Genomic DNA, 72,089 nt, shown 5'->3' on the forward strand with positions numbered 1-72,089 from the left:
AACTTAATAAAGAAATAAGACTTGTTGGCATGTATTACCTACTAATCTCTCCTATGCCACTATTTTGCCTTTGAAGGTGGGTATATTCTTTTTATTACTTTCTTCAAATTTTTCATAAAGTTTCACAAAAGAGAAGAAGTTGACATAAGGAGCTAATCTCTGTTGTTTAAGTAAAACACTTCATCTTTTCTGTAATCCAGAATTTATCAAGCTCTTTTGTCTACTCCTTGCTCTACTTCTCATTTTATATTAAGCTTTTTGTGCAGTTCTTTTTAAAAATATGTAATTTTTGCCCATTTTAAAAGACACTTATAATACTTTCAGTCAACTCAGAAGTTCAGTAGCTCTTTCAGACACTTGCCTTAAGAATAATTTATTTTCTTTGAATAGTATCTATTAATTCAATCATACTTTCTGAACAAGTAACATATGTGTGATACTATCTTTAATTTCCTTTCATCCTAAAATTAAGCAGCATATGATAAAAGTATTTTGACGTGTATATTAATATAAAATATATGATGACTGTTGTTCAGTAATCAGATTAATTTAATAATTTAAAGAAAACTGTTTCATGATGTGCTTTTTAGCTCTCAGAGGTCTTCTACCTCCTCATACATTTTTTTTCTTTATAATATAATAGTTTATTTTTACATCATTTTGTACTTTTTTTTTTTCCATCTCAATTGTAATCCCCTTGGGTTTCCCATCACCAAGTCACCCATGTGCCATCACCATAGTCCCGTGCACTTCCCTCCCCCACCATTTTTGATCCCATTCCCCACTCCACTCCCACAAAATGTCTCTGGTATATGGCTGTTCATTATTCTTATTATTTTCTTGCCCGGTCCATTATACACCTCCTATGAGTGAAACCATCGGTATTTTTCTTTCTCTTTCTGGCTTATCTCACTAAGCATGATCTTTTCCAGCTCCATCTAAGTTGCTGCAAAAGACATGTTTCTTTTTTTTGGCTGCTGAGTAATATTCCATTTTATATATGCCTCCTGGTACATTTTTAAATTGAATTAATCAGTAGCTTCTTGAAGGACTTTAGAATTCTTTTTTATAAGAATATATAAAACTGAATAGTAGCAATAACTACAATTTACTAGTGTTGAGTGATGTACTGTTCATTGAAAGTGATTCAATACTGCAAATGAAGCAATGATAATTTAGTTAAAAATCCAGGAATAAAGTCATTTTTGTTTCTTTCTTTTGAAAACTGCTGAAAACAAAAAAAGGATTGAGGAACATATGAAATAAAATAGGAACAAATTAGACAAAATATTTAATCTCCAACGAAGTAATAAAAGACTAAAAGTCAAAAAATAACTTAATGTCTAAAATTAAGGTAAAATCTGGGTCATCTAGGGGGAAAATGGAATGACCCTATGGTTATATATTTATAATCAGATTCATATTCTTTTTGGTCATTTTATCTAACATATCTGATTCTATCTACTTTCTGGGATGATAGCTAGACAGAGATGATAGATATAAACAGAATAGCTATTGACATAGACATATCACCTCAGAGGATACAGACTTCTCTACAACTCTATAGTCTTATGGTCCTAAAGGAACTACCCTCTAGAAGTGATGTACCGGTAGTGGGACCAGTCCTGGAAAGTTGTCAAAATGTTATTTCTAAAATTCAGTCACAGAGGGTCTAAAAGCAAAAAGTGTACTTACATAAGGAGACCCCAAGATTGCCTGGAGCTTGATGATTTGATAAAAGGTCTCACAGGTTTGAAACAACTACCATACATCCATACAGTTAATTACAGCAAATGTATACAGATCAAAATTAGCTCACATCCTCAGGTTGTAGCCCATCCACCAGAACAATGTCATTCACATAAGTGACATTGTTAAGATAAACTGCCCTTGACAACTGGTTAACTTGGGCATGGTGTAGGAGCTCAGATACAGAACATTTTACTAGGCAGAATGTAACTAGCAGTCACTTTATCAGGCTATCTTCTAGCAGTCAGTGAAAACTAAACATTTCTTTTGGAATGTGTAGGAAATAAACCATCAGTACATAGTGAATTAATCTTTTACTTCCCTGTCCACCCCACACCCAGCCTCCACCTCAGCCTAGGATAGTGAAGAAAAATAAAAATATTTTTCTGAGCATGCTTTTAGTTTAGCATTTATATAACAGATGCACCCAGAATATCTACATCTGTAGTCCCCAAATTGGGAGAACCCAGTGCAAGGACATATGTATTTAAAAGAAACAACTTCTGTGTCCTCAGAAATAACTAAATACATTTCCATACTTTCATACTAATTTATTAGTCATGTTCTCATTTGATCTAATTGCTGTAAGCCTTGTGATAAAGTTAGCACAACTGTTTAGTATTGAATTTAGCTGACAGCTAAATTTAGTTCTTCGTTTAGTCAGTCATTTCCCATTGGTAATATATGAGATTATTATTTCACATAATAGAAAATTTTAACTTGATTCCCCAAAGCCTTAGGTCACAATTTCATCATTATCATACAACTGACTTACACAAGGTGGCTGAACTTCACCGACAATGCCAGTATTATTCCATATGGCAGACTGATCCATACCAGAACAGATCGGTGAGAATTACAGAGATATTTGCTATGCCTTCCCATGGAATTAGCCTTTAATCACATACCATATAATTTTATGGATAAGAGCCATCACTATTGACTATTTGCTCCTTTCTGAAAAGTCAAGGACAAGATCAGTCACATTGTCTTAGTTCACAGACCTATAGCAGGTGAGTTTCCATTGTGTGTTGCTTTGTAGCAGACCCTACCTCCTTTCTATGGGAAAACACAGTATTCAAAACATTTCCTAGCTCTACTAATTGTACTGCTGAATATGCCTTATTCTGATCTATTCTTTAGCAAGGGCTATTGATATTGAATAAAGTGCATTAATTATCAGTGTAAATTAAAAGTGTCCCCAAAGAATTTCTGTAAATTGGGAAGTGTGACCCTAGATCCTCAATAGGTAAGAGAGAAAGAGCCACCAGTCCTTAGTTTTAGGCCTTGTCTGTATTGTCATAGGCAAGATGTCTGATCCGGGAGTGAGCCCTTTGCAAAGCTGTTCATGATATTTCATCAGTAATTGTTGAATCTGTCTATTGTACTTCCCTAATTTTCTAGGTGAGCTCTATATCTTGCCTTCTTTTTGGAAGAGTACTCATTCTAATCTGCTAGTTCTAGTTAATGTTTTTTCCCTCTGAATGCTGTTCCTCATTTAAAAAAAAATTTAGCATGCTCTACCATGCCCAGACCAGAATCCCTAAACCATTTTGTGTACTTGAGAGTAAGGTTTAATCCACCACACAAGTTGCTGCCATTGTGAACTGTTGGACTGAGTGTCATTAAAATGCAAGCTTTGGGCCCTCCCTGGTGGCACAGCAGGTTAAAGCACTACACTAAGAAGCTTAAGCCACTTCCGCATGAGTTGGATCCCCGCCTACCCCGGAGGAGATCCACATGGTGCAGCAGACCTCTCCTGACCCGCCCGCTGCTCCCCTCAGCAGTGTATCTGAGTCCATCTGCCCGTTCTGCTCCCCACTCTGTCCCTGGTGAATCCTCTCACCCTCCACATCTCTGGCCTGTACCCCAGTTCCATATGAATAAATACATAAATCTTTAAAAAAAATGCAAGCTTTATGCCTCAACATGTTGGGTCCCCCTATACTACTGTAAGACTTAGTCTGAGTATGCCATAACACCTCCCATAGCTCACCTCATCTCAGAGTAAGGCTGTTCTTCAGATCCTTTGTGAGATTTACTGCTTTATCCCTGTAAGAAATCCATTGTCCTGAGGTCTCTCTGGTGTTGGAAGGGGTTAAGTCTCAACACTATTAAGCTATTGCCAGCCCATACAGCATGAGTTCAATCCACAGTCAGAGGGCTAACCAATGTGGTGCAACAGACCTCTCCTGTCTCGTCTGCTGCTCCCTTCTGCAGTGTATTTCAGTAGATCTGCCTGTTCTGCTCCCCACTCTGTCTCTGGTGAACCCTCTCACCTCTCATACCTCTGGCCTAGGCCTCAGTTCTTGTATGCATTTAGAAATAAAAAGAAATAAATAAAAAGAAATCCATTGTCCCATTTTTCCTATGCTGTTTAAAAGCTTATTTCCCATAAAAATAAGGACAGCATAAATTTGAACATGGCCTATCATGACATGGCGGGACTATGACTACTAAGAACCTGATCATCTTGGTTTAAAGTTACACGGAATAAGGCATATTCATTCAGTGAGTGCTGTGGACTGTGTGACCCACAGACCAGCAGATGATGGCTCCTAAAATTCCTTCCCAAATGATACCCTGTGTGGTGACTATAACATGAGAAATGAAACAAAAAGATCTCAAGTTAATCAGTTTCACTCAGTATTCATAATTAGTTCTGCTTATAATTATATCATGCAAGCAAAATAGCTCCCTGATCGAATTCATTGAGATTTCGGGCTTCCATTTGACCTTGTCAGGTTCCAAAAGAGGGCTGGAGAGGGTAAACATAGGGCTTCACACTTTCATCTTTTTCTCTGAGTCTCTCCACATCACTCAGATAGTAAGGCATGTCACTTGTTACAGAATTCTTTTATTCATTTCTGTATTTTTCAGCTCTTCTGTATTTTTCTTACCATGATGAAAAACAGTTGTGTTTTAAGTGGAGACTCTTTGAAATATAGTTGGAGTTATCATGATGGAAAAACTGCTTGTCTGTATGGACTGGGTTAGAGCCCTTCAGCGAGCATGAGTCAAAGAGCAATTGTTTCACAAACCATTGTCTGAGAAACTAGCAAAAAGACTAACATCCTCATCACAAAGAAAGAGGGTGAGGGATATTTGACAAAGAAGAGAATCAGTAACCGATTATGTATGGCCAAGAATAGAGTAAGCTTGTTAACACTACTTCTTTAAACATGTGCTTCATTTTCCTCTTTTCTTCCCTAGAAAACTCCAACTTCTATCCCTCCTCCTTTCTACCTGAAATTGTATTTCCCACGCTGCAATTATAAATCCCAAATACATACATGATCACCTCTCATTTCATGTTCACTTTTAGGTTAGACTGTTCCTCACTGAATTTTATCCACTTTATACTTTTAGTTTAGAACTATGTATTTCAGTGAATTTAATCCACTTTATATTTTTAGGTTAGCACTATTGTCTTGGAATTTCATCCAAAGATGTCTTCATGTGTAAGAGACATCTGGTGCTGCCACTGGACTGGTTTAGGTTGTTGACTGCAGCACTGAACTTAGAATTGCTTCCCTCGGCCCATCCCCACACACAGACAGGTTAAACAGATACAGAAGTAGTTGCTACCTCCACCAGCAGGCAATATAGCTGCATTCACTACTCATTGCCAGCCCCGATTTTGTTAGATGGATGAAGGCACAATCTAGGCCATCAAGTGTCCTGCAGCTCTGATATAAAGGATTAAATGAACACTTACTGTGACCTGCTTACGGATCGCTCTGCTTCTGAATCCCATGATTGTAGCTTTAGTTTCAGGACCATTACATCAAATTGGAAAGAAGAAAATTGAGGTGAAAGAGAATCATATAGTTATGCTAGAATTTTCTCTCACTTTCTCTGTATCAGTCAGCTTTCCTGAGGAATAAAATCAGTAAGATGCATACACACACATATCACACATACATATATATATTATCACGACACTTCATATATAATAACAACATGGTATGGATCTGATAAAAGAACAGAAGGGAGATGATAAGAGAGATTTCTTTAAAGGAACTGGCTCTTGTGATTATGGTGGTTGGCAGGTGGAAAACAGCCCAGGCAAACCAGTAGGCTGAAGACACAGGGAAGAAAAATGGTTCAAGTCTAAAAGTATTCTGCTGGCAGAATTCCCTCTTCTTAGAGAAAAGTCAGTAATTTTGTAATGAAATAAACAATCTTTTAATTAAATAATCATTCCTTCAACTGACTGGATGAAGTTCATCCACATTATGGAAGATAATCTGTTTTATTTAGAATCTACTGGTTATATTTTAATATCATCTAAAAAATACAGCCTCATAAAAACATTTAAAATCATGTCTGACTGAATATTTTTTTTTTTAGTTTTTGCATAGGAGAACTGGGGGATAAGCCAGAGGTAGGGGAATGAGAGCATTCACCAGACAAGAGAGTGGGGAACAGAACAGGTGGATCTACTGAAATACATTGCTAAGGGGAGCAGTGAGCGACACAGGAGAGGTCTGCTGTGCCATGTGGGTCACCTCCCTGGCTTGGGACAGAACTCAAGCCTCAGCTATGATAGCAGTAGGACTTACCCCCTAGACCACCAGGGAGGTCCCGAATAGTTGTATGATGTATATTAATCTCTATATTTGTTTTCGATTCACAGCACAATCTATGTCTTCAAAGTCCAAAATATGTGATTTTCTTCCTGAAATAGAAAATAACTTTCAACCCACTTAAGTCAATAAGTACATTTAATCCTTGCATTAACTTGCAATTTCTTTAGATCTGTAGTCTGTTTATTCCTTTAAGAATTTGATGAAGCTTTAATCAGTTTAACATTTCTGAAAACCTGGATTTCAGTTGTGTCTCTCTGGGAAATTACTTAGGGATTGTTTGAAATTGCCTTAAGAGTCTCATCATACTGCAAGTTTACTTTCTCTGCTATTTATACTCACATGCCTAAAACAAAATTAACCATGGAAAGCCTGTAGGACTACTCATTTCCAAACAAGTCTCTAAGGAGCAATAAAATATCACGTTAGGTCCAAAATCCATTACGTGGCATACAAAATGAGTCCTGTGGAGGAACACATTTCTGTATCTTCACTGAACAAGTTCAGGCAAGAAAATGTTCTAAAATAAATAAAGTATAATTGCACCAGGGAAAATATTTTTTTTTTTCACATATGTATTTCAGTTATCTATTGCTGGGTAACAAAGCACTTAAAAACTTAATGACTTAACACAGGGAATATTTAATATTTCTCACAATGCTGTGGTTGCAAAGGTTCAGCCAGAGAGTTCAAGTCCATGTGTCGTAGCTAAGGTCACTAAGGCAGGGCATTCTGTTGGAGCTCTGCAGTGTTGGAACGTCAGGATGGGCTTTTTGCTTCCAGGATCTCTTTCTAGAAGAAAAATTGTATTTAATAATGTTCTGAACTCCTTTAAAACATGGCAACTGGACTGTAGAGAGAGCATTCCAGGAAGGCAAACCTCAGTGTATAAATATTTCCATCAAATGCTCTCATCACTTGCTTTGACTCACTGGTCAAACAAGTTTCTTGATCAAGTCAAGGATCACTGTAGAAGGAACTACAGCAAAGACTGAGTTCCACGATTACATTGTAGAGCACAGTGTAAGTATGCAATCATCTATCAATCAATAGATGATTGATGGATATATAGATAGATGATAGATGTACATTGGTTAGGTAAATCTATATTAATATATAGTTGATTATATAAAATATTTACGTAATTAATTTTCAGAAACTTACATCCACTCAGTATCTGTGTTGTCTTAGTTTGATAGCTAAAGCTATACACACACAAACACACACATCTATCTAATTAGAAGTCCTTTTGGTCTGTTTCTTATTAATTCTGTTATTTTTAAAAAAAGAGCTATCATTTCTGTACATTACTCCCTAATTATTTAGATGGATTTTGTGGTGATCAAATAATATACTTAATATGATTTCTCAGACTAGGTGCTACATTTTAGAGAGCTATTCTCACAACACAGATTTGTATTTTTCAAACAGTCTTATATTTTAATATAGAATTATGCCCAGACATGTGCAACTTACAAGTTTATAAAAAGAACTTTTAACAGCTGGAAACAAGATGCCTGTGTTAATAAAAACAATATATTGCAATATGTTCCTGAAAGAGGAGAGCATTGTTATTATTTATTTTCAGATCATATTTTTTGGATAATTTCTGAACTCTTAATACTATGTTTGAGGAAATACCCATTTATAAGTCTTAGTGACAGATGAAAACACTGAAAGCTAAGATCCCAAGATAGTAATTTTTCCTACATCCTTTGCAATTGGGCAGATGCATAGAACCTAGTAGAGGCAATGAACTAATGAAAATGAGATCAGCTCTGGCAGGTAGGAGGTATCTCTTAGGACATACGTGACTGTGGAAGCATGTAGTGTTGATGAGAGCTAACACCAGTGGTAGCATCCTATTTTGAGCACTAAGTTAGTGAAGTAAGTGAAGAGTAGAGAATATACCACCCTAAAATATTCTGCTTCAGAATAAGGATGATCTTGAGTTTCAAGGAAACTCAAATTGAGAAGCAAACAAGAAAAAGTCCTCTCTCCTCCCACCTTTCCCATTGACTACGAGGCACAGCATGATTCTTACTAAAGAGAACTCTAGACTCTTTGTGGCCCAAGACAGTAGCTATCTGAGACTCTACATAACAAATTTTGCTAAGTTGTCCTTATCTTCATCAGAGTCCTTGTATATTTATTTGTTCTTCCCACGAAGCTCAAATCCTCGTCCTTATCTTGCCATGTCTCTACAAAATTTATAGTTCTTTTGTTAAGATGCTATCTAAGCCCAAGTTCTATAACCCCTTTCAATTATTCATCAATGAGTGTTCCAATGCATATGTGCAATGCTTGTATCAATATATTTACTTTTCTTTTGTTCATCTAACATTTTCATTGCAATTTGCATGACTCCAATCTAGGAACTTAAAATGTCAACATGTATATGTCAGTAATGCTATCCATAATATTTAACAAAACAATGGCAGCACTAGTATCATTTATCAGTTCTTCGGAATAAATGAATGCATCATTCTTGACAGTTCAAAAGCTGGATATTAAGCTACTACACATCTGATAATTTAACACTATACTTAAATATGAAAGTAATGAGTAGCAATTTGCAGGTCAGAGATCTGTCTGTAAACAAAATTGAGCCAAATGGAATTGTGAATACTGAGTAATTGAACCTAAGGCTAAATGAGACTATATGAGGTGAAAACCATTAGGAGATGTGGTTTTAATAGACCTTGGCACACAATGGTGTTGCGATTACTTCAAATTTATGAGATACATTCTCTGGGTTAAAAACTGTTTTGGGATCTACTTACTAGCTTTGTGCTATGTGTAAATCATCTAACTGATCAGTGGTTTGATATCCTTATTGTTAGATGGGAATACAAACCAACTCGGTGGACAATTAACAAACATTGTAAGTTTATCAACGGAAAAAGTGTAGAGTGGAACATGACAGAAAATAACTTTTATGCAAAATTTATTGTTATATTGTTTAATATTCATATATTACCTCTGGTTTCCTAAGTGTAGTACTTAGAGATAAGTAACTAAAAGAGATTACTAGAACTTAACTTGGACTTACATATTTTTAACAAAACATGATACATTTTGTAAAGAAATGGCAAGATAAGCAAGAAAAATTTGAGCCTGAAGATAGGTCTTTGATGAGCTAAGTGGTCAATGCTATGAAACAAAAAGTAGGACACAGAATAAGGATAAAAGAAGGGATGAAATGGAAACCACAGCTTGTAATGGGGCAGAAAGAGGGGCTCCCTGGGGTCTCCAAACCTACCCCCTAAGTGGGGTCTGCCATCTGCCTTGTAAGACCTTCAATGGAAAATAACTTTAATACAGTTAGTGTAGAATGCAGAGAACAGAAGGAGAAAGAATAGACTTTCAAAATAAAGCACCCACAGTTAAACATCCTCTGTGGACAAAAGGTGAGTCAGACAGGGCTGGCCCAAAGCAGGGCAGCTAAGACCCAAAAGTTTGCCACAAGTCTAAGGTACCTTCTGGAGGGATCCACAGGAAAAGGGCAAAAAGAGGCCCGGCAAGTTTGGAAGGAAAAGAACAAAATCAAAATCAAGATAAAGGCTGCCACTGTCAGGCTCCTCATGGGTCTCTCACCCATGTCTAACTCAGGTGTCTCCTTCCTAGTCCCTAAATCCAATCCAAGGCCAAGAAGTGAGTGTGTCTTATTCCTATGTCTTTCTGCTCCTTGTCCCTCCTCTAGTCATCTTACTCCATCTCTCTCTTCTTCTGCTGCTCCTTTCTATTTCCTGCTTCTTCTCTTCTCAGTCCTTCTCCCAGTCTTTTCTAGTTTACCTCCCTGCCAGTACCACCCTTTCCTAGGGTGAGGCAGGCACCCTGGAGCCTCTCCGTTCCCTGGGGACTATACTCAAGTCTGACAACTCAAGAAAAGACTGGAATAGGAAGTTGTCTCATAGGTAAGTAAAACAAACTTTGTTTAAAATTTAAGTGTAAATATTTTTCTTTGAAGTGACTGAATCATAAGTCTGCTGAACTCATTACTCAGACATCTATTTCTTATCAACGTTAGAACAACTGGGGATGTAGAATCCTGGAAATCTGGGTGACTGTTTTTGAGAAAATGTGGAGAATGAACCAGATGCTGCTTAATTTACAACCACTGAATCACTGTAGAAGGCAGGCGAAGCAGGAAGCAGCCCTTATCTCTTGTGTGATAAGCCTGTCTTTCATTGTCTAGAGAGTTCTTTAATAGTTATCTGGCAGTTTCTTTTCAAGGAAAACGATGTCATTCCCTCATCCTCTCCCGCTCCTTCTTTGCTCTAGACCTTTAAAGGGAATCAAAACCTGCTGCAATACAAAATTATAAGAGAGAAAGCTTTGAGAAAAAAGAGTAAACAAAAGAATGAACTATAAAAGGCAATTTATATATATATATATATATATATATATATATATGTATGGGGAAAATATGTACTTGGTGGATAAATGAAAAGAACAAATGTTTAACTGGATTCAACATATAAATACAGATGCCAGATAGTAGAAATTTGGTAACTGAATCTGTAATTTAGCAGCTGGGAAAATTTGTAATTATTTGCTAAGCTAACTGGCTGACTCAATTGTGGTGCATAAGAAATGAATGTAAGTAAACAGAAATAGCTTATTATAACATGGGAAGAACTGTGATGTGGGGATATAAGAATATCAACTGATATTATCAGGTATGTTTAAACAATTCATGCTCCTTAATTATTTTCCTAAAAAGACATAGGAGATATTTTTATTCAAGTATTAGGAAAGAAACCCTAAAGTTGATTTTTAAACAAGATTTATTTATGCATATAGAACTGGGGTACAGGCCAGAGGTGCAGGGGAGCTGAGAGGATTCACCAGAGACAAAGTGGGGAGCAGAACAGACAGATGGACAAAGTACACTGTTGAAGGGAGCAGAGGGCGGGTCAGGAGAGGTCTGCCGTGCCATATGGATCACTTCCTGGGCAGGGATAGAACTCATCCTGAAGTGGCTTTAGCTTCTTAGTGCTGTGCTTTAACCCACTGTGCCACCAGGGAGGGCCCTAAAGTTGATTTTTTAAAGTGGGTGTTCTTGATAGTCTGAGAAAACTAGTGGGGTGTTGCAACAGAAAGATGACTCCAAGATTCCTAAATACTTTCCTATCTATTAATCTGTCTAGCTGTCTATCATTTATTATTTGTCTATCATCTATATAATGTTCTGATAGAGGCAAAGAAACATACAAATTTTATAGGTAATTTTGATCTGATTCCTTTGGCAGAAGACAAAACAATTAAAATGCGTTCATCAGCAGGGAACTGGCTGAAACTAAATATCAGAAAATTCCAGATGAGCAAGTCACCAAAGTTAAAAAGCTTTCCAGATAAGGAGAAGCTTGACTTGAGTTCCATCAGGTAGAGCCTATGACAGACATTCAACTCATCAATTCAAATACACAAATCTTTTAGAGAAACAGAGGTTTGTCTCTTGAGGAAAATCCCCATAAACATTACAAGGGCACAATGCAAATTTCCTCCCAAGTTTTCCCTGTTTCTTCTGTAAGATTCACCAACAAAACCAAGCAAGAGAAAGGGAAATCTCATATGGTCTGAAGGTTAATGTTGATTAACACTAACTTATATGTTTTCCCTGCGGAAATAATGTCATTTCCATAAACAGAATAGGAAGTAGATTTAGCCAGGAAATGAATGGGTTTATTTATTTCATCCAAATTTATTTCATGGTAGGTCAGTGGAAAGAGGACTTTCCTCAGATCCACTGGGTAATGGTAGAATTATTACATAGGGGACACAGCCTTTAAGATAGGACTATATTTTTACAAGAAAACATAAGTGTAAAATCATGGAACTATCAGCCCTCCCTGGTGGTACACCGGGTTAAAGCGCAGCACAAAGAAGCTTAAGCCACGTCCGCATGAGTTCGATTCCCGCCTGCCCCGGAGGAGATCCACATGGCGCGGCAGACCTCTCCTGACCCGCCCGCTGCTCTCCTCAGCAGTGTACTTCTTCCATCTGACTGTTCTGCTCCCTGCTTTGTCTATGGTGAATCCTCTCACCCTCCACATCTCTGGCCTGTACCCCAGTTCTGGAGGAGTGAATAAATAAATCTTAAAAAAAAAAATCATGGAACTATCTTTCCATTCTAAAAAGGAAACAATAACAATGCCACATTCTCTGAAAGAATGATAAAGTTAACTACCACCATCAAAGACTTACCGATTGAGGATTGGTGATTCTTATCAAATCTCCATTAACTTGACAATTTTGCAATAACTAAAGATAGTTTGATGTGACACAATGAGAAGGAATTATTGAAATCTTAATCAGATGGCCACTTCAATTACAGCTGCTATTCTAGGTTTGGTTCTTTTTAAGAAAGCAAATCAACACAGCTGCTGGCACTAGAAACACAGTATTGAATTGCTAAATGCTATTTTTCTGTAAGTCAATGCACACAGAAACAAGTACTTTGTCCCACCAGGCAGAAACACTGTTTTCTTTTTTTCCACTTTCTTGCCACATAGTTGAGTCAGTTCGTTGGCCCTGTACCAAAATTTACTCCACAGGGACTTTGATTTTTTTTCACTGCCTCAGAGTTCATTATGCTAGTGCATGCACAACTATGATATAGCAACGATAGGAGGTACTTTATATTTGTTGCTCATTCACCATCCATAGGACCCATTTGAGCTTCATCACCATATAAATGGTGACAAAATTGAAGGGGGACAGCTGCTGAGGGTAACAATATGCCCTGAATGAACTCCACTCATTCATGTTTTATGGACTCTACCCCCACGTCCATGGCCCCTCCATGCTTGGGATAGACACCAAGTATTACAAATCTTATCATACTGAATCTGTCATGACTCTTGGTTTCCATTAGAGGGAATTGCTAGGAACTAAGGGTGGACTTGAAAAGCCACACTTGGTATGTACCAAATACACTAGTCTACACTCTCTTGGTTTTGCCTGCCGTCAGTATGTCTCAGGGTTCAGTATGTCTCAGGCAGTGTTACCAGTAGGTCACATGCACCAATTAATTTCTCTGTCTCCCTCCCTGAGTTCTATCTCTTTGTAAATAAACCTTTTATTAACCTTTTTCTGTGTGCCTGCAGTTGGGTCTTATTCTGTTTTACTAAGCATATGGGTGTGGACCCACAGCCAGACACTCCATTTCCTCTTGGGCTTGCCTTGTAAGAAGATAAATTGTTAGAGAATACGAGAACTCATACAATTAGAAGAGTAAAACAAAATGTTATTATTATTTTAGAGATGGCGTGATATCATCAGTTGATTAGATAATAGTTTTTAATTTAATTTTTAATAGCAAATGTTATTTCTACAGTTAGCCACCATATCATCTTCTATTACAAATGAAACTATTCATTTGTAAAAGAAGACATTTTTGTTCCATTTTGGGGGAAGTAACTCTACATATTGTCATATATATTGATTTTTATCGATTCTAACTGATTGAGATGTTATATATATTCACATCGCAATGACTCTACATGTGAAGTGGGAGCAATTGAGATAGAGTAAGTGATCAAATAAAAACCACTTGTTTACAAAAATTTTAGTAAATATTTGCAAAGACAAGGACATATAAAAGCTTAGATATAGTAAGAGCCCCACCTAAATTAGAATGAAGTGATCATGTTATATGCCTCTGAAAAGTGATACAAATATAGACACCGAATTTTAGCCAATTTGAGATGCTGATGGACTCCACACCTGTGCTCCCGGACATTTTGGCAGGAGATACCTGGGACTTTGGTCTAAGAAGTTGGGGGTGCTGCTAGACACATCCCTGGTCCGTCTAGTTACTAGATTCTCAAGCTTTGCCAAGAGGTTCATAACTTTTCCCCCCCTTTTGCTATCCATGTAGTGTATGATTATATAGTTGCAAGGCCAATTCCCACCAATAAATTCATATTGCAGCTACATGCATTTGGCTTGAGTCTTAAAAGAAACCTCCCCTGTCTGGTGGCATTTTTAAGATACAAAAGTAATATAACACATATGTTTTCTATAATTTACCTTGACTTAATCCTTTTGACCTATAGAACTATGTACTCAGAACATTAAACTTGTTTCATTTATTGTGTTCTCAAATTTTAGATTTTTATGGTACTTTTGATTCATCTGTTGATGAACATAAAGAAATTTTTAGTTTTAATGTGGTAGAAAATACCAATAATTTCTCTTTCTATTCAGCTTTTTACAAAATTTTAAATTGGGTTAGGTCTGTGTCATTAAAAATAGGGATCTTTCTGTCTTCTTATTTACTTCCCTTTCTTATCCATTAATGATATCTGCTTTACTCCTAAACAACTGCATTGTGGTTTAGTTCTTGTCTAACCATATTCTTAATCCAAGAACTAAAAATAATAGCAGATAATTCAGATGACCTATATAAGTTTTCAGCCTTAACTTTGCAAGAAATTTTTACAATTACAAGCTTTGAGACAAATTTGCAGGGGAACATTCCTTAAACCATAGATAGAAAATTTATATCAGGATGGGTAATAGCCCACAGGAGAACTAGAAATGACACAAATCAATATAGACATCAAATTTTTGCCTAAATTGAAAAAAATTAAATTGAGCTACCTCTTTAGATACTACAGTTGTTTGATGGATTTCAAATCCAAAATATGTAACTGATACAAAAATCAATATGAAATAACGGTTCCACAATAATTAAATTGACAATCCCTGGATATATTAATAGATTTTCTTCATATTGGTGTCCATTAAATAACCCAATTTTATATCTGAATTGATCTGGGACATAGAACACTCCTTCTGTTAAGATTAAAAATAATCTTGCTAGATGTACATAATAGAGAATAAGAGGGAGAAAATAAAATCATGTAAATAAAATAGACAATTTCACATAAGAAATGCAAACAAAACTTTTAGAGTGTTCAATACCCTTTAAATTATTGTTTTGACTCTAAACATGTTAGAGGGCAGAATTACAGGCATGGAGCATACCAAAAAAATGCCAGTAGGATACCAAATATAATTTTAAATGGCCATTGGAATTTTTCAAAAGTTTTAAAAACTTTTCAAAAGCAAAATCCTTGACATTTGAACTGAAAGAATGATTAGATTCATACACATTGACTATTACATTAAAGAGATGAAATATGATATTGTAAAGATACATGTATGTTATTAATTATAAAAAAAATATATAAAAAAATGTTGAAATAATTTTCCTGGCAATGAATGATGAAACTAATGGTGTATCTTAAATCTAATAATGGTTTAGAGTAACTAAATACAAGAACTATCATTTTTGTTAACAGTTCAATTAAGTTATTCCCCTAAAACTAAAGAATTCCTCCAGCACAATTTCCATTCTGTACCAGATAACTCTTACTATAGTATATAGATTCCAGTGCTTCAAGCGACAACCTGAAAGAAGTATGATTTCCTAGTGTAGACTGGTATATTTGACTCTGGCTGGCTGTTTCTACTGACCACAATATCTGATTCTGTAGCTTTGACCAATGTCATTGTACCTATGTAGGTACAGTTTTGTTGTACCTGACATTTTATCCAAGTTGAGTTTATCTGATCAGTGGAGATTTTATCCTAAGACAGCAAGCTAAAGTTTAATGTGCATGTTTAAAATGGTCAACAGCAACATGTTTCATTGAAGTTAAAATATTCCTTTATTCTCATTTACTATATGTTAATAATTTTTATTTAAAAAATTAATGCTAGGTATCCATAATATTTGTGTCTGTTAAATGCCAAACAGTATATGAGACAGAGTAATTTTTGCACTTGGACAGCCCTCTCAATCGGAGTTTTTAATAACACATTAATGAGGCTGTTATCCTGCTAACTTCCAGTTTCCTGAAGTCACATACAAAATATTTCACAATCCAATATTTCACGTCATGGTAACAACTGCAAGGAAAAGATTATAGGAATACTGCTCTATGCTGTCTAACCAGTAATTAAATCTCTCTTAAAAATGAATAGTGCATTTTTAATAGTTTCTCCAGAGGTTTCATGAACAACATATGTTCTTTTAAGCGAGAGCTCATCTTTCATCAACACCTAAATTCATACCAAGGCTCAGTGGCTTTTTTCAGTTGGATGCCTGCACATTATGTCATCCATCATCCTGGCACAGCAACAGTAGTGAAACAGAGGCATTAACCTGTCACAGTGTGATTCAGGAAGAAATGTGCTTTTCAAAGGCGCTTCAGCTTGGTTACCAGATCAGGCCTCAAAGTGTGTGGGGGGTGTGTACGTGCGTATACAAATATGTTCCAAACAGGGCGTTAAAATTCACACTGAAAAAATAAAAAACCTTAGACTGAAAAACAGCTCAGAGCAGAGTTGAATGTTTAATTAACTTAAAGCTTTATGGACAAAGCTCCTTCTTTATTCCATATTCCATTTTTTTGTGTAACACATTTCTATGCACAACAGCGCCCTGGGAGAATTTCTTTGGTCTGTTTGTAAATGAGGAAAATGGTCCCAGAGACAAATAATCTTTCACAAAGGCAGCCTCACCTGTGTATGGAACTCAGGAACTCATCTGGACTTTCATTAACAAAGGCTATTGTTTCAGCCTGGCTTACAGGTGCTTTAGCTCTGTAACAGTCTCAGTGTGCAGTGAACTGACAAGCGATCCAGTTTTAATGTACATGCTAATGAGCACAGCTTTTAATAGAGAGTTCTGGTGGGAATTTTTTACATTCTGGGGTCCAGAAATTAACCCATGAAGGAGTTGTTATGGTTAGAATTTTATCCCTACAACAACCTTATGTTGTGCCTTAGACAATTGCTCAGTTTTCTGTGTCTCTGTTTCTCCTGTTTAAGTTAGACATACATCAGGGCCCTCTATATAGGGTTGCTAAGGGTTTATTTATTTTTTTTCTTGGGTCTAAGGCATATAATCTGCCAAGCTTTCAGATGCAATGCAAAAATAACCATGGATAATTTTGTATATTAGTCATATTCAGTGCCTTTTCCTTTATCGGTCACTGGATGCATGAATCTGGCTACACGAGATCTTTTAAGTTAAATTTTGTCCCTCGAAGAATATATTGAAGTCCTAACACGGAATACATCAAAATCGGAATTTATTTAGAAGTAGGATTTTTTTCAGAACTAATTAGGTAAGACAAGTCATGTCTCAGCTTAGTATGGCCAGTGTTCTTACGAGAAGAGACACAGAGAAGAAAGCCACATTAGGATGGGGCACTGCTATCACAAGCCAAGGGATGTCTGGGACTATCAGAGCCTGGAAGAGGAAGGGAAGAGTCTCCCTTGCAGATGTGAGAGGGAGCTTGGCCCTGTTAAGAAATTTAGTTTGGAATTCCAGATTCCAGAACTGTGAGATAATGAATTCTGTTGTAAAAAACCAGGTTGTGAAACTTAATATTTCTTTTCATGTTAACAGCTTCATTTTGTTTCAGCAATAAGATGCTTTATTTATTTTTTTAAATATTTATTTATTTATGCATACAGAAGGTGGCATACAGGCCAGAGGTACAGGGGTGGTGAGAGGATTCACCAGAGACAGAGTGGGGAGCAGAACAGGCCAACTGATGAAGTACACTGCTGAGGGGAGCAGCGGGTGGGTCAGGAGAGGTCTGCCACACCATGTGGTCACCTCCAGGGTGGAGATCGAACTCATGTGGAAGTGGCTTTAGCTTCTTAGTGCCGTGCTTTAACCCTCTGCGCCACCAGGGAGGGCCCCAAAATGCTTTATTTTTAATACTAACCAGTTATGGAGCCTTTGTGGTGGTGCAGGGGTTAAAGACACAAGCGCTATCAGGCTGTCACCAGCACAAGTTATATCCCAGGCCAGCAAACTGACCCCTCAGGGCACAGCAGACCTCTACTGTCTGGCCCACTGCTTCCCCTCAGCAGTAGATTTGTGTGTTCTGCTCTCCACTCTGTCTATGGTGAATCCTCTCAAAGTCTACAACTCTGGATCACACCCCAGTTCTAGTGTGCATAAATAAATAAAATAAATGCCTAATTAAAAAATAAAAACTTTCAGGCCATAGTAGTGTGTTAAAGCACAGCACTAAGAAGCTAAATCCACTTCAGTGTGATTTCAACCCCCGGCCTGGAGGTGACCCATATGGTGCGGCAGACCTCTCCTGACCTGCCTGCTGCTCCCCTCAGCAGTGTACTTCCTCAGTCAGCTTGTTCTGCTCCCCACTCTGCCTCTGGTGCAGCCTCTCACCACTCCTGCAACTCTGGCCTGTACCCCAGTTCTGTATGCATAAATAAATAAATCTTAAAAAAAAAAAAACTTTTTAAAAAATACTAACCAGTTAATACTCAGTGCATTATATTTGACTTTTGCTTCAAATATTAATAGCTTCACTAAGGCAATGGAACCATTTCAGATGAAATCAATATTTTACCTTTTAATTTCCAAGTGGAATAGAATGATTTTTCTCTAAGAAATGTGTTCTTACTGGAATTTCAGAGGTTAGAAATGATTAGGTGAAGCTAATTATCTTATAAAATACATCTATCCTTGGTTAATTTCAGCTGATCCTTTGGAAGGATAAACTGTGCCTCCTGTGGAACAAAATGTATTGGGGATAGTTCAGAATTATATATTATCACCTTTAAAAATTTGTCTTTATTAGCTATAACGAAGGCTTACACTATACGAAGGCTTACACTATATGTTTTATTGATGTTGAAGGGCAACGTTAACTCTTCAAGTAAACTGTGAACACTATAAATTAAAAACTAATTAGGAAAAAAATACAATACTTTCAAAGTTTATCAGTATGGAAAGATAGCAAGGAACAAAAACTTGATTACTTCAACACAGAATTAAAAAATAAGATAGTCATGTTCATTTGCACAATCAGAACAATCTGACTCTTTAAGTTAATGAATACCTGATTAATGTGTAATTTCATATGATGCCATCAAAAAGAAAACAGGATTGATTAGATCACAACAATTCTACATTTCACAAGAACATCATTTTGTGCAATAATGGGCCTGTGAATGAATACTGAATGAAAGCAATTAATGTCAAAGTTAAAGAAATTCTACCTGAAAGATACACTGAAGAACTATTATATGGAAAGAGACTTATGGTGATGAAATTTGAATAAAAAGTTTTTATGGTAAACAAATGGAATAATGAAAACAGCTGGTCAATAGTTTGTAAAAACCGTAGATTTATGAAAGTTATTTAAAGATATTTCATATTTGTATCATGAATAATCACATGTAGACAATGAAGTATTTTGCTGTATTTTACTTCAATTTTAACAAACATAAACCAGTAGAAATAGCTAACCTATTCAAAATATTGCTATATAAAATATTCTGATAAATTAAGCAAATACACCACTGAAAATAACTCTACATACTAGTTTAACACTTTCAAAAGACTATGAGAGCCTCATTGGTGGTGAAAGGGGTTAAATCTCAACATTATGAAACTATCAACAGCCACTGCAGCACTAGTTTTATCCCCACCGGAGAGCTGACCTACAAGGTGCTGCAGACCTCTCCTGTTTCACCTGCTGGTCCCCTCATCAGTGTATTTCAGTAGATCCATCTGTTCTGCTTCCCACTCTGTCTCTGGTGAATCCTCTCACATATCACCCCCTGCCCCGCCCCGCCCCATATGTCTCTCATACAGCTCAGCTATTGTATGTAAATAAATAAAAATAAATCATTTTTAAAAAGATATTGAATACATACCTATTTCAAACTAGAATCCACTTCTACAATGCCACCTCTCATAAAAATGTCTATGGTGCTTAAATATGGATACAGCAATGTGATGATCTGAGAATCAGTCAGAAAAACTGAACATTTGTCTGACTTCTAGATTATTCCATCAGACATATTACATGACTTTTAACTTTTCTATCTAATTACCAAATGACCACAAATATTTGTGAAAAAACTAATATAAACAGTAGAAATCTGTTCCAAATTTCTTCCATATTTCTTTCACTTACAGTGGTAAGATATATTTCAGGCTCTAATATAATATTGAGACTTCAGTAATAAAAATATAAAGGTGAAAATCATTTTCCTCATGGAACTCAGTTTATGATGGAGAAAGAACACAAGTAGCAGATATTTTATGTTAAATACAGACAAGAGGTAAGAGAACAAATAAATGAGAGAAGAATTATGTATGAGGTGAAAAGGTTAGAAAGAACAAAAAAAGTGCCTTTGAAAAGAATAATGCTATTTGAAATAATGCACTTGAATATAAGTTCACTAGTGCATGCCTAGCATGTTCAATGAACATGAGAATGTCAGTTTAGCAGCAGATGGTGAAAGACAGAGCTGAGGAAGTGATGCAAGAGAAATAAGGAACTCAGGGAAGAATCATAGGATCCTTGAAGGTCATTGCAAGGTATGCGCAAAAGAGAAAGCTATTCGTGGTCTTTGAGAAGGAGCCACATATTCAACATTTTTCCTATTGAGATTTCCTCTCCTTTGGAGTTTACAAAACTCTCCATTTATCCTATTAAATTTCCAGGAGCATCTAAGAGCGCCCAAATGTTGATACCAATGATCTGGCTCAGAATTACATAACCCATCACAGTTGTTAGAATTTACATGTATCATTTAGATGATCAACAGTGTTACAAATTTTGATACAGTACAAAATACCGTACAAATATATCCAACAAAAATATCTTCACCAGATATGTTTTGAAATCTGCAGATCAAAGTTTAAATAGAATGTTAGAAAGGCCATTAATTGTAGATTTTTAAATACAAAGGAATAAATAAAAACTTAAAAAACCTGCTAAATATGATTGCCCAACATAGCATTTTTAAATCTAGCACATGGAACCAAAATACCTATGCTAATAATTAGAAAATGAGCCCTCCCTGGTAACATTACAGGTTAAAGCACAGCACTGTGAAGCCAACTGTAACCTTAGCCACTGCAGCTCCAATTGGATCCCAGCGACAGCTGACCCACATGGCTCAGCAAACCGTGCCTGCGGCTCCCGTCAGAAGTGTACTTGTCAATCTGCCTGTTCTGCTCCCCACTCTGTCTCTGGTGAATCCTCTCACTGCCCCTGCACCTATAGCTTGTATCCCAGTTCTGTATGCATAAATAAATAAATGTTAAAGAAAAGTAAAATAATGCTAGATTCATGCAAATCAAACCAGTTTCTTCTCATTTTGAAAGTTTATAGTTTTTTCAGTAACTTTGACTATTTAATATTTTTCTATACATTATATACATTTCAGTTTGCTGAAATAGCACATAATTTTCATTAATAAAATCAGATGCAAGCTCTTGCTTGCCAACAAACATTGATTGAATAATATTGATTTTCTTAACATGGATTGGAATGCAAATTAATTTAACCCTACATCATAATTAAAATATTTAATACATGCTTTTGATTTTATTCTGAATAAATTTTAATTAAAAGTTCAAACAATGGAAGTTTGAAGGATTTAGTAAAATTTTCTTTTAAAAACACAAATTCATTAAGGAGAAGAAATAATTATTTAAGAAAATCAGATTTTCAATTAGTCAATATTTTTGTATTTCCTTCATTATTAATTAGCATAGATTAAGCTTGCCATGGCTTGTTGGAACACCTGAAGAAAATGTTTATTAGATAATTTTGAAAGAAATGTGCTCATTTCATGCAGATTACCATCAATTTAATCAGAAAAATTGTGGGAAAATGTGTATTTTGTGATGCTTCATCACAGCTAAAAACACTGAACCTTCTTAAAATCAATTGTTATTTTGGTATGCTGTTATCATTTTTCCTGTGACTTTTAAAAAATATAATATTTATTAAATTCCAATGTCAATACACATATAAATATATCATAGTCTTTTTCTATTTCTATCACACTGGCAAGACACTGGTGGTGTTATGCCATTTAGAGTTCAAACATGTTTTTTTGTATGATGTTGTAATGACTTGTTTGAATTAATTACCTAATAAAACTGATATACAGATCAATTCATCACAATATTTATTTTTCAAGGACCTATTATAGATATTCTTTTGAACTGTAGATTCTATACTTTGGAGACATTTTAGAATCAATATCCAAATGATTTGATGTTGATTTCTAACAGACCTAGCTCAAAATTCATTTTTCACACTGCAATGCTTTAGGCACCATCAAAATTCTGGAATTCCAGTTGTGAGAAGGAAAAGTCCCTAGAATAATGGGGGTTGGTGGAAGTAAATATATGAAGTAAATGAACGTAAAACCACAAGTGAAACAGGGCAGTAAGACAGAACATAACACGGGGGAAGGCATTTTATTGTAAATAAATAAGAATAGTCCTAAGAAGATAACACTGAACAGAGAACAGAATGATATACACAAACAATCCACCAGAGGATACAGGCAAAAAGAATTCTAGAAAGGATATTTGAAAATACCCTTAATTTGGAGAGGTTCAACAGACAGGATTCATTAGGGGAGGACTCAGTCAATCATAGCATCCAAAGGAAGGAGACATGAGATGATGGTAGAGACCTGGGCAGGAGATACATATTTTAACACCAGGGCAAACAACCCGAATACACTTTAAGTTTAATGAGAAGACATTGAAAAGGGGTACGTAGGTAGAACTGATTTATATTAATAAATATTAACTGAGGAACAGGAGAAAAAGGTACCGAGAAGAATGAATGCAGAGGTAAGACATGCAATTTCAGAAATACCAAAGACATACTAGCTTATTTTAGTTATTTCAGTGGGAATCAAGAGAGGAAGAGAGAAATTGAAGAAATTCACATTAGCACTTAGGCAAGTAAGACCTGCATAGGTATTGGATTAAGAAAGTGAGAAAAAGGAGAGAAAAAAATGAAAAATAATCATACTTTAATCTGAGCAACTAAAGAATATGAGCCTACTTTTTTGGTAAGAAAAATATCTTCTCTTAAATAAAACAAAACCAGTATTCTGAATTGCAATTGCTTTTTTTTTTTCAGAAAATATGCCATGTTTATTTCTTAATGAATAGGATTTTCCACCAAACAAATTTAATTTCTAAACACTTCAGTCACACAATACATTATCTATCTACACTACAGATAATTTAGTATGAAAACAATCAACCTGATGGAAAGTTAAAATTACCATCAAGACACTGAAAATAGATAAAATGCTGAGTTTTCTCATCTATAACTTGGTATTTTCTGCTTTTATTTAGAACCTCATTAATTTGCCTCAGCAATGTTATCTGTGGTTTTCAGCATACAAATTTTAAATGCATTTTGTGAAAAATATTTCTAGTTATTTTATGTTTTGTCAGTATACACTAATAACACCATTTCAAACTTTCTTTGAAGATAGATGCTTAATCACAAATTCAATTGCCTGCATGTTAACCAAGTTGGATGAACTATATACATATATATAAAGTGTGTGTGTATGCACATATATATGTACATATGTGTGTGTGTATGTTGAAGGTAGATACCTCTATTTCCATGAGTTTTATATCTTGCATCTTTCAAAAGTTTTCAAAAATTTGCCATCTTCTTCTTGAAAATCGAGGATCTTAACAAATTTGTGCAGAAATGAATTCCTGATCACTGGTAGATGTAATATTATACAACGCAGTAACTACTAGTAAAATAAAATATACTATTACATTGATATACTTTGGAAAAAGGAAACCTCCCTCTAATCTTCCAACTTTTGTAAAAATCTATTTCAGTTTGATTGGATCTTTAAGTGTGAAATGCAAAACAATAGCTTTTTGGGAGACGGCATCAAAAAATAACATTAGCTTGGTCTCAAATGACATAAAAGTACCAAGCATGAAGAGAGAACTTCACAGATGATATTACAATTGAGGGCCTTTGGTAATTAAAAGAGGTCCTGCTTGCTGTTCAATATAGTAGTCAAAAATCTACATTTGGCTATAAAATTTTAGGTAAACTTATTGCATAACTTCTATAGAATGAGATAATGCTAGGGACAAAGTTGGAGAAATATAAAATATATACATGTCAAAGGTCCTGGGTCTGCAATACATAAAAACTGTTAAAAATAAAACTTCTGCAGCTCAAAAAAAAAAAAAAAATGAATCACAGATGTAGGCTATAAGCCTAAAGAAAATTTTCCTGTTGGATAGGAGTAAATGATAGCACTATAGAAAATAAGATTAGAGAGAAAGCCATTGGAAAACAATAACAGGCCTTGTAGCACATTAGATTTTAAGTGTAATGAGAAAACACAGTTAGCTATTTCCAAGCTGAGAAGTGGCATGGATTGATTTCTTTTTAAAGGGATCATTTTGGCTATTGTGTGATTAGACAGCAAGTTGAAATAGAGAAAGTCCAGAGATTGTGAAGATACAATAGTCACAAGAAAAACTAAAGAGGTTGGATTAGAAGAGGTAAAATGAAACTAGAATTGATTTGCATCCAGACACATTTTGAGAAGAATACTGAAAGCATATATCATTTCACATAAATAGATTTGTAAATGTTTGGGATTAACCAAACACAACATGTAGAACAATAAACAGCAAGTTATAAAATTATGAGTCTAAAGTTTTATTTTGGGCTTATTTTTAGTATATAGAATCACCTGTTCTGGAAGACATTTGGAAATTTGATCCAAAAAAATTAACTGAGAGTTTAGAGTAAGAATGAAATATTTAGGAAGCATCTTATTTTTGTCTAAGAATGATTAAACAGAAGTCAAGAGAACAGGACACCCTAACTTTTATGTCACTGGTAGAGGAGAAAAGCAGTTCATTGTTCATACTAAATGAATGCTTTGGAGAAGTGAGAAAAATCTAGATTAAGATGTGTCAAGCAGAGAGAAATGCTATGATTCATACTAGATTTGTCATTTAGGAGATAATGTTGGTCTCTGTTAGAAATGTTTTGGTATAGAAGTGTTGGGATTGGGATTGGGCAGTAAAGCAGGATTGGAAATAAAGAAATTGCTATTGCAACATATAAAAACAAGGAAAATGAATAATTTGAGATGTCTGTATCTGAACATATATATAATTTGATATATCTTAATGACTTCAGTTATATATTTTATTGTTTTTATATTTACTTAGTATGCATATGCATGTATATGGAAGCATGGGTGTTTATGTGTTATTTTAGTTCTAAGAGGTGTACAGAAAGGTTGGAGGGAAAGCAAGGCTGTAATTATTTATTTTTTTTTCATATTGGAAAGTCATGGATATAAACTGACTACAGACTGATTTAAAAGCATTATCAGTAATGAGAAATTGTCAACAATGAAAGAGAGAGAGATATAAGTGATACACCAAATAAGTAAAAAAGCTTAGACTGGGTACAGTAAAATTCATAGACTGTACAGAAAGTTAGTTGCCATGGATGTTAAATGTGTAAAGTAAAAGGTCAAGAATTTTCATAGTAGCTTATTTGATGCTGAAAAAATTATGATACTATAATAGGATGCAAGATTTGAAAGAAACGAAGTTTTATTAAAAACTAAGTCTACTTTACTAAAAATTCTCTTTTCTATGTGGTAGGTTTTATCATTTATATAGCTCTTAATCCAATCCAGACAACTGATGAAAGTAAACTATTACCAATATAATTTCTAAACTTAATTTGGTTCATTGATAATTGCTTTATTTCCAGTAACCCAAGAATATAAATTTATATATAAATTAACCAATAGGACACCATCCCCCAAACTGTAAAGGTGTCCTAAAATCATATTTTTTCTGATTGATTCTTCAGAAATTACTGGCTTGTCCAAAGAATGAACAGGCTTTAGGAAAGTAGTTTCTAAAGTAAAAATTATGATACTAGAATAAGCAAAAAAAATAAGGAAAATATCTTAAGTATAAAAACAACAAAAATGAAAAAGTTATATCTATTTCAAGATGTAGATAAAATTGACCCATGTATTAAACACAAGTAAGGCATTATAAAGAGCTTTGCTGTCCTTGTCAGATAGCAAGGTAACAAAACTGCTATTGTAAGAACTTCACTGGTATTGCTTCAAATAGGTTTTAGATTTATGAGTATAATATCCTTCAATTGTTCAGCCTAATTTGGCTCAGATAAATATAGTTCCTATTAGTCACTATGGGATTTTTGATGGAGAATGAATTTCTGATACTTTGGTCTTATATGCACTTCAAAAGAGAAACACTCAGAGCTCAAAGTGTTCAAAAACACTAGAAAAAAACAGAAAAGCAGCAAATTTACTCTTCCCAAAACACTTACCAATTGTAAACAACTTACATAATAAATGTTATATATAATTCTTTCTAAAGTTAAGAAAATAGTTGAAATACATTTATTGAAAACTACATCTTTGTGTATATACACACATTTATATATTGCTATGGCAGTAAATATATATAAAAAAAGAAACATAGTGAAGTGGCTAAGACTCTACAGTATTCTAGAATATTCTGCTAGAGTATGTGACTTACTTTTTTCAGACCAGTTACAATATTGCTAGTTTATTGGGAGCTGAATGCAGAACAACCACTCATTTTACTGTTAATATCATGAAAAGCTGCCACTAAAATGATTAAATAAATTACTGATGTTTCATAGAGTATTTCACTATAGATTAAAGTAGGACTTCATTATTCTCAACACCTTGACAATATGCATATCATGACTTACCTATACAGGCATAAAGAAATCAATTCACTTTGCTGTAATAATTTTAATATTAAGTGTAGTTTCATGCAGCTTATAGATTTCAATAATTGTTTTAAAGCTTTCCTGTTTATAAAGTCATGACATAAAAGTGGCTGACAGATACATTTAAAAACCCAACTTCTTAGAAACAGAGAGTATAACAACAGTTCCAGGGTTAGGGCCCAGGGATATAGAGACAACTAGCCTTAGATATATAACCTTGGTCAAAGGACACAAACTTAATATAAGATGAATAAGTTTGGAGGATTTGATATTCAGTCTGTTGTCTGTACTATATTATATACTTAAAATCTGCTAAGTGAATAGCATAACACATGTTATTTGAAGTGATTAGGTGGTAGCCTCTGGTAATCATTTCACAGTAGACACGTGTATCAAATCAACTTCATGTACCTTATACTTAATTCACAAGGTTATATGTGAATTGTCATCTAATAAATTGGGGGGGGAAGAAATTTCAAAAGTAGGACTGATTAGTTTGAGTTTTCTGTTTTGGCTAAAGGATGGTGAAACACAAAAGCTATAAATATAAAGAAGCACCAGATTTTGGTAAAGCCTTTGCAGCAAGTAATGTGGGAGGGAACAAGGAGTCCATTTCAATAATTTACCTAATAGCTGTAGATTCCCTCTTCGACTGTGCTTGGCCCAAGAACAAAACAAAGTCAGTATCAGGGACCAGAAGATGACAAAACTGTTTGGCAGGAGCCAAAGCAGCAACGTTGGAAACTGAAAGAAAATTGTTGCACGTTGAATTTTTTTTTTTTTTTGGTAACAATTTGTAATTGTACTTCCTTTGTACTTGTTTTGATTATCTTCCTTTAATTTCTTTGCCCTTTCCTTTTGCAATAGCTATTAGTGCTTCAGCTGATTTCTCATTTCAGGATTACTTAGCAGACTTGAAAGTAAATCTGTAGTTGTTTATAATCCTTTTTTTTCTTAGATTGTCATTTTCTTTTTATTCTCATTCTACTTTGCTTAAATATTACTAATTTCATGATTTTAGTAAATTATTTCTAAGCTGATAGCGTTATTTTTGAACTCAGTGTACGCTTTTGTAGTGAGTGGGTGCAGCGTGGTAACCACCCAAGAGAGAGGTCCTATACTTCTCAAACATAAACAAGGCAAATCAATGATACTTCAATATAAAAAAAAAATTAGTAAAGCTTTATCTTTTCCCAACTGACTGCCTTTGGACAGGTTGATACATTGCATAGGTTTATATAAGATATACAACATCAACAAAAGGAAAACAAAAGTCATATAATAAGCTCAATTATGGGAATAATGATGGCGCCTACTTTATATGTTGCAAGAAATGAACAACTAAATAAAATAAGAAATGAAATACATGTTAGAACAGGTTCTAACATGTAGTTACAGCTAGCTAATGTATAGTTATTTAGCTGGTGTGGTTTTATAACCATTGGAAGGACAATTACTTGAAGGATTAAATTTTGCTAAGAATGAAAATCATTGTTTTCAATCTTATTTAGCATAGTCAATTGAACAGTGACTTCTCATTAAAATTTAACAGTGCTGTTAAAGAATGGTAGGTGAAATGTGTCTTCTGTCTATCCAATGGGATATTTAACATTATAAAAATATAATGATAAAGGAGATGGAAAGAAGTTATCCTATTTAGTTCAGGAAGACATCGTTAGGAAAATGAATCTGATGGAATGATCACAACCTACATATTTTACTATAGCTATCATTTATAATAGATATATTTAGATATTATTAAATTCAGAAAACTGTCATTAGATTAAAGATACTTAAGAATTTAACATATATAATTAGTGCTAATCTATATATTTGGCCATAATTTTATAAAGTCATACCAACCTTTAGAAAAATGTCTTGTCATATGCACAAAATAATGTAGGAAAGTTCAGAAAAATGATAATAAGATAGTTATCATATCAATATGTGAATGTGCATTTATCATACATATCTAAAATATAGTTTTAGTATATTCCAAAGCAGTATAAAATATGGACAGTGAGCCTCCTAACAATTTTGCAGTTGAGGCTTCTATATTACTGATAATGACACAAGGCTCAGAGAAGTGATTTCTCCAAGACTTACTGTCTTATAATTCATTAAAGGAAAAGTCTGTGTTAATAGACCATGTAATTTATTTCACTTTACAGAATAAGAAAAGTATACACTTAGAATCAGTAGAACAAATAGTCTATAATTCAGATAGTGATTCTGAAAGCAGATAAGCTCACCACAAAAGAAGAAAACTAAATCTCTCTGATGAATACAGATGCAAAAATCTTCAACAAAAATATTGGCAAACCAAATTCAAAAATACATTAAAAGAATCATCACCATTATGAAGTGGGATTTATTTCAGGGATGCAAAATTGGTACAGAATATTCAAATTAAGAAATGTAATGCACCACATCAACAAAAGGAAATCAAAAGTCAAACAATAAGCTCAATAGATGCAGAAAAAACACTTGACAAGCTTCAACATCACTTTAGAATTAAGTTCCTCAACAAAATGAGTATAGAAGGAACGTACTTCGACATGATAAAGGCCATATATGACAAATCCACAGTTAACATATTCAATAGTTCATATTCTACTTTTCTGCTGAATATTTTTTCTTTTCCAGAAGTATCAAGTAATAAAACAAATCAAAACAGTTCACACATACCAACAGTCTACACTTACTCACCAATACCTTTTGTCATTTTCTCTACAGTGTTGAAAAGCTATATGAAACAAGGAAATTATTTTCCTATAGGTCAACAAATGGTCATCTATCTAGAATGGAATGAATAATAGAAGGGGAGGAAAAAGTTGATTGTTGAATGTGGAATGTATTTGAGAGATGTTTATGGAAATATACAGTGAAGATCATGTGGCTTCACTAATACAGACAATTTAGAAGAAAAATCATAGCGTACTTAAAATGTGTTTGCTAAGTCTCAGAGAAGGACAATCTGTATTTTGTAAGTGAATGTGATATATGAGGTTTCATAAGAAAAATCCAGTGAAACTATCACACCCATTTCTGATTATCTCTACCATAAATGTATTGATCATATATTTTTGAACAGTGATAAGAGATACTGAATTGAGTAAAAACTGTAATGGTTTTTGAAACAATTTCTTTAGTGGAAATATGGTTTTACTACATTATGTAGTAATACGAAGCAGTTGTATTTCAAAACTGTTTTTAAAAGTAAAATTATTTCTTAACATGTCCATATACCCTAAAGCAAACCTTAACGTAATTTATATTTTGACTATATAATTTTTTAAATATGTCTTTGTTTGTTGAGTTGTATTATAATCAATCTCCCCTAAGATCTTTTCAGTAGTCCTCTTGTAAAACTTGCCATACAAAAAGGAAGTCTTTCCACTTTATACTATGCTATTGTTTCTATTACATTGCACAAGATCGGGGTATAAGCACATGTAGACCAATTAAAAGAAGTTTTGGGTGATTTTTGTTAGCCTAGGTATAGTTAACATTTTGTGTTTTTGGTAAATATAGCCAAATTGCTTTTTTTTAAATCTTAGGGAAGCTTGGCTTCATTCTCGACTCCCACAATTTCTACAAAAAACACTAGTGAATACTCCAAAGATGTCAGAATGCAGGTTCAAGAAATATTTTAAGATGATACTTTTTAAGGTCACTATTAATTGGATAGGCGTGTTAAATATTATATATATATATAAAATCTATAATATAATAATATAAATATATAAAGCTATTTATTGAAAACTACACAAAAATGTTTAGGATATTACATTTTTACAGTTTGATGAGAGATTTAAATCAGCAAATGTTTTATTAAGTCTTTTTATGTGAAATACTATTTTCCACTGTTTCTGTTTATACCAATAAATCAAACCATTCCATATCCATTCTCTCCTTTAATGAATATAGCATTATGACTATGCTGTATTGTAATTTATTTTGCTAAGGTTTCCCTGGAATCTCATTAATCCTGTTGTTTGTGATTCAAGACAACTTTTAAAAAATGTTGAATACTTCTATAAGTAGTTGAAATAATATAAATAATACATGGTGTATCTTATATGAAAACAAAATTACTTCAATGTTCTGCTGCAGAAAAACATTTCCTACTTTAGAAGCAAAAATCAAAATCAAAACAAAAACAAAACAAAAAACCAGAAACAGAAACAGTTTATAGCACTATAAACCACATGTAATAAAAACTTTCATGATCTGACTATGTGACTGTTGGCCCCAATAAATACTCTATTGTCCCAAGACTCACAGCTCATTGAAAAAGGCTGCCAGTTTTTAAACAAATGTGCAAGTCATCAAGTTTAAGGTCAATCTTGATCAGTAGAAGAATTTTAACTAGAAATGGCTCAAATCACATGTACCCCAAGTTGGAAGTGAAAAAATATAAATGTGAGTTTGGGACAAAGTGAAATTTTTCTTTCATTGATTCCTTTACAATCAAAGTAAGAGATTTTATGATCTTTTGAAATCATTTTATTTATAATAGTTTGTTGGCTTGTTGGAAGAGGTTGAAAGTGGGAATGATTGGTTGATTAGTATTACTTTAAAAAAATTAGTAGTAGTCATTATGAAAAGCAAAGCAAAATGAGAAAGTCTTTAATCAACATTTCTTTTTTTGATGCCAGATTATTAAGGTAGGTAAAAATAATATAATTAAACTTAGGTTTTTAGACAACATAAGGGAACATTTAATGATATCATTCGTTACTGTTAACTACCCTTTATGGAAAGTAATTTTCAAAATATACTATAATGTAAAGCTTAACTGTCAAATTTTATAATCTTGTTTTTGAGTAAATATTTTCATGTGTATTTTATAGCAATGGCATCTTTCAATCTTTCTGACAGAGAAAAGCAAGAAAATACGCATTACATTAAGATGCAGCAAATTGTATGTACACATATGCATAAAATTACACAACTACTCTGTGTACTATTACCCTGTATTATAAATCCTCCTATTTGTTGCAGGAACATGAGCTGTGACATACCATTAAGGAAGAGAATATGGCTAAGTTGAAGGGATTTCATAGGGGACCTCATAAAGCTCAGACTTTATGGAAATGGGACAGTCATAGCTTCATTTGTCTCAATTCCTGAATGACCAAACTGCAGAAACACTAAATAAAAATTTTATCTTCACATCTCTATATTTCTTATGCTTTTCAAAGACAGTGGTAAGTAAGAAGTAGTATATGAAGTAATAAAGAGCAGTTACTAATAATAATTATAAGTATTAAAATAAATACTTCATATATTTATTATTTTCAAATTTAAAGGTAATACTTTTAGATGATATAAACACGACTCTTCAATATTCCTTAAGACAGAGAAAAATACATTAAAAAAAAAAAAACATTTGCAGAGTAACAATGAAACATAATCCAATTGGGACCCTCCCTGTTGGCCCAAGGGGTTAAAGCACAGCAGTACCTCAGCCACTTTAGCACAAGTTCAATCCTTAGCCAGGGAGGTGACCCACAAGGCACAGCAGACCTCTCCTGACCCACCCACTACTCCCCTCAGTAGCGTATTTTAGTACATCTGCCTGTTCTGCTCCCCACTCTGTCTCCAGTGAATCCTCTCATCCCCCTCCCCACCTTTGGCTTGTACCCCAGTTCTTGTATGCATAAATAAATAAAAAAACTCCAATCATCAGTAGAATAAAGGTATTGAGGATAGAGATTTAATAAGTTTAAAAAAAGTTACCAAGAAATATATGGGTAAAATATAAAAACAAATGTCCTCTACTTGATTATCCATTTTATTTGCTTTTGTTTTGCTCTTTTATATTTTTGAAATACAGCATATAGGAAAACAAAAAAATCATATTTGTACAGCTTTGTTACCAATTTCACAAAATGAAATCACTTATAAAATCGGAACCCAGATGAGGAAGCCCTCTATTACAAACATCACAGCTACTTAAGCTTATCTCCTCCTGGATTTCACTCACCATTACTAATTACTACTGCCCTCTAGAGGCCAGATGGTGCTAGCTCATTATGGTTTGTACTTGTAATTGTTGAGTATCTTTTCATATACTCAACTGGACACTCTCTTTTGTGTAGTATATGGTCAAATATTTTGCCCATTCATAAAAATGGACTGTCCTCCCTAAAATATGCTGTAATTTGTACTTTCTGGCTTTAATTTTCATTCTCTTAGCATTATATTTTGATGAGCACGTTCTTAAATTTTATTGAAGTTCATCTTCTAATAACTTTATGTCTTTTAAAAAAATAGATTGTTAGCCCAACTAAATATAGATTTAAAATATTCGTGGTAGTAGTAATTTTTTATTTTGTTATTTATAAATTCTTATTTTCTCATAACTGTAGCAATGCAGTTTTTTTTTTTATTTATGGCATTTCTTTTTTCCCTTTTCTTCATTAAATCTAGTTGTACATCAGAAACAATAATTACTTTAAAGAAATGGTTATTCACTTAGTTCTTTTTCTCAAATTTACAAATCCTTCCATCACTGATTTGGCTATTACCTAATGTTCTTAACTTCTACTTTTCTTTTTAACTAGTTCTTTTTCTAGTTTCATGAAATAGAGGCCATTCTTAACTGATGATTGCATTATAAATTTAGATAAGCTTCAGATGTTCATCACTAAGAATCAACAAATACATATGCTACACACATTAAGCTCACTGCAGTCAGCTTTTTTTTTTAATATTTATTTATTTATGCATACAAGAACTGGAGTACAAGCTAGTGGTGTGTTGGGACAGAGGACTCACCAGAGACAGAGTGGGGCACAGAAAAGGAAGATCGCCTGACATACACTGCTGAGGGGGACAGTGGGAGGGTCAGGAGAGGTCTGCCAGCCATGTGGGTCACCTCCAGGGCAAGGATGGAACTCATGCTAAAGTGGCTTTAGCTTTTTAGTGCTGTGCTTTAACTTGCTGTGGCACCAGGGAGGGCCCACTATTTTTAATATTTTGAGAAACTTCCATACTATTTTACAAAGAAGCTGATCAATTCACATTTCCACTAACAATATAAGAGAGAGACCTATACTCATCAAACTTTGCTATATCTGGTCCTTTTAGTAAAGGCCAGAGTTGAATTCTTTGTAGATCTTTGTCTGATGTATAACATACAATATTTTCTTCAATTCAACACGGCGTTTTCATTTCAGTGATTATTTTTCTTTTTAGTATGCAGAAACATTTTTTTCATTTGTCCTCTTTTATTTTCCTATTTTCTCCCTGGTTTTGTAGTCAAATACACAAAGACAATCCTCCACCACTCCTCAGAGCTGGTACTGACCTTTTGAAACACAGTGACAGTGTGCAAATACAGAGATTCAGGTCTGAACCCCCCAAGAACAGGGGTACCTGAGGTAAACCAAACAGGAGTCAACCCTCCCTCCAGGCCCTTCCTCACTAGTACATCCCCATCAGTGGCCTTAACCTACTGACTCAGCTTCTGTAAATACAGGCTCCAGTACCTATGGAAACTAACAAAAGCCAATAATAATAATAATAATAATAACAAAAGTAATTTAAACAATAGCACCTTCTGCAGGGAAAGTAACAGTAATTCTATCCTCTAACTGGTACAGATAATTTTTTTAAATTTTTTTAAAGATTTATTTATTTATGCATACCAGAAGTAGGGTACAAGCCAGAAGTGTGGGATCAGGGGGTAAGAGGATTCACCAGAGACAGAGAAGAGAACAGAGTAGGCAGATTGACTGAAATACACTGCTGAGGGGAGCAGCAGGTGGAACAGGAGAGGTCTGCAGCACCATGTGGGTCACCTCCCTGGCTGGGGATTGAACTCAAGTGCTATAGTCTCTGGGAGAGCTTCATTCTGCTGGTACTTAACCCCTTGTGCCACCAGGGATGCCCTAATACATTTTTTTTTTAAGTAGGGAAATTGAAAGCAGTAAAATGGGAAGACAAGAAAATATAATATATGGACTCTTGAGACTTCAAGGGAATATGAGTAAACAATTCTCCAGAATCCAACCACAAAAACATTTGATTGAGAGCTTATAATTGCTACAAAAAAGGAAATCAAAGAGATAGTAGTAACAAGTTCAATAAGCTGTTAACTAAATTTAGCAAAAGTAAAATTAAATTGAATTTTACAGATGCAATTAAAATTAGGAAAGATATACTCATCTATTCTTTTATGTTTTCCTATAATGGTAGTAATAAATGACAATACAGATGAAAGGAAATATTTAAAATATATTTTTATATGTTCAGATGATCACATTTCTATAGATTTTTTAAATGCAAATTTACTTTTCTGCTCATATTTTCATATACAGGCATTGAATTTTACATTATTTCATAAATCTCATTGATGATAATTAATTTTTTTATCTTCACATAGAATACAAATAAAGTCTGTGTTATATATTACTACAATGAATTTTAAGTGATTTCTGCATTTATTCCAAAAGCAAGACTTTTCTTCAATTATGCTAATACTTCCTATTCTTTTTTAACTTTTCTACTTTATAATCATTTCTAACATCAGCTTAATTTTTCACAGGTAACATGGCATTTTGAAGATTGTCTAAATACAGATAAATCTAAAAGATAATCCCATTTCAATTTATTCTGAGATTGTGACAGCAAAATTTATTATAAAATTGTAAAAATTTTCCTAGGGATTTCATTGTCTATTTGAAACTAGAATTCCCTTCAGATAGTTTCACTATGGCTATTCAATATTCATTCACTTTAAATGACACAATGAGAACACCACATACGAAATGTACAGAAAGAACCAAAATTTCCTATAGCTCAGGTAGAAAAATGAATTCTAAAAGAGATTCACTAAACAAATGAGGCACATGTTATTTAAAATTTCTTTTAGCATTATGTAGGATAGTTTCTCATACAACTAAGGTAGCTCAAGATGATTCACAAATTGCTAATTTTTATGGATACTGAAAAAAGCAGGTGTTCTCTATGAATACTGATCTTTACTGCTCTTCTTATGTAAATTACAGAAAAGTAAGTCCAGCTGCATTTGCATTCATATTTTACATTAAATTTTCTAGGAAAAGACTTAACATTTCCATAAGTAGATATCTTGTACTTCTGGATACTTTAGTGTCTGCTTTGTTTTATTGTTATGTTAAATCTACTGTCAACATGAAAAAATTACTCAGTGTTCTTTAAAAAAAAAAGAACCACTTAAAATTCATTAACATGAAAAATAATTGTGTCAACTGACTTGATTCATGAGTCTTTATATTTCCTTTGAAAATCAAAATAATCTTTATGTCTTTTGAATGAGTGAAGACATTTAGATTCAGTAGTCATATTTTTGATGACCACATTTGACATTATTTAACAACAAAACATTATTTTGAATGTTTTTTAAGTTGCTATTCTACAACTTATTTCCGCAGACTTTTATGATAAGATTTGAACTTTTCAATCATCTTTTTGATGAAAAGCAAGAGAAAGCATCTGTCTCCAAAATAAGATGTTATGTTGAGACCACATATAAAAGCATTAAGTGAACTAAATAACTTATTCACTACAAATGTTACAAGTTAATTTCATTAATAATACAGAAAAAATGGGCCTCCTTGGTAGCCTGGATGCTCCGTCTCAATGCTCCCATCTTGATGGCTTGAGTTTGATCCCCCATCAAGGAACTAACCCAGGTGGCACAGCAGACCTGTCCTGTCTTACCCACTGCTCCCTTCAGCAGTGTGCTTCAGTAAATATGCCTGTTCTGCTCCCCACTCTGTCTCTGGTGAGTCCTTGCACCTCTCCACCTCTGGACTATACCCCAGTTCTTTTACCCAAAATAAAAATCTTCAAAAAAATGGTACAGCAAAACATCAGGAAAAGGCTCTGATAAATTTACCATCAGCTAATGCTCATGTTGACTTCATTTTTTACCTAGTATTTCCTCCAAATATCTATTTGTCTTTTCTTTTGGATTATAAATTTTCCTGAAAATTTATGTCCTTGTACATACTATAAATTATGAACATCCCCAAAATTATTAATAAAGAAGAAAAATCTTTCAAGACTGATCTACAACATTTGCCAAAGACAGAGGGGGAGGAAGGGCTATTAAAAAAAGAGAGAGAGACAGAATGCGGATGTTTCTTTATTTAATGGGTACTTTTGTACAGTTTTGTCCTACTTGTCACTTATCTGTTAGGCCACCTAATTCACTTTTTCAAGATATAAAAATATGCATAACATTCTGAATCCTTCTAGAAGAAAATTAGATTTCCCTGATCAGAAAAAAATTGATATAGCAATGTTAAACAGTTAAAATGAAAGTAAATGTTTAAAACTCTCCCCAGTTTATGCCACATCTTCATCTGATATCTCAGTTGAAAAGAAACACAGAAGAGATGGTCAGCAGCACTCACACATTTGGCTGAATTTTAGATTTTTTTTTTTTAAAGATTTATTTATTTGTGCATACAGAACTGGGGTACAGGCCAGAGGCTCAGGGGCGGCGAAAGGCTTCACCAGAGACAGAGCGGGAAGCAGAACAGGCAGATCGATGAAGTACACTGCTGAGGGGAGCAGCGGGCGGGTCAGGAGAGGTCTGCCACGCCATGTGGTCACCTCCGGGGCAGGCGGGAATCGAACTCATGCGGAAGCGGCTTTAGATTCTCAGTGCTGTGCTTTAACCCGCTGCACCACCAGGGAGGGCCCTGAATTTTAGATATTTTTAAAAAATTTTACTTGAGTTTATATTGTACTTGCAAATGATCAATTAAAAAAATTAACTTCCTGGGGCCTCCCTGGTGGTGCAAGGGGTTAAAATGTAGCATTATGAGGTTCTCTGAAGCCTCTGCAGCAGCACCAGTTTGATCCCCACTAGGGAGGTGACCCACATGGTACAGCAGACCTCTCCACACCCGCCCGCTGCTCCCCTCAGCAGTGTATTTCAGTCCATCTGCCTGCTCTGCTCCCCACTGTCCCTGGTGAATCCTCTCACTCCCTGCACCTCTGGCGTGTAGCTCCGTTCTTGTATGTTTAAATCATAAATAAATCTTAAAAAGAAAAGGCATACATCTTAAAAATATTAACTTCCATTTCAGGAATTATTCAAATGCAAGAAGTCATATAAACATACACAATATAGGTTATTTATTCATAAAACCAGTGATATATCAAAAGGATGCTAAGTTAACAATTGCTGGTGAGGGCATGGAGGAAAAGGTGATGGGAATGACTGACCCAGCCCCTATGGAAAACAGTGTGGATGTTACCCAAAATATTGAAAATAGATCTAGTATATAAGCCAATAATTCCAGCCCAAGTTATCTACACAAAGAATGCAAATACACTAATTCAAAGGGGCATATTCACTGCAAAAGTAGTCACCTATAAAGGAGGACTGGCCATTTGTGAGAACATGAGTGGCATTGCAGGGGATATACTTAGTGAAATAAGTCGGAAGTAGAAAAGACAAGTAGTGGATGACATCACTAATATATGGAATACAGAAAAAGAAAACAAAGGATCAGACAGATTCAAATCAGTAACAAACCCTAGAACTGAGACTTCAGCTGGGAGGATGAGTGAAGAACAGAGTGTTCAGTGGGTCCAATAGATGATGGTGGAAGACTATGGGTACCTCTGTGATAGGTGCGGTGTGGTAACATGGATTTATTTATTTTCTTATTTTATTTTTTTTAAAGATTTATTTATTTATTCATACAGAATTGGGGTACAAGTCAGAGATGCAGGGGCAGTGAGAGGCTGCACCAGAGACAGAGTGGGGAGCAGAACAAGCAGATCGTTGAAGTACACTGCTGAGGGGAGCAGCGGGTGGGTCTGGAGAGGTCTGCTGCACCCTGTGGGTCACCTCCAGGGTCAGGGATCGAACTCACACTGAAGCAGCTGCAGCTAGCTTTCAGTGCTGCATCCTAACCCGGCATCCCAGGGAGGGCCTGGTAGTATAAATTTAAAGAGGTGTGAGCCTTTACTTCTGAATCATATACAATATTGTAAAGCAATGTTACTTCAATTAAAAAATAAGAACTAAAAGTCATTGGATTTTCCAAGGTTGCGGTATTCACTATACTTAAGGTGACCCAACTTGAATGATATGAAGACCTAAGAAAAAAACTACAGAATTACAGAAATTAAGAATGGTAATCATTTTAATAATCATAATGATAAAAATAGCAATAACAACAGTAAAAGCTACTTCATGATTAAGCCAGTCAATGGCTTATGGTTAATGAGTTGCTAATAAGAATTAGATATTTCTGTCACTGTGAGTACATGGCTCCTCTATAACTCTTAATGCCCTTGGCAGTTCTTTAATATATTTTTGATTAAAACCTTGCTCCCATAACCATCAGCAGATAAGACCCACACTTCATCTCCTTTCTGAAGTTTTCCAATTTTCTGCCTGTTATTTTTAGTCTATGACTTATGTGTTTCATAGAGAAAATAAAAATCATCTAAAATGAATTAGTTTTTTTTTTAACTTCTCATAAAAGTACAGTTTTTTTTTTTTTTTAACCATTATCAATGATCCTTGACACTGGAGATCTTCTGTAATATTGCTTCTATGTGTTCCAGTTCCACCATTTTCTATCTCCCAGAACTAAAAACACACTCAACTCTCTTCCCCATTAAAAAAAAAAAAAAATTCCTTCATTTCTTATCAAAGGAAATGGGTCTCTAGTGAAGAAGAAATATTCCAAAGAACATAGATTTTTGAATTCAGACATATCAAAGGCCATTACAACTTTTTTTAAATATTGAAACACCATAAAACTGCTTATTCTGTGATCCATGATTTATCAATTTGTAAAACAAGATGACACGTAACTTAATAGTTTTGTATAAATTGAATACACTGATGTGGAAATTCCAGTTTACTATATCTCGCATGGCAGAGAGGCTCAATAAATGAAAAATGTGCCTTTATGGTCATCTGTGAGTGGAGTGCTTTAGAGTTCCCAAGAGGCTGGAATGGTCAGTGCAAACCAAAAATGCTGGGTTTTGGTAAGCCCCTCCTAGTTCTTGGCTAGGTGATATGCAGAGGAGGATCATGGGTAATAGGCGTGACTACAGATTGCAAGGCTGCTAGGGAAGTCACATTAGAAACTTAGATTTTTTTGAGATTGTCAACAACACTATCCAGAGAATGCACTTGCCTGAGGGACTAAGGTCAGTCTAAGGTCACTGCAGATCAGAAGGTCAAACCAGATGGACACTAATGTGAGGCCTCAGAGCTACCATGGAAGAGGTTAAACAGACACTCTCTGTTGCTAAAACTTTCAGCTGTATAACAGAAGAACATAAGAATAGGCATCTTATTTGACTGATTGATTGATTGCTGCTGAACCACCTAAGATGGTTCTGTCAGGTCTTTAAAAGTGACCACAATGTTTCCCAAAAGCAACAGGTGATGGCCCTCAGAAAATCAAGGAACAGTGAATATGTTTGTGCATCTGAGATTTGTTTTCAGAGATCCTAAACTCTAAGTTCAGACTAAGAGTTTTAAAAATTTCATCTACTTTCTTTTCACTGTTTTATGGTGGTCACTTCTTGTTATCTGTCCAAGGTGAAATAGCAAGGGTATTCTGTTTCTACTTAGATGATTTACTTACTCTGGAATAAACATCATCTGTTCAAATCTCTGATTATATTTAAGAAAATGTGTACCTGTTTAGATTATCCAGCTTTTTCTTGTTAGCATGAGGATCGTGTCCTTTTGCAATTTTCTATATCCTAAACATAACTGGAACTCCTATATTTTTTCCTTCTCTCATTACTTAGTGATATTGTATCCCTTTACATAAATATAAAAGTTGGCATTATTAGAAATCTTCTGTCACATTTAAATTAGACATTCTAATATTGTTCCTCAGGCTACTGAAGCTCTATGATTTTAAAATCTATTTTTTCCTCTCTTCTTCAAACTGTTTCATTTGTATTGACCTATATTCAAATTTACTGACTGTTTTCTTCAAACATGGTACAGGAAAATAGGCTGAACAACATATATATAACTAACTTGTGACTGCCAAATATTTTTTCAATATTTATTAATAACTGGTGCTTTTTCAAGTCTGACCTCTCATATCCAGTGTAAGTTTTTCATTATGATACCATGCTATAAATTCCCTTTTTATTTTTTAGTTGTATACATGTTCAATGTCAAAATTCTTACTCAAGTCCTATATATCTCCTCACTTTTTGTTGAATTATTTCAAGATTTTTTCTATATTTTCTGTAACTACTTAAACATTTTTCAGTATCTCTAGATATTAGCATGTTAGAGAAAAAATTTTAAGGTCTCTAGGAGAATAGATATAGTTTGGAGCTACATACCTTTAGGTAAAGAAACAATCATGACATTTATACCCTGAAAACTCATTCAGGCTTATCCATGTTCATAATCAGTGTCTAAAGATATCTCAAATTTCTGTGTTTCCCTTTTCTTTTCTTCTACTCATAATATGCAATGGCAAATTGTCTGCTTGGCAGAAGCCTTCTAATTTCCATGGTGATTCATCTTAAAGTTATTTTTATAAGATGCTTTCAGATAGCTCTCTCAGATACAAAATTCCATTAATCTTGTTGTATACTAAAGAGACAGTCTGGCCTCTTCCCAGAGATCCTGGTATATAACTTCTAAATTCCATCTGAGTAAGAGAAGTCTTAGCTCTCTATGGCGGGTGTCTTTAACATATGAGTTTATGCTAGTGCAATCACTCATGATGGAGACTGGTTAGGCAATAAAGAATAACCCCACGTGAGCTGGATTATATCAACCCAAGTTCCTCTTACGGAGGGGAGGTGAACCAGATATTGAGATCAGTCACATGGCCAGTGATTCAATCAATCATACTGATAATGATAAAAGCTCTGGACACAGATGCTTGGATGAAATTCCCGGTTATGAACCAGGGAAGACATCACATTCTGATTCCATGGGGTGAGGATACAGAAGTTCTGAGCTCCAGCCCTTCCTGGTCATGCTCATATGCCTCTTCATTTGGTTAGTTCTGATTTGTATCCTAAATCTAATTATAGTAATAAATATTGCACGTGTACAATTTTGAGTTATGCTAGCAAATTATTGAATTGGAGGGGTAATGAACGATACTGAATTTGTAGTTGACAGAGTGTAGTTAGTCTGAGAACCTTCAGACTTGTGTCCGGCATTTAAGTGATGACTGTTTAGGACTTGTTCCTAATTTATGGTGTCTACTGTATATCCAGCGGTTGTTTTCAGAATTTCACAGCGACCTTTTAATTTTAGGTATTTTTAGAATTATTCAATTATGCTGAGAAAAAGTTACTAGAAACGTATGTTCTATTCCTTATTTGTGTAAACTTTGTATTTTTCATCCCCAGGATATTACTTAAGAGAATTAAATGGAAAAAGATAAGTACTTAACAGAATGTTTGACAGTCATATATAGTCAGCGAATGGGAACATTTTATTTTTATCAGTAATTAGCAAAAATTAGAGCTTGCCAGATATCAGTCTCCACCTCTTTTGGCAACATGGAAGATTGACAGTATTGATAACAACATGGCAGGTTATTCTCACCTTTTTGCAAAAGGTTGAGCTGATCTGAATTTAGAGCTGTGAATTCATTGGAGATATTGCTCTAATCACCTGCATGTATTATAAAGTTAAATGAGGAATTATTTAAGTGCTTAATAATGAGTTATTTTTTTAGTTTGGTAAAGCTAATGAAATTGAACTGTAAGTTATTGCAATGAAATGTAGTGTGCAGAAAGAATGAGGAAACAGAAAAATCATCATTAGGTCACATAGCTCTATCTAGTGAGGGTTACTCAAATTAGTGAGCAGGAGCTTAAGTAGACAGAATGCTTGAACATTTAGAGATAGCTTTTGTGAGATAAAGTGACTAGATGAACAGCATTTTGAATATTAGACTTAGGAATACAAAGGGTAGAAAAAAATGGGATGTTCCAATAAGTTCTTGCTATTTACTAGATAAAATTAATAATATTAACTTAATTAATATTACTTAATAATAAAACTAAGGTTTATCTCTTACTTTTGATCATTGTTCTATGATTATTTAAGATGTTAACAAGAAGAAAAGCTAGATGGGGTATAAGGACTTTATAATAGGTTTGCAACTTCGTGTAATTTTAAAATTATCTCAACGTTTAAAAATTATTTTAAAATTTTTAAAGCATTAATGGTTGCTAAGGTTTTGTGCTGAAGGTAGAGGAATGACACCAAAGGGCACAAGGGAGTTTTAGAATCAACACACACACACAACTCATATATATATATGTATACATATGTGTATGTGTATATATATGTATGTACATAACTGAGATGATAGTTACATCCACACTTACACTAAATTTACATAAATTATAACCAGAAAACTATTGAAATGTATTGGCTTGCTAGTCTATCTACAATTTACAAGATAGTATGAGATTTTGGTAGTTACACGATAAACCTGTATGTAGTAATAACTTATTCTATTTGTAGATTGTTTAACTTGGTAAAATGTAATGTAATTTTTGGCCCTCCCTAGTGGTGCAGTGGCTTAGGAGGCAGCACTGCAAGCTAGCCATAGTTGCTTCAGTGAGAGTTCGATCCCCGCCAGAGGTGACCACATGGCAAACAGACCTCTCCTGTCTCATCCTTTGCTCCCCTCAGCAGTGTACTTCATCAATCTGCCTGTTCTGCTCCGCACTCTGTCTCTGGTGAAGCCTCTCATAGCCCCTGCTCCTCTGGCCTGTACCCCAGTTCTGTATGCATAAATAAATTTAAAACAATAAAAAAATCTATTCAATATAATAATTTTCCTAAAAACTCAGTATAAATATACTGATATATTGATGTAAATTGGCTGATATATTTTCAGGTCAATCAAATATGAATGCAAAGAAAATGTCAAGAGACCCATTATTTTATCTGTTCCAGGATAATGTTAGGCCTAAAAGTTAATTTTAATTTGCCTAGTATAGTAATAAAAATATCTTATTAGAGCATTTTCATTAGGAATCAGACATTACACTTAAATAGCCTATATGGAATATTTTACTAAAATAGGAGAACAATTATCAGAGATGGATAATGTTACTGTTTCCAGTTTAGAGTTTAGCAAGCTAAAGTTTACAGAAATTATGTAAAAAGGTAAATTTTACAAAAACTATGTGCTGGAGCCTAAATACAAAGCAGATCTAGGACAGCTTCCTGAGCACAGTTAAAATTTCTGGGATTCCTTTCATATTATAGTTTAAAGTATGGGATTATCTTTGGTTCTGTTTTTGTCAATTTATTTATACACTGTTCCCTATATAGCACAATATTTGAAAACACAGTCTAAGACAGTAAGATCCAAAATCTTTCATTTTTGTTAGATATTTATTAAATATAAAACTACAGTTAAAAACAATCAATTTTAATTTACCTTATCTTGTTTTCTAGCAAACTAATCTCTACTAAAACCATAACTGAGTTATTGCGCCTATTATTATTTGATTAGAAAATAACATTTGGGATTCAGGACACCTCTCTCAGGGCATAAGCAATATGTTCAAATAGTCTCAGGACATGAGCTTCTTTTTGCTGTCTCAGAATCCTGGCTTCAGTATTATCTAACTAGCCATACAACAGATAGATCTCATTCCTGTTTTAAAGAAATACAGGCAAATAACATTGGGAAGTGATATAAAATTGGTTTTGATTCTAAATTTCTGAATCAAGTACAGTACTAGAAAATAATGTGAAGTCAATAAAAAATTATAAATTTTTAGAGTCCTGTCAAATAGTTTCAATGAGAATCCCCTCCGACTCTCCAGATGTTTCCTCTTAGTAACTGTCAATTCATTGCCAGTTTCTTGATTATAAATGCCCACTTGTCCATGAAATATTCAAAATCAAGCACGTTCTACTGAAGTGTGTCTTTTCCCCTTCTTTAATAGGTCCTGAGTAAAATCTGTTTTTAACACTTAAAAGAAGGACATAAAATTATGAGGAAAAAATAACCAAACCTATCACATTAGCAAATTCAACACTTTTATAAAAGAAGATATAAAATATCTTTAGGCATTTTTAGTGCTCTTTATTTTAACATTTATAGAATGTTATATATCATTTTAACGTGTATAAATCCCAGAATGTTTCTAATGTTCTATTTTTTTTTTTAAGATTTATTTTTATTTGTGCATAGAAGAACTAGGGTATAGGCCAGAGATGCAGTGAGTGACAGGATTCACCAGAGACAGAGTGGGGAGCAGAAAAGGTGAAATACAATGCTGACGGGAGCAGCAGGTGAGACAGGAGAGGTCTGCTGTGCCATGTGGGTCAGCTCCTTGGCCAGGGATCGAACTTGTGCTGCAGTGGCTGATAACAGGTTGATAGTACTGAGATTTTTTAACTGCTGCACCACCAGGGTTTCTTATATTTTAAGTTCTTATATTTTAAAGTTCATATGGACTTTCTATTTATTTATATATATATACTTATTAATTAAAATTAAAGTAAAAAGTCACATGAAATAAACCTACAAATATTGATATTTTTCACTTACTCCTAAGGAAGCTGAGGTGAATTACAGCCGTTAAACCTATTTCTAAATATTATTCAAAGCCAGGTTTTATTCAAGCATTATTTTGTTGCTATGCACGTGAGTAATATTCAGTAATGTATTTTATTAATGTCTACTTTCATTTATCTTATCATATCTGCTATCCCATTCTGCATATGTACATGAAAGTTATGTTTTCTTGTTTTCTTCTTATTAAAACGTAATGTGCATGGTGTGTTGGTGAAGTTAGAACGCTAGTCACTTTTAGCCACTTTTATATCTTTAGTTCTCCATTTTTCAGTTAAGATTCTATAGTTCAGGTCTAGAATCACTCCCTTGCAAATACTCTGACCCTACTATCCCAGATTAGGTTGTACCCAATTACTGGCCTATTTCACGCCTTCATCTCAACAGCTGATTGTAGCTGGAGTGAAAATTTATACTGATGAACATGTCTCATGCTTCATGCCAATCAAATAATCCCGCTGGTTTGAAAAGCAAACTCGCCACTGTACTCTCAATCCAATCTCCTCTTATTTTCTCTAGAATACTTGTTTAATAATGTATCTCCTCTCTTCCATTTCTACTGTGCCCTACTTCTCTTTTCCTATTTAGACTTCTAAATCCCTCTTGTTAAATAATGCTGTACATCTTGATCTCTCAAGAACATTCATTTATTCATACTTTTTTGAGTCCTTGTACATCTTTTTCAAACCTTTTCCTTTCAACATTTCTGCAGTAGTGTGTCTCATAAACTGCATGATCATTGCTCTCTTTAAAATCCAGCTCGAGCAGCTCTCTGCCGGCTGTGACTGCAGGTGGCTCTCTTATCCCTTCTCCTTTTCCTAGCAAACCTGTTTTTTTTAAATATTAAAATAAAAAAAATAGTTTGACAGTATTTATATTAAATGTAATTTCTGATGTGATAGATTTAAACTGACCACCTTAAACTATCTATTTTCTATTTGTTTCATCTGTTCTCTAACCTTTTATTCCGCCCTTATGGAATTCTTTGCTATTGTTCAATGTTTCAATTATTTCATTTTCTCTTTTATTATATTTTTATTTATATGTTTTAAAATTATTTTTAGCGATGATCATATATTTATTACAATCTGTTTTGGTTTAATATAGCTAAATAGTTTTGGAAACATTTAAATCCAATTGAAAAATTGGATTTACTTCTGTGCCAAAATTTTACTGAGATTGCATATTACATATTAATAAATTTGTCATTTTTACTCTATTTTTCTATTAATGATTTGTATTTATAGCTTGATGTTTTTACTTAGGATCATTTTATGTCAATTTAACATAATTCTTTCAGTATTTAACTTCAAGTGGGGCTGTCATGCCAAAATCTCTGTGTTTGCATCTTTGAAGCAGCCTTTGGTTTTGCTTGAATTCTAAAAGGTGTTTTCACTAGGTAACATTTTATTGTCAGCATATTTTTAAAGCTCCTGTTAATAGCTTTTTAAGTTTCTATTGAGATTCCGCCATTGGTCTCCCTGAAGTACTGGGGCATCTTTATGGCTGCTTTTCAGATTTTCTAATCCTGTGGAATAGGACTCCAGCACTATGACCTCATTTAATCTTAATTAATTCCTCAGCAGCCCCAACTCCAAATACATCCCTACTAGGTATAATGGGCTCTCAGAAATTTGCAGGGGAAACAACTCAGTCACACTTCAAAATAGTTAACGTTAATTGCTTTTGATATACTGTTCTTGTATTTTATTCTGCTTTTATTAATTTAGAAATTAAGTAGGATTAATGTCTAATTTATTCTACTCACTGGTCTAGGAATTTGTTGCTTCTGAAACCATATCTATGTCACAAATATTACTAAATTTTCTTCCTCTTTGCGGACAGATATCCAGACAATTTTGGAAATATTAAAATGTTTTAATAATGAAGTAAGATTCACTTTTTTCATTTTTTTTACAGCATTCTTCATTTTTTGCAATTTTTTTCATCTTAGTTGTAATCCCCATGAACTTCCCACCACCAATTCACCTGTGTGCCATCTGTTAGGAGTGACCAAGTGCAGAGATTTACTGAGGGACTGGATAAGGGCAGGAATAATTTAGGCCTTGCATCCATGGGTGATAAGGCAGTAATAAACTGGGCCTTGCATCCAATTAACAGGGCCTTGCGTCTGTATGGGACCAGATGAAGGTGTTAACGAACTGGGCCTTACATCAAGGGACAGAGTGATGAGTCACCCTTTCGGAATCTGAGTTTAGAATCTATATAAGAGACCCTTCCCCCTTCTAAGGCTGGCAGTAGCTGAGGACCCCACTCTAGGGGCTCCCTCTCAGCTGCTGTCCGGGAGCAATAAACTCTGTTTGCTCAGCCTTTCTGCCTCCCGCCTTTCTTGCAGCCGGTACAGAAGTTGGGACAAAACAACATCACCACAGTCCAGTGCATTCTTCCCACCCCACCCCAGTTTTGATCCTATTCCCTTCTCTAGCCCTGTAAAATGTCTCTGGTTTATAGCTGTTCATTGTTTTCATTTTTTCTTTATTCCAATTGCTTTTTATTTTTCCTGGTCCCTTACTCTCCTGCTGTGAGTGAAACCATTTGTTATATATATAGATATGTGTGTGTGTGTGTGTATGTATGTGTATATATATATATATATATATATCTCCCTGTATATACCCTTATATATCCCTATATATATACCCATATACATGTATATACATGTATATATACACATACATACATATATATGCATGTATATATCCATACATATATATCCACACACACATATATAGCTCCCTTATATATCCCTATATATATATATATCCATATCCATATCCATATCCATCCATCCATCCAGCCATGTATATATATCCATATCATCCATATATATATATATATATATATCCCTTCCAGCTCCATCCATGTTGTTTCAAAAGGCATGAATTTATCTTCTTGATTGCTTAGTAATATTCAATGGTGTATATGTATCACATCTTAATCCAGTCTTATATTATGGGACATTTGGGCTGATTCCATGTCCTATTACAAATAGTGCAGCAATAAGCGTGGGGGCGCAGGGCTCCCTGTTCACCGCAGAGTTCCGCCTGTTTCAGTGCCTGTGGCCACACCCTGTCACACATCCAGCTAATGGCCGGGAGCTGAGCTCAGGCTGTCACACCCTGCCTGGCACCCAAGGTCCTTCATGGCAGAGTCCCCCATGTTTCAGCAGCAGAGGCACGCTCTGGCCAAGGTTAATGGCGGATATTGTATGCTGGCTGCCACGCCCTGTCTGGCTTCCACTATCAGAGAATCAATGCTCAAGTCAGGCGCGCTACTGCCCTGCCTCTGGCTGTGTCAGGGGACCGGATGATCCCACAGGCCGGTGCCAGGCCCCTGCCCTGCCCCCAACGGTGTCAAGAAGGCAATCTTATCCTTCGCACAGGTCTCACCATTGTCGATCTGTAGTAGTCCATCTCCCCGCCACCCAAATCAACCTGCTGACCTTTGTTTCTCCCACTGGGTTTTCTGCTGTTTCAGCTTTCCCAGTTGCTTTTAGGTTTTTTTCTCCTTTTCTTTTCCTTGGTCAAGGTGTTCCATGTTTGTAGGGGTGGGAAGGAGGGCAGGGTCCTGGTTGATATCTCCCACTCATTTCTTTTTCTGTTGCTTTCACCTTCTTTCTGCCCCGTGGGTCAAAACATGAGTCTGGGCCCTCCCTGGTGGTGCTGCGGGTTAAAGCGCAGCACTAAGAAGCTAAAGCCACTTCCGCATGAGTTCGATCCCCACCCCAGACCCACATGGCACAGCAGACCTCTCCTGACCACCGCTGCTCCCCTCAGCAGTGTACTTCATGGATCTGCCTGTTCTGCTCCCCACTCTGTCTCTGGCGAATCCTCTCACTGCCCTTGCACCTCTGGCCTGTACCCTCTGTATGCATAAATAAATAAACCTTTTAAAAAAATCTGAGTCTTGGCTGGAGTTTCTACCTTATACATTATATCCAAGAGAGAACTTAATCCGAGTGACTTTTCGCCGCCATGTTGGTGACATCATCCTCAGGCATCGCCTTACAAAATTGTTTTATACCTATCCTAATGTATAACTGTCTACTTAGACCCAGCACATGTAATCTATGAAAATATCGCAAAATTTCATAATAGAAATTCACACAAGGAGTAATGGAAATTATTTTGTTCATTAAAAGTATTACCAAGTATTAAAAGTCAATTGACAGAGGAAGATGCTGTATTTGCAGCATCCATGTCTGAAAAGAAACGTATATCCACTCTAAATAAAGAACTCATTAATCAACATGAGACAATTTAGTTGGGAGATAATACAATTACTTATGCTACTTATGTGTTACAAAAGATAATTTTTCTGTTTCAGATAAATAAGGAAAACTTAAATGGCTTAAACAAAGAAAATGTTACTAACAGTTAAAACTCAGATAAAGGATCATTATTGGATGTAACTTTATCTGGTACTTTAAATGATATCAAGGGCTAAGGTTCTCTCAGTGTTTTCCCTGGGTCTACTATAGACTTAATCCTCAGACTACATACACATGATGATTCCCTGTCCTCCACACTCATTCATATGTCATACGAAATCTCTGTGGTGACATCAATATGTCCCCTCTTCATAAAAAGATGGTTACAGTCCTTAAATACTGAGAGTAAGAAATTCATTTTTATTTTTATAGAAATTGGAATAAATGTCGCCTTATTTGTCTTTCAGTCTGGAAGGAATTTTTCATCCTCCTAGGGACATTCAATCATGACTAGGGAAATGGGTTGTACTCAATTGATTAAAGTAAGCAAGAACTATTCTGGAATTAAACCCTGGGTAAATCTCACACAAATTTTAATTAACTTATTAGTTCATTAGTTATATCCTCATTATTCCTCTAATCAAGTTTATCAAATACTTCTAGCCAAATCTGACAATGTGTAGTCTTCATCTTATTTGAATATTTAGCATAGTTAATTAGTTTACTACCTACTTCTAATAATGTTTTTTGAATTTTCAAGACAAATATCTCTGTTTCCTTTTTATCATCCTGAACAGTTCTCATGATCAATGGAAAGTATTTTTTTAAATGAAGTCACATTCATTATTTTTGCACATTTTCCCACATGAAAACTACTTGAAGAGTCCTAAGGCTTGGTCCCTGGTCCTCTCTGCCCTTCATTTATGCTTATTCTATAGGTAGCTTTGAGTGGCACCAGGGCTTTAATATTATCTTAGCATGATGAATCCCAAAGTCCTGATTGTCCCTGGCCTCACTGTTACAATAGGTTAATGTGACATATTGATTTGGAAAATAACCATGTTTCAAACTTAAAATAAAAAAAATGTTTCCACCACTATCCCCCCATTACCCTTCTCAATAAATTATATCAACATTCATTATTTGCTCAAGGGTTGAAGATCACATCCAATTAATCTGCAAATCTTATTAACTGTACATTTAAAATATACTCCAAGCCCAATGAGAGGTCATTGCTTGCCCAGATTCCACTCATGTCAAAGTCATAATCTCTTTTTTAGATGATGTTAATTAATTTTCTCCCTGAATAACTTCTAGAGTATATTCCACAATAAGAAGTAGAAGAGCCAATTCAAGAATATGTCATATTATATGATTTTTTCTGTTCAACATCTTCCAATGGCTTCTTAATCACATTTAGAATAAATCCAAAGTATTTGCTGTAGCCCACAATGAATTATCAACTAAATTGAGTTATTATCCTTAGATAATTACTATGCTCTAATGTTTCTTGAAAATACTCTGTATTACTTCTATCATAAAAGTTTAAAGTTCCTTTTTGTGTAATTCTGTCATTATTACTTAGATGTATGTATATTCTAGGACCAAATATTTATTTGTCAATTGAGAATTTGGTATCTATTCCTTTATTCTAGATTCATTTAAATTTAATCTTATTGTAACCCATAAATAAGGTATCTATCTATTTTGTATATTTTGAATATTGTTGGATTTCAAATTCAATTTTCTTGTGCTATTTTTGAGCACCATTAATCTGAAAGGAAAAAGGGAAGTTACACCTTTAAGCTACCATGCAAAAGTACAAGATGCAACATACATTTAATTCATTTCTCACAATCATTATGAGAAGTTAGTATAATCATCTAGCAAATTATTGAAACACAATTTAATTTCAGATTTATCTTAAATGATTCTAACTTCTTTATAACTGAACCATTTTTATTATTGTATATTATCTCCTTTTGCATAAAAGATTAATTTTGTGGGATGATATAATTAACACTTTATTTCTTAGTAACTGTGACTATTTTGTGGAGAAACTGCAAGATGAAAGAATGAAAGAAAGGAATGGGGAGTCCAGAACTATGAATCAGTCAGTATTATGTTTATTCTCACATAGTGAAGATGGGAGGTAAGACACAGTAAAGCTAAAATTTGGGGTTGAGCGTTATTGGTGCTATCAATATAATGGAGCTTTGGAGTTAAGAGCAAAGAAAGCATGTTTTTCTTCTGAGACTAATAAAACCATAAAAGAGGGGTCAATGAATCTATAGTTTTGAATCACTGTCTACTGTCATCTCTAGATCATTCCTATGATAACTACGAAAAATTTTAAAATAATAAAGATTAAAGCTAAAACCACCAACTATTTTGCTAAGTATAGTTATACTTATATGTGTAGGGGTTAACCATGTCTGGTTAGGGCATAGATTACATTGGATAATATTAAGGTTGATCTGCTTACTGATACAATGATAGAATAGGGATAATTAATTAACATACAAAAAAACCCTTCATGGTAACAATCTAAAGTTTACTAAAATATTTTTCTCATAGTCCATGTCTCTTTTCCATTCTGGACATGCATCAGCTTAAGTACTGTGTTAACCCTCATGAAGAAATAAAACTGGTTATAATTAAGAGAAGACAATTCAGGAAATCTTTTCATCCAGGAGACAGAAAAGCTCCAGACTTATAGAGTGTATAATATGCAAATTATTCTAGAGTGTAAATAATAATGATTTACATCATAATTTTTCTGGTGTTGTGGTTAGGTGTGATGGTCAAATGCAGTCTGAAAGTAAAAAGTAATAAAAGGTTTATACAAGACTATTCTTATGTATATTAAAATCATGTGAATGGATGTCAAAGAAGAATCTTATCAAGTTTTAAAGTGGATAAATTGGAAGAGTGTTACATACTAGGCTGCCAGATATCACTGACATTTAAATTTTTTTTTTGAGGTGACATTGGTTTACTTTGTTGTTATATCTTAGAAGTTAGGTCCCCTCCCTTCTGCTGATGTTATCTTAATGCTCCTGTCAGCCAAACATCCACAGCCCACGCCAAGATCCACTGTGCTCCCTCCATGAGCTTTTAAAGATAGAAGACATTTATATAAGGCGAACAAAGTGAATTACAGAAAATTCAGCATGGATGCATTATTATTCCTGAACTGAACAGAGTTTTCCATAATGAGCACCAAAGAACAAATCAGTGGAGGAAATTCAGACTCCAGTAACAGATAAGAGATTGCTTCAGAATGTGTTGAGATGGCAAGAGGGCTGTTACTCAGGAAAAATTTCCTGGAGAGGAGTGTGGGAAGTTATAGATGGAGGAATTGAGAGAAAGAAAACATAGAAACGGACTCCGAGGACAAGTTAGGGTTAATTAGGCAGCGTCAGGGACAGTGCAGGCAGGGACCTCAGCGAGTTAAAGAGGCTTCTGAGATAGAGACAACAAAAGGAATAAGGAAAGCTCTTTAGATCATGAAGATAAATTCCAATGGGGGTTAATCAAACACACCCCCACCAGGGGCAGCAGATGTTCCTAGAGAAAGGTAATAAAGAAAAAAGACTGAGGTAAGGGCTACAGAGACAATTCTGGGCACAGAGACATCAAGGCAGAGTGAGTGAGACCACCGATAACTAACCAATCACAGGAAGACAGATGAAGCTCTAGAATAATCAGGGTGAGAAGGTCTCTGTGCCCTGAGACAAGACTCCTCTTGGCCTCCTGCCCCTCCCTGGCCTGGCTCCACTGGCATGGGAGTCCTTTTTCTCCTTCTTCTTTCTTTAAACAAATCTGCCTTTTCTCACTTGCTCACCTGAACAACAGCGAAGTTCCTGCAGCAGCTTCGTGAGACACCAACCGACAATGGTCTAGTGTCCAGGCTCAGCGCTGCCCCTGCAGCCTGGGTCCCTTTCTGGCTGGGAGACTAGACCCAAACACCTAAAATGATGGTATCAAAACAAGCAGCATTTAGACTAATTCAGAGACCAATTACCCCAGGTTGAATATCTACTTTATACAGTCACCAAGAAAATAATTAGATGCACAACAGAGTGGAATATTGGTTTAGATTTCTCAATGAACACTAATCATTTCCTTCAAGTGCCTGTGGAAACATCAGCCTGCGGTTATAAATAACTGGCACAGTGTGTATTCTGAAAACTTCACTGAGGACAGCAAAATAAATGTTGAGAAACTGTTAAGCGTCTGGCTCTGTGGTCACAGGGTAGTTACTTGTTTAGTTGTTCACCTGGATGAGAAATAACAGCTCCTCCATGGCTGCAACCAATATCAGTCTCCCTGTAGGGAGCTGGCTGGAATGAGGTTTGATTCCTGTGCTAATGAGGTCTAATCATTCCATTGTGGAGTCCAGCAGCTTCTAATAGAGAAAGAAACCAGGCTTGTAGCCAGTCCTCTAAACACCTCCTTCACCTAAGTTCCTGGCAAACCTACTGAGTTCCAGACGAATTATTCTTCACACAAGCACAGTGAGATGGAATTCAGTTAAGAGAAAAATTTTTTTTTTTTTGTAGAAATAGCTGAATGATATAGTTACACAACTGTAAAAGATAAACCTATAGTGGCCCTCCCTGGTGGTACAACAGTTAAAGCGAAGCACTATGAAGCTATCCCCAGCCACTGCAGCACAAGTTTGATCTCCAGCCAGGGAAGTGACCCACATGGTGCAGCAGACTTCTCCTTACCTCGCACTGCTCCCCTTAATAGTGTATTTAAGTCAATCTGCCTGTTCTCCCCACTCTGTCTCTGGTGAGTCCTCTAACCCCCCCCCACCCACACCTCTGGTCTGTACCCCAGTTCTTGCGTGCATAAATAAATAAATCTTAAAAAATGATAAACCTATGGTGTGCAGAATAGAAATGTAACCATAATGTCCAGGGAAAGAAGTTACAAGTTCTCTGCCCACCTAAAATCAGCTAAAGCTGAGAAGGTAGAAGAAACTACAGGAATCAGGGAGATGGAAGGAAGAGATCATGAAGATCTGGAGAAGCATGGAACAGGAAGACATGAGAAAAAGCTCTGCTTGTTTCTTGGCCTGGGATTTGTAACAGGGACTTGGGGACAGAGAAGGAGACACTTCAAAGAGACAGAGACGTGGGTAAAAGACCCTTGGGGAGGCTGACAATGGTAGCCTTTATCTTAACTTGGGTTTTGATTTTGCTTTTTTCCTTCTAGACTTGCCTGGTATCAGCTACCCTTTTCTATGGGTCCCCACCAGAATGTGCCTTAGGCTTGTAGCAAGCTTTTGGGCCTCAGAGGTTCTGCTTTGGACCAATTCTGTGAGGGGATGGATAATTTGGAATGTTTAATTAGAAACAATTTTAACTATATTCTTTCTCTTTATTGAAATTAATTTTATTAATTTATTTTCTATTGAAGGTCTTATGCATTAGAGAATGTTTTGTCTTGATGTGGAGAATGGCAAACCTATTTAGCACAGGCAGGTGTGGAGGTCTTGGGCTATACCCCTTCTTCTGCCCAGCAGCAGAAAGAGTATGTGACTTACTATACTGAAAATAATACTAGAGTCTTGGAGTAAAGCAAGTCTAAACTAAACCTCACAAGTATGACCTATTTGCTCACTGATATAGGAACATTTATGTAGCACATTGGATTTTTCTGTAACTTGTAAAATGAAGGTAATACAATTATGCTGGAAAAGGTTCCCAGCAATTTGCTTGAAATATTACAGAATTTGGTAGACTTTAATATCTTCCAAAATTGGATGTTAAAATACCTAAAATGTATAGTTTGGTTGACATGTTACAACATCATAATGCACTATAGAAAATTTATAACATGTTATTATTGTTTTCAATTTTTTTCTTTTTTTTTTGGTTGTGACAAAGTGAGTTGAGAAGCCATTTTCATTGCTTGTTCTTTAGAAGATCTTTGGAATGGTTTGACTAGATATATTACTGGCAAATTGAGGGGCACTCACGGACTGCCAAACCTGCACACTCTAAAGAGATTCTGCAGGACCCTCCCTGTTGGTGCAACGGGCTAAAGTGTAGCACTAAAAGTTAGCCTCAGCCGCTTCAGCACAAGTTCAATCCCTGGCCCGGGACTTGACCCACATGGCACAGCAGACCTCTCCAGTCTCTCTGCTGCTCCCCTCAGCAGTGCACTTCATCCATCTGCCTGTTCTGCTCCCCACTCTCTCTCTGGTTTAAACCTCTCACCCCCTTTGCACCTCTGGCTTGTACCCCCATTGTATATGAATAAATAAGTCTTTAAAAATAAAGTTAAAACAAAAAATAGAGGTTCTGCTATCTACCACATAAAGAAAAAACACCCTCCCAAAGTGAAAGAACTTTTATAGGATTAGTGTGCACAGAAGAGTAAAAAGAAAAATACTTTTCTAATAAGACATCCAAAGTTAACCATCCCCTCATGATATACATCCAGCCCAACAGGGCTGCTGAGGCAGTGAGGCACAAAAGCTTGTCATAAGTCTGAGTCACCTTTTGGTGGGGATCCAGAGTAGAGGTAGAAGGGCATCCCAAGCAAATTTGGGATGAAAGGGAGCAAAATCATTGTACAAATCTATCATCAGCTTCCTCACAGGTCTCTCACCGAAATCTCTTCTAAGTGACTCTACAGGTCTGGACTCCATGTGTCTCCTTCCATGTTCCCCAAGTCTCTGGAGCAAGTCCAAAGCTGAACAGCAAATGCATTCTGATTTCTCACATGTGTCTGTGCCATGTGTTTCCTCCAAGTCCTTCCACAGCATCTCACAGCTCAGCTCCCCTCATTCGGTGGGGCAGGGAACATGGAACCTCCCCTCTTATGGAAATTACACATTGTAGCAGGTTTTCTGTTCACATTTCTGGGGAGTCGATGAACTTGGGATGATTGTGTTTTTCAGCCACTTAAAATACTTTTGAAATAACTATAGGCTCCCAGGGAGTTATAAGACCCAGAGCAGTGAGGTTTTATGTTTATTTTAGTGGTTACAGCTTCCATCATTATGTAAGTATGAGCTATCATCTTATTTATGTGTAGATTCAAATGATCACCACAAGGAATATAACTGACATTCCATCAGCACAAAGATCTCCATGTATTATCTTGTCATTAGTCAAAACAAATTCTTCCCCTCATTCTCCTTTATCCTGGGAACCACTCAATGGTTTACCACCTTTATAAGGCTGTCATTTTGTGACCATTTCAGATTGGATTTTTTACGCAGCGTATGGCCTTGAGATCTAAGTTGTTGCACATACTAATAAATCATTCCTTTTTTTACTGAGAATAGTATTCCATGACATGAATGTATTGCTGTTTGTTCAACCATTGAATGTTCTTTCTATTTTGTAGATATGAGTCTTTTTGTTAGAAAGGTTTTGGGTTTTGTAAATGTACCTTTTCCTTTTTATTCTCTCAAAAGGATCTTTTGCTAAACAAATGATTTTAATTTTGATGAGATTCAATTGATTAATATTATTTCCTTTATGGATTTGGGTTTACTGTAATATTTTTATTGTGGTCATATTTCTATACAATACCATCTATGTCTCAAGAGTATACATTCAGATCTCTTCAGATGTGAATCACCCCCACATAAGTCTATTTCAGATTCTATTGCAATTACATGGTACAACGTTTTTCCAAATTCCCTCCTACTCCAATGGACTTACTACTATCCAATCCACTAGAATCAACTTCAGATTCCTGCATCATTTCTGCAACATTGAGGAAGCTTAGTTCTGTGAATTTGTGTCTGATTTGCGATTGCATTTGACAAGGTAAAAGGTAACCTTTATACACTCTTTATTATTTTTCCCTTAAAGGTACGAAAGTAACTAAAGATTTAAGTAACCATCAATACTTTCCTTCTGGGTATGTTCCTTTGGTGAAGGTCAAAGTAAAGAACATACTTCCCATTTTCCCAGAACTTATTTTATTAAATGTGTTATTCAGTGTGATTTCTCAAGGCGACCTCTTCCTAATCTAACTCTGAATGTCAGTCAGATCTCATGTCCTCTGTCACAGCCTATCTTTCTGGATAATTGACCTAAATGAATTTCATTCATTTGGGATACTCTAATGTTCTTCTCTTTTTTGTACATGTACATTTACTGAAAATCTGTTACACAAGTCAGTTTTCTTCAAAACATGTATGGAGTTTCTATAGCATGCAACTGAAACCTCTTGCTCCATTTTATAGATGAGAAGGTCACACTTCTCAGGGAGTACATATTGCTTTAATGAGGCAAAGATGAGTGATATTCCAGTGTGGGTCTGATTCAAAACCCATTGTCAGGACTCCGTAGTATCTCAGGGGTTCAAGTCTCAGCTTTATCAAGCTAATGCTACCGCAGCATGAGTTTGTTTCCCAGACAGGGAGCTGAACCAAATGGCACTGCAGAGTTTTCCTATCTTATGTGTTGCTCGTCTCGGCAGTGTATTTCAGTAGATCTACCTGTTCTGCTCCCCACTCTGTCTCTGGTGAATCCTCTCACTCCCATACCCCAGACCTCTGGCCTACACCCTAATATAAATAAACTTTAAAAAAAAAAAACAAAAAACAAACCCAGTGTCCTTTCATTTCACATGTGGCCTGAGTTATACTCATGACATGTGCCCTCGGTTTGCACATACTTGTGTGTGGGCTTTTAGAATTATTTTCTTCAAAAAAATCATGGCATAAGTGATACGTTATATATAAGACCACGATTTGTGACTTTGATGTTCTCTCTCATTTACTCTTGAGTTCTGGAAGAAACTAACTGTATATCCTGAAGCAACCCAGTGGAGTTACTCACGTGAGTAAATTTAAGGGTTATTTGTGACCTGACAACAGATAACTAAGTGAACTTGGAAGCAAAGCCTCTCTTAGCTAATTAAACCTTTACATGACTGTAGTGCTAGCTAATATCTTCATTAGTCCTCTTGAGAGACCCTGAATCACATCCATGAAGCTAAAATGCTCTCAGAATCCTGAACCTCTGAATGTGCTACTAAGTATGAGATAATTTTTTTTATGTAGCAGTAAGTTATATTAGATTCAAAAATACACATTGAATCAATTACTGACTTAAAGGATGGATCAGTGACTAGATACCCAGGTTTCCAGTATTGTATTTATATCTAATTCTTGCATCTATTATATAAGAAAAAGATGTAATTCATCAAAGAGAACACAAATAATTAGGATGATCTTTATGATTAGATTACTCATGAAGATAATAAAAGTAAATTACACAGATAATGAGATTGAGTTTAAAAACAAGAAAAAGTTTGAAACAAAAAAAATATAAATAGATTTCTCAAAGAAAGGGTTTTACATTTAGACAGCTTCGCATACAGGATGGTTTAAGTCTGGTGCCCTTGGGGTAGATTAGATGAGGTGCTTCTCACTCTTTGATATTATGATAATTAGCACTTATCAAGCCCCATGGGGTGTATGTCCCATTGTAGGCACTACTTGAAAGCTAGTTTAGACATGATCCTTTGATTTGATACAGAAAATACTTCATACATATTAATTAACATTTTTTCCAACAGATTTAATTTACAACAGCTTGCTTTTCTAAACTTACAGCACAAACTTATTGGTGATTGTTATTTTATTAATATTTAATTTTTCATGTAAGGAAAACTTCCTGACTCAGTATTTCTTAATGTGTATTTCTGCATTCTCAGCCACAACAAACCACATGGTCAATGTAACAGGTAGTAAATCCCAAGTATGTTTGATATGACTGTAGAAATACCCAACTTGAAATCATATTTTTGCCCTGATATACTGCTACACAACATATCTTTGAAATCCATGTCTCCCATTTGTCCTGCCCCTATTTTTTCTGTTGCATGCACCTAAAGACCCATTGATTATTGCTCATTCCTAAATGATTTTGGATCACTGCTCACTGTCACAGTTATCCATGGATTGAACACCAGTGCCTTGTGGAAAAGAAAATTAAAAACAAAAGCCTTTCCCAAGAACACCTCATTGCAAAGATAATACAGAAATAAGACAGTTTTATTTTTGAATAAATGTTTAATGCACATCACAGGGAACTCCTTAAGTGATTGCAAGGCAGAAAGAGATCTCATTCTCTGAATAGCTGAAAAGATAGAATCCATTACATTATGCATTCAAGGTAAACAACAGTCCTCAAGTAAAAGTGTTTGACAGCAACGTTTGCCACACACAGTTCATCCTAAAGTCACCTGGTAACTGACTTTTTTCAGAGATAAAACAAACTTCTCTGATGCTTATGACAGAACAGATTCTTAAACTTAGAGCAATACATCCATTGAAGTGTGGCTCTTACTTTCCCACAGATGTTTACATTTCAAAGAGATGAATCCTACATTCTTGAGAAAAAGATTTCTGGGCCATTAAGCTACAAGGTTTGTGTACTCTACAAGGCTGTGTACTTAATGAAAGAATATCTGTATCTGAATCATTATTTCTACCTATATAGACAGCTACATGTAGGTAGACAAATCTGTCAAAGAGATGGATCAACATGTTCTCTTAGGTAAATGCTCAAAAAAAAAAAAAAAAAGGAAAAGAGAGATGTCTCTTTACTTTTTTGTTCTCTTATTATTCTCAATTATCCTCTTATTTTTCAATTGTTTTGTCCTAACGATACAGATAATCTTTTGATACCTAGGAAACTTAGAGTGCACAACTACTTACTACCCACTGCTAAATCTCACACTCACCTAATTGTCAACGCTACATAATTAATTTCAGAATCAAGCATTCCTTCTCCGAATATCCCCTTCAATTTTCCAACTCATTCCTTCAAGTAATCAATTTGCCATCATCTCGGGCTTTTCTGACATCTACAGCCCATTGATCTTTAAGTACGTTTCACTATCTCCATCACTGTTACATACCCGTCTTCCTGATACTGACCTTTGATTTCATTCAAGACATTTCAAAGTATATATTCTTGACTCTTGTCTTTTCTCTCCTGCAGAGACTGAAGTCAGCAATGCACAAGTCTAGTCTTCTAGTTCTCTTCATACACATTCATGACAATTGAATGTAACAAGAAGACAGAGTCATGCTGATAGGTCTCATTTTTTAAATTCCTAAAGGAATCTTGTACTTCCTATCAATTCTACCACTTGTGTCTAATATGTTGAATTTCCTTTTTCAGCAAGCATTTTCTGCTTTCTTATCGCTTTTCAGACACTTCTTCCACCTTGAATTTTTCCTGTTTCCCTGTTGAGCACAGCACTATGAAGCTAAAGCCACTTCAGCATGAGTTCAACCCCAGGCCACCAGGGAAGCGACCCCCATGGTGTGGCAGGCCTCTCCTGACCCGCTGGCTGTTCTCCTCAGCAGTGTATTTTGTCAATCTGCCTGTTCTGGTCCCCACTCTGTCTCTGGTGAATTCTCTCACTGCCTCGGCACCTCTGGCCTGTACCCAGTTCTGTATGCATAAATAAATAAATCTTAAAAATAAAAAAAGAAGCAATCAACAGAAAACTTCCAGATGTTGCCATAGCTGTTAATCAACCGATATCTGATGTATGCTGATTTCCTATGGCTACCCTACAAGAACGCTTAATGTTCTTTTCAAAGACAATCATCTCCATCTCCATTTATCTAATATGTCCTTTCCTCTTGCCTGTTTAGTAACATCAACACAGCAAGTCTTTCTACATCTTTCCACATCTACATATAAATTTGCTATAATCAGTGCCCACCTTAAAAAATAACAATGATATAAAAAAATAAAATGGACATCTCTTCCAGCCCATTCTCTCAAGCTATTCTTTTATTTTTTTAATATCCAATAAATTAAACTGTTATCTGTTCCTGTTATCTCCTGTTTCACTTGTCTCTTTCTTCCCCAAATATAGATCAACAAGGCTTGCTTCTCTTCACCATTCAAACCAGTACTTGCCTAGGTTATTAATGGCCTCACTTTGCAAAATACTCTTGTTAGCGAGTCTCCAGAATGATCTTCCAGTGGTTATTCTTTTGATTAATACCCACCAATATCTTGACATTCAATTCAGAATAAAAGCAAGACTTTACAATGACCTATAATGTCATGCATAGTATACATATACATATGATCGAACCAGACTTCCTGTGCCCATATACATCAACCTGAATCCCATCATTTTTCTCTTTTACTCTTTGCTTTTTCTCATTCATTTTCTTACAGCTATACTGGGTTTTTAATTTTTTTTCCTCATTCACAGTGAATAAGCTTCTGTGTTAGGAATTCTGAATTTGGTGTGATTTCTGCCTCAAATACAAGTCTGCATATCTCTATCATTAATTACCATATTTCCATAAAACTTGCTTAAATTCGCTAATTTTTCCTGAAAACTATAAAACTACAACAACAAAAACAACACTGAAGTTTTCCCTTTTCCCTTCTAGGCGAAGACTTTCTATATTCTTTATCCTGAAGTATCAATACCCAATATACCAGTTTGTGTATCTCCTACCACTGGCTATACTTAGAAATGAAGGACTGTTGGACAGAGATGTTCTGTTTTCCTGTTCTTGCTTCCTTGAACACTTTCAGCATAGAGTAGGTATTCAATAACACTTGGATGAATTAGTTGATGTGAAGATGTTTGTGATGACACTGTGTAGTACACTGTATATTTATGTATTTTTTTACTTTCCTAGTAGTCAAATAGTAAAACAAACTTATTAATTTTTACTCTAGAATTTTTCATATTACTAGGGGAATATTTATTGTGCTATCAACCACTCTTTTTGATCATGCAAGTTTAATGAAGGGACAGCCATTACCTTATATTTTTCATTATGTCTCATAACATGATTGATGGGATTTTATTCAATATTTCCTCAACAGAATTGGTGATTTGGTTTTTATTGCATAATTAGTTAATTTTCTTACTTTAGTGAAAACATTCCTAGAAAATTAGAGGTTCATTACTTAAAATTTTATTTCTGGTTTTCACAAGTGAAGTACTACATAATTCCTCTTAAGATATTTTTGTGCTATTTCATTTCTTCCATACTGGATGGTTTCACTCATAGAGGAAGTGTAAGGGATAAAAGATAGGATAATAAACTAAAAATTAAAATCATCAAACTATAAACCAGAGATATCCTATGAGGTCAGAGAGGACAACAGGCTCAAAACTGGGGTGGGAAGAGCACATGGGACTATGGTGACGGAACATGGATGAAGTGGTGGTAGAAATCTACAGGATTACAGCCCAGATGAAAAAATGTACAAAATGAAGAATGATGTAATACACACACACACACACACACACACACACACCCCAAAATGAATGCGTCCCTTACACTCTTACACTAACCCATCTTTTCTTTTCTGCATCTTTTCAAGCCTAGGCTAACTGCAGATGTTCCTGTGACTTTATCACTGTACATCCACCCTGCCTTCTGCAAACACCGGTTACTCTGTCAGGCAAATACTAAACAGTAGGCACATAGCAGTGACATTTGCCTTTGTTTGTCTCTGTAGCATGTATAAATATTGACTCTCCAATTGGAAAATCATCAGTATATGCTTTTTTCACTCAACATGCTAAACATCATGAAAGCTAATTGAATTGAGCAATTAATCATTAAAATGCTGTTCAAAATATACTAATTGATTGATCATTTAAAATAACTTTTACTCCTTCAGCTAACAAAGTTATCTTGATTGAGACTTCTCATATTGATTCTGTATTTTAATTAGAACAGTAAATAAGAGGAAAAGGGAGCTAAATTTCAACTCTAACTTAAGTCAGGTATTCTCCATAGGAGAACTAGGCAAGCTTGTCCTGTGATGTTTTCTTGATAATCCTTTTTATATGAGCAAAATATAATATTTAGTGAAGTAAGAATTACTGAATTTTTGGTCTTGTGGAGAATTTTGTAGAATTTCTTTGGAGAAAAAGAGGTCAGTTTTCTTCTTTCCAAGCCCAATTGTTAAGAAATTTGAAGGCATGTATGAAATGGAAAAAGCAATATTTAATCAAAATTTATAGATTCTGTCTGGTGAGGTAACAAAAGTAAGGTTTGGAAAGAGAGTTTGCAAAAACCTAATATTTGAATTCTGGTGTATTTTTAAATGCAACAACTGGTATGTTTTTGTTGCTTGGATGAATCTAAAGTTGGGAGAAAATACAGAATTGTCAGTTATGGCTAATAGAGGACAAACAATAAAAAAATAGACGTGTTCCCCAAGACCTGATAGATATTACAGGCATTAGCTAGGGGTGGGCCTTAGAGCACTGAAAGGAGTCAGACCTACAGTGGACATTTGTAGGAATCCAGATAGAGTCCAGCACTTATAACAGGAACTTTTGCAGTGTGGGAGTCCTTAAAAAAAATCTAAAGAATATTTACCTTAAGTTTCACGTGAAGTACACATTGAAATACTAAAGAAGACCCACTGGTAGTCAAGGCAGCTTCACAAGAGGAGAAACTAAATAACTATGATGTTGAGTAATTAGTTTCATTTAATAACCCTTTCTTGGTCATCTTAATGTATCTACAAGTTTGTCTGGTACAAAGTAATTTTTAAAACAGCATGAAAGTAGTCAACATTTTATTTTCACATTAGAAATGGCAGATGTTAAGGCTATGCACATGAAGCTAAGAGAATATTCTTTTTTTTTAAGATTTATTTATTTATGCATACAGAACTGGGGTATAGGCCAGAGGTGCAGGGGTGGTGAGAGGATTCATCAGAGAGAACAGGAGAAGAATAGGCAGTTCTGCGAAGTATAGAAGCACACTGCTGAGGGAAGCAGCAGGCGGGGCAGGAGAGGTCTGCTGTGCCATGTGGATCACTTCCTGGGTCAGGGACCAAACTCACACTGAAATGGCTGCAGCTAGCTGGCAGGGCAGCAGCCAGATTGCAGTGCTGCGTCCTAACCCATTGTGCCACCAGGGAGGGTCTAAGAGAATATTCTATAAGTATTTTAAGTAGAATAATTCTTGCTTATTTGGCTGTCATGTATTTTTACTAATATTTAAAAGATGCAAAGATAAATACTAGGTTAAATACTAATAAACACTGATTGCTGAATTAATATCTTAGTGATATTTTCAATGTTATGTTAAATATAGCAATCCTAAAGTAATAACATAAAGTCATTTTATTATTAAATAGAAATTGTTGGTGGTCTATAAGCAGAATCATGGATGATCATTGAGTTATCCTTCACTTTAATCTAAACTGGGATAGATTCTAGCCAAGAATTTGCAAAGCATGAATTAAAGTTCACGTTAGCAAATGAACAAAGGATCCACTTCTCCATCATCAGAAAACCTATATTCAGGAAGTTATTATTTTCTCTGGGAAATCACTAGTGAATCCCAGCAGTTACAACTTACCTATTCTTTACTGATTTCATTTTGAAAACACTGAAACCAAGCTTTTTAGGTCCAAGGAAAATAAAGTATAAAATTATCTCTAGGCTGCCATTCTTTCTACACTGATTAAAACTGTAGGTAACTGCCTCAGGAGGAATTTCATTATTACCTTTAAGAAGTTAATTGGTTTCTTTATGCACTTTCATCTTGTCCAATACAAAGGAGATTCCACTTTTTCTTACATCTTCCCGCTGAAGGGGTGATACCCATCTCAGAGATTTTTTTTTTCCTGAAGGAGAATGCATTGTTTTCTGGCTATGTTCCGGGTCTCCTACCATACATGAGAATGAAGATCACACTACAGCTCCTGAAATACTTATATCTAAAATGATTCTGGCTGTCTTGTATGCCAGAAAGTCAGCCAAATTTACAGAGCTGGTTTTCCTGTCATGGACTGTCATCACTTTGTTTAATATTAGATCAAAGTCTGCTTAAGTACCTTAATGAGATGAGCTACCTTACCTTCTGCCATCACCAATACCATTTGGCTTCAAGCACAGTTTTGTGGAATGTAGTAGCTTTTCTCTCTCTCTCTCTGTCTCTCTGTATATACAATGTAGCTATTCATGTCTACCTATGTGGTCTTCAGTGGGGCTCACACATGGAGTTTTCTAGAGAAAAAGCTAATTGCCTTGGCTCTACATTCTCATTAGGAATGTATGTAATTTTATAGCTTTCTTTTAGCCAAGACTCTTCTATACTGTATTTATTTAAAATTTTTTTAATTGAGGTTTATATTTGGATACTTACATCAAGTATCACCACCATAGAGCTACCTATGCTTCCTGTCTTCAGTCCATTGGCAAACACCTAGAAAATATATAGAAACTGACATAGGGAATAAAAGAAATTATTTCTAGCTCCAGTTTGCAAGTTTATCTATGGTCACTGCAAGCCTCAGTTTCCCTGCCATATTGACCAAAAATAAAAAGGTCGTATTTTGTGGTATCATTTCAAGAACCAGGGGGATAATACAGATAAGTTAATTTGAATTCTGAAGCTTGAAAGATTCAGAAAGGGTTATATATTTGAAAGGTGTCTTCAGGTAACAAATAATTTTAAATTAATATTGATTTTCCTGAAGTGTCTTCTGTGTCAAATGACTTCTTAAAATTGTTTGCAGTTTAATATTTATTGGGCTGTTTTCAACAAACTTATCAGAAGAAGGAAATACTTTCAATAACCTTTAATTGAAAACCTAAGAATCTCATTTTGTAACTTACAGTTTAGTAATCCTGTAACATCTGGGTATTTTATTAATTACTAATATCTGCATCTTCAATGTAATATCTGTGTCCCCCCATACAAGACTGTTAGGTATCAGGATCATCCAATATTGACTTTTTAACAACTGTAGGACATGGCCCATGGTGAATTGGGGACTAACCATCATTTATTATGTATCAGTGGGGAAAACACACACACACACATACACAAACACACACAAAACTTTGAAATGTGGCAAACTGTGGATAGATTTAATTAAGTCATCCAGTTTTGAGAAGAGAATGGTTATATAATGTAGTAGTTCTTCAAAGTAATGGATCTAAAATGCATAGGCACTTAATGATCACAGTTAATTCCTCAAAACCATCTGAAGTTTCTTGTCTTTGGATTTGTTTGGGAAGAAAATGCAGGACTGCTTTTCTTTCATGACAAAACAGCATCTAAATTGCACTGCTTGATCTTCAAAATTACTCTCATCTCAAATTTAAGAACATTGGTTCTTGCCTAAATTTAGTGGCGGGGAAAGAAAAAAAAACAAAACAGTGGTTTTAAGTTTGCTCTTCATTATTCTTTCAAGCCTATTCTTTATGTCATGATCACTTTTGCTATATTTCAAGAACCTGAACTTTCTCAAGTCAAAGTTTATGGAGGGGGAGAAATGTGTTAATTTCTTCCCTTTACATTTTGCTAATAAATCCCCCTTTGAGGGGAAGAGATAACCAATAGTCTTATTGCTTCATAAAGAGGAAGAAGATCAAACTAAATGAGAACTACTGAATAATAATAATATTTCTAAAATATCTAGTTAAACCTGAAACAGGGGGGAAATTCTGGTGAATTTTTATCCTCAAGAAATGCCTGCTAAATTAAATTACAGCATGCATGCTCTACATTTTAGAATAAAATCTATTTGAAAGAGCCTTCTTGGTTGATATCACAATGCATTGATGTGCTCTCTTCTAAATTTATTAAATAAGGTTCTATAACAAGTATGGATTTTGTTCACCAAATAATGAAGTCAGTAAGGAACTCATAAATTGCTGAGTATAAATTACTGCTGCTCAGGGCTCCTGTTGCCTAACATTCTTCTTTTAAGGAAGATTTAATTCTACCTACTGAATGTATATATTTCATGCGCAAGAACTCCAAATGTTCTTTCCCCAAACCTTCCTATACTTTAAATGTCATTTGCTTACAATTACTCTCTTCTGTTAAAAAAAAAATCACAAAGAAGCAGATGTTAAAGTAAGAAGGATCGCTGCATTCATTCTATCATAAAATGTGATATACCAAAAAATATACAAATTTTCTGAATCTTTCTTTTAGGCTTTAAAGTTATTTTCAAAATCACCAATATATCTATATGGAAAGCTGTATGTTATTTGTGCACTGAAGTAAATATCCTCAAACAATTCTGTCATGTCCTAGGGAAAACAAAAGTCCAAAGAAATATTTTTTTACTAGGTATAACTAAGTATATTATACATATAACTGGTAAGTGAAAAATTTATTTTTATGAATCCAAATTTTTCCACTTTTTCATTTTACATGTTTTCATTAACTTTAAAATGAATAAAATTAGAAGTTTACATAAAAAAATGTTAACTATATAAAACTATTTTTGTTATCAAAATAGAACAAATACTATTTGTTACTTGTGTTCTTGAACAAGTTTACTAATAGTGCTAATTGTGTTATTGTGAATATAAACTATATCCTCTTAACCACCGCTCTGTTAGGCAGTTAGTTGTCTCCGTAAATAAGAGTATAGTAAACAGAGCTGCAGTATACCTAGGAGTACATATGTCTCTTCAAAGTAGGATTTTGCATTCAGATAGATATATAGGCATTGAATTGCTGAGTCCTCTGGTAGCACCACTTAAAAAATCTTGGAACCCTCCATACTGTTTCTAATTATTTATCCCTATTCAGAGCATCTGTATAATTAACTAAGTGGATCATTAAATATCCTCTCTGCCCTAACCAGTCTACATTCTTACAATATTTGTGTTTTCTTTTTGGTCTTTTTGATGTGGTCTTTTTGGTCTTTTTAAGTGTGTGAGGTGGTAGGTATTTCATTGTGTTGTATTTTTGCTTTTGTAATTTTGACTCATACTTTGGGCTTGCATTCCAACATTTGTATTTTATCTTTCTCCAAGTTCTAATTGCTTTCTGGACATTTTTAACTGCCTTTTTTTTTTTCATGTTTATATTTCTAGTGTGGTATCTTTAATCGAGTCTATAATTCTTGACGTGCTTTACCAACTTTTTGTTCATTTTTCACTCATGATAGATTTATTTTTTCCATGTGTACTATAATTGGATTACCAAGTTAATTTTAGAATAAACTTTATCTTTGAGAGTTCTCTGTAGCCCCAGTGAAGTAATTATCTATCTGGGAAGGAATAGACTTGTTTCAATAGGTTTCTGAGGGTTTATCATTGACACGTAAGGTATTGTCATGTTAAATCATTAATCTTATGATTATTAGGCCTCAAAATTATTGTTTATTAAATAGTCAAAACTTCTTTAGTGTGATCAATCATTTTTTTTATTTCTTTGAAGCTATAGCCTTAGAATATCATGTTTATTATGCCTATCTCTATTTCCTATTTCATGGTATGAATATCTTGGCTATATCTTATTTTTAAAAGAGTGATTTTTTTTTCTAGCAGAAGGGTTTCAGCTTATTCAGTTCACACATTTCAAGAAACTAAAATCTAATTTTACATATATTTATTTGAAAATACCCCAGATCTGTTCAGAATACTGAAAATTGATATGTTATTTATTTTCATCAATTTCCCCATAGAACTAATAACAATTTTCTCTATTCTTCTTAAATATTCAAATTCAGTTTCATCAGGAGACTTATTATCTTAGTGCTGTCCACCATGTAGTATTTAGAGCAAAAGTCCAAAATATTGTAAGATTGCTAACAATTTGGTTCATTAAAGAATTTTGAAATTTATTTTAATCTACAGGCAACAGTCTGTGTTGCATAGATGAGTGATTCTCCCTCATAAGCTCATTAATGAATCCAGGATTCCACTCTCATACTCTCATATCAAAATGATGACCATATTGTCATTTCATTTTCCTTTTATTACTAAGCCTACCATCATGTAACTGCTTTGTAATAATATAAAGATACTTATAAAGGGTTTGATGAATTTAAGCACAAAGATAATAATGTCAATTATCATCAATACCTAGTCAACATTAGATAATAATATTTTCTTATGTTCATAATTTTTAGGAGACAATATATTTTATTGTTTTAATTGGTATTTCTCTACAGCACTGTATTTTAAAATACAATGGCAAATACACTGCCATATCTCCCCTTAAGAAGGAACCTTATTTTTGTCTCCTAACGTGATGCTAATTGAATAGCTCTAAAGAATTGAACATGGTGGTTGTGATAACCTAGAATGGCCTTCAATAATTATAAAAGACATTGTAGTTGTGCCTTATTTTCATTCTTAGATCTTCCTAAGAATTGTTAGGTATTTTCTCCAGTTAAAGTAGCTACCATACTTGGAGAACACTCATCTAGCTCTATGAAGAGACTTATGTATTAAGGAATCAATGCATCCTGTCAACAATAAAGAAAAATGATGCTTCTTTTCAAAAGCCACATGACTATGGGCTTAAGGACTGAATTGTGTTCCCCCCCCAAAAAATAAATTTGTTCATATCTTCATGCCTCAGAATTTGAAGATATTTGTAAATTGAGTTCTTGTACATAAAATTAATCAAATTAATTAATTAAATATGGTACACATTGTACATATCATTAATTAAATAATTAATTAAAATATGGTAATTAGGCTAAATAATCTCTAATCCAATATGACAGCTGACTTTATAAAAAGGGAAAATTTGAACAGAGACAAACACATAGGGAAGACAATGTGAAGAGATACAAGGGAGAAGTTTCCACATACTGTCAAGGAAAGAGTTGTGGAAAGAATTCTTACCATGCTAATAACTCATTTTTTAACTTCTAGCCTCCAGAACTGTGAGACAATAAATTTCTTTTCTAAGTCACCTCATTCGTGGCACTTTGTTACAGCAACTCTAGGACACCAACATGCTTTGTGAGCCACTTGGGGAGCAGACGACATCAGTACCACATAAACTGTGAATAAATGTTTGATGTTATAAGATTCTAAGTTTTGGGGAAATTTGTGGTTTCAGTTTGAGTTTTAAGTTCTCATAAGTAATTTTGAGATAGAACCAGAATTTCATTCCAAGAAACTGTCAATTGATTTCAAAAAATTAAGACTCCTCTAGAACTTAATTATCAGTTAATAATGAAATATTTGTAATTTTTTGAAACATATTTTTTAATTAGGATAAGACTGGTTTATAATATTGTATGATTGAGAATCCATTCTTGTAAGGGAAAAATCTCAAATGCTAGTTTCTCCAGAGATGAAGCAGTCAAATGTAGACATCTCCCGTAAGTTACTTATCACAGGGCTGACTACTTTCTTTACTTTAAAGATTTAAATAGAAAAAAGTATAGTTTTAAGGGATTCATAAAAAAATACACCATGGAGTGTGTATTGATGCCTCCATTTCTTATTATACATTTTGAAATGATAAGCTTTGGCCCAATATTTTTTCTCAAGAAACAGATATCTGTAATTAGAAGGAAGCCATTATTTATAATCATGGGGTACCCTCACAGTGGCTATGGTGTGGTAACAGATACTCAAAGGTGTGATCCTATATTTCTATGTCATATGCAGCATTGTAAGCTAATGTTGCTTCATTTTAAAAAAAATCCAACTGAGAATGCATTAGACCTAGAATTACATTTAAAATGTAAATTATTAATATTATCCTGTCTACTGACATTTGATATCTAACCAAATTAAAACAAGTAGCTAAAAAATTAGCAAAAATTGCCTAACAAACTAATTCATTATACTTGTAGGGAAATTATAAGCACCTATTTATATTTTGGGCTATAAAAAAAGAAAAAACATATTCAAAAATGTTATGTCAAACTGAAAAACAATCAGTATTTTTAGCTTACATAATGTAAAATAGAGAAAATCACAAATATATAATATTAAACACACATAAATGTGCTTAATATGATCTAATGCTACCTAGTAATTTTCTTATATTAATAAAGCTGATATCATCTCTTTATCCTCTCAGAAGAATTGAACTTTCTATGAAGATTAATGCAGCATCCACTTCACTGCACACTAATGTGGACGACATTATTACTTTGAGCTCCAGGAATTCCCAGTAGCAAAGGACATTAAATCATGAAATCCACAGACTGCCTTTCAGTTCTCCTCCCACGTTAGCCTAATTCTCTAAACACAGCAGTGATACTGTGATGTGATTTCGTGTCCAAATTTTAATTGGTAAAACAATTGATTTTTATTTAAGAGTCTGTATTGTAACCATCAAAATTTTTGCATTTTTTTTAATGCACATTTTTATCATTTGCAGTATTTCATGATAAGATTTCCCTGGGGACAGGTAAGCTTCATTTTTGAAAATCATGAAGAAAAAAACTGAACTTTGGTTTCCTTAATTGTATGTTTCAAACTCTTTGTTTATTCACTACCTTCTAGTATTCACTAATTATTTGTTAAGTTAATTTGTCCCTAACTAAAAAGAAGTTTA

The sequence above is a fragment of the Condylura cristata genome, unplaced genomic scaffold (assembly GCF_000260355.1).
Source record: "Condylura cristata isolate star-nosed mole 26May11 unplaced genomic scaffold, ConCri1.0 scaffold00026, whole genome shotgun sequence".
NCBI classification, from domain to species: domain Eukaryota; kingdom Metazoa; phylum Chordata; class Mammalia; order Eulipotyphla; family Talpidae; genus Condylura; species Condylura cristata.